Here is a 69,524-nt window from a genome sequence, read left to right on the forward strand (position 1 = left end):
TACATCTCTACAGAAAAGGTCATAGAAATTTTGTCTGGAATGAAAACCTGCCTCTTTAGAGTTTCAAAACCTTCCAGGCATGTGGAAAACAACTGACACAACATTTTGACATTTTGACATCCTGGGGATTGAAAGATTAAAGTGGTGAGCCTTCACTTTATCCACAGCAGTAGGCACTTTATACTGGCTCCACTATTTGCATATTAATTGATAGATGTAAAAGCAGTCTGGAGCCATTTATCTCAAAAGAGGTGTGCCATTTTGATGAGCAAGACTCTTAATACTTTCCTGGCGCAATGTTTAATAATGTGACTTTCCCCCCAGTCAGCAGAGTTTAACATTTTAAACTCACTGAATGTTTTTTGTTCCCCCATAACATGTGGGCCATGAGTTTAAAATGAACCATATGTTCAGGTCGTTGTAACAAACTCCACTTCTAATGCGATGCTGAGACCTTTCACCTCCTGAATGGTTTCTAGATGAGGACAAGTCGAGGTGTGTGATGCCTTCCAGCGAGGAGCGCTAATTGCTTTGTTGTTCCTAAGTTTATCAGAAAGCTTCAGCAGCATAAAGGAGCTCAGTCCTCACCAGCTGACACGCCCACATGCCTTCACACCATCTTTGCCCAGGAGCCTTTTACAGTCTGCTGGAAGACAACAGCGGCGTCAAACGGTCGGCCATATTCCTCCCCGGATCCATGTCCGGCTGCCACCAAGGCGAGATCAAGGAACTCGGTTCTAGACAAGGAGCGAGCTTCACTGGAGGAGTCCTGCATGCGAGATAAACAGCATCATAAAATGTATTGCATTTGTTATCTTGTCTGTACAGCATTTCTTGAGAAACCTTCTGTAAATCGGTGCTTTTAATAAACTGACAGGCTAAATCAGACTTACGAGGAAGAGGCTTTGTAATTTTTTTTTAAATATAATCCTCAGTATTCATCCTGTCTTCAAGCTGCGCCACCTCTGTCTTTGTTCCCATGGTTACCGCTCGGACCTGTCAATCAATCACCCCCCCCCCCAAAAAGGTAGCAGACAAGGTCAGAGACTTAAAAACCTATGTTGTATTTGTGCGTCAGGCCCGGTCAAATAATACATCGCAGCCTTTTTTGAGTGTTGCATGACAAAAACAGGATGTCCCGAGCTTGAGTAATCCCTTAGTATCCTTCGAAATCTATTTCACAGCAGGTTGTCATGTCATAATGGTCGTAAAGCAGGATCACAGCAGCAGGCATTTTTTTTTTTTTTGCATTGGGTCCTTTCACTTAATCCATATGGGCCGGTGTTGAACAGCATGCAAAGGTCTTTCATTCCCACCCAGGTGGATAGCTTTCGGAGACGGGTGAAAAGGTCTCCGAATCGGGTCTCAGCAGGTGGCGAACATCAGTCAAGCCTCTGATTGTGTCGGCTAACAGCAAACAGAAGGACATCACATAGACAAAAATTAGACTAAAGCTTCAAATGAACAGATTTGTTCAATAAGTCTGCACTACAGTATAATTAGGAACTCACTTAGCAGCAGATGAAATGAATTTGGCATGACGCATTTTCTTTTCAACTTTGAGTTAATATTTTTGGATCCTTTTATTCTTTTCATATTTTTTTAATATGAAAAGAATCTTTAGGGAAGATGCACATTTTTTATTATTATTTTTTGTTAAATCTTTTTAAACTAACTAGAGCAGTTTACTACAACATTTTTGTGGCAATGACTTCCATTCAAAAGGATTTCTAAATTCTTTTTTTTTCAATCCCTTTGTTAGAATTCGTTCAAAATCTCTGGTTTTACCGTTTCCTCCAATGCAAATATAATTTTAATTTAAATACATTTGCTAATATATGTGGAGAGAAAAAAATGACTTTTTCTGGAAAAAAAAAATGGTGAAGTTAATAATGACACGAATTGAAATTTTTTTTTAAAGTGATGCGTAATGTTTGAACTGTGTTTCCTGTAAGGAAATTTGAAGAAAATCATCAAAAAATGATTGTTTCATGACCAAAGAACACAGACGTAGCACGAAATGAAGGGATACAAAAGGGTTAAAAGAGCAGCAAAGTTCTTAGTTTCACATTTAAACTGACCCAAACGTTCTGGTGGCAAATTTTATTGAATGTGGCATCAAATTGATCCAAGATTCAGATAACACGGTGTGCAGTGAAAGCAAAAAAAATAAATAAATAAATCAATCAATCAATGTGAAGCCAAGGCCATTATTGTGCCATCTGATGTTGATCTGATTCTTGAGCCACCATTTGTTTCCATCCCCATAAACAAGGAGGACACAACAGATGTGCTACTGCAGCTGCAATAAATAAAAAGAATGGTGATAATCTGGTGATAATCTTCACTCCTCTTTTGTTTATAATCATGATGGCCTTTAATCAACTTCACCCTGACTTGCTTTTGGAGCCAGCTGCTGGATATCGGTCTGGATTCGATTACATGGGGGCAGCTCTCCTCACATGAAACAGCTGATGATCCATCCAACCTGGTTTTGGAGTAAAAGAAAGAAATTTTGTAAATGTTCTACGTTTAGTGTCACAGCTGATCACACTAATTGCACTAAACATGCATTATCTCTATACAAAAACGATTGATATTAACTGTGCGATCTATCTTTCAAGATGTTTGAAATTGGACAAAACTTCAGCTATAATCTATAAAGGATACAAATGGCTCAGTGTGAATCCACTTCTGACAAGCTGGGTTGCCATTTTCCTAGTTTAGTTCCAGTGAGAAGATTGCTTTCATGCGAAGTCACAATAAGTGACATTAATTCTCTTTCCGAGATGGAGTGATTAAACCTTGTGTACCATGATTATCTCCATGAACAAAGTCCAGGATATGAAACGCAAGTCTTCACCCTACTGGCTCAAGAAGTTGACACCTTTCCATGAGTAGCATAACTGAACCAAATGCTGAAGGATGGGTCACTCCCAGACTGGCTGACTAAGTGCTAAACCATCTTGAATACTGTCCAGTAGACTGTCTACTGGACAACTTTCTGAGTTGTCCAGCGATTGGCGCTGGACAACTTTTGTTGTGTTTATTAGTTTTTTATTTTTCAAATCAAAGTTTGGGCTCAGTTCTTTCAGGCTTTTAGTGCATTTAAACTTAAATGTAAAAAAAAAAAAACCTACTATGAATTATGTAGTTGCTTCTGCTACTGAATGTGTGTAGGTTGATGTGGAGTTATTGTATTTCAAACAGATTATCTTCTCTTTTGTGCCTAATCTGTGAATAGAAATAACGCCCACGCACACAGTGAGGCAGTGCCACATGTGGACAATAACACCCAGACTCACAAACACAACACTTTTCCACCGCTTGGTTGCCAGGAAACTTAGCCTGAGTCTTTAAGGGTGAGAGATAATAAAGAATTGTGCATGTTTGTGTGTCCTGCCTCGGTCGGGGCTACAGGGGGCAGTTAGTTAACTGCCTGAGGGTGTCTGCATGCTGCAACCTGGGCTGGTGGAGTTGATTATCTCTCAGTCATTGCTTTCTAGCACAAATCTAAGCCAAGACAAAAAAAAATCCTGTGCTGGATTTAGCAAATACTCCCTACGGATGAGGCCGTGACGTTCCATCCAAAGGTTTGGCTGAAATAGGAGAAATTTGTGTTTTATAATCGGATAATGTGGAAATTTGGAATGATGAAATTGACTATTGTTGTGTGGTCAGATTGTTTTTCTTAAAGGGAGGTATTATGTAAAATCAACTTTTTTTTTTTTTTAGCTCTGTGTCATGTCATAAGTTTATTCCCTCATAAAAAGCCTACCTTCAGTGTTGCTTTGACTCTTTCATGCATTTTTGAGGAATCCTTGAATCTCCTGTGGCAACTTTTCAGGGTTGCCTAAATGTTTGCATATACAATGCACCGCCTACTTATCCAAAACTCTTTCTCCAGCCGAGCTTCTGCCTCACAGAGCACCCTGTGGCTTCTTCACTCAGCTCCTCCAGACTAGCAGCAGCAATTAGCAAACACCTGATGGTCCTGGACTTCTGCTCAACAGAATACTGTCTACTAGGCAGTAGACAGTATCCTGTCTACTACAGGATACTTCTCAGAAAGTATCCTGTAAGTCACTCACAGCAGCATGCACACTAAAAGAAGGGAAAAAAGAAAAAAATTAGAGACTTGTTACAATCAAGCAAAGAAAGATAGCCAGCATGACAACAAACAAGAATGCACACAAAGATCCTCGCACTTCTCTATCCTTCTCCCACCTCAGCAGCCATGACCAATCCCTGCTTGTGACTTAATGGTCTGGAATAACTTGAATTGGATGATTATGGCGGCCTTCAACAGTGACAGGATCAGAAAATTAGGTCTCAGCAATTTCAATAATAAAGCTTTAAAAATTAACACTATCACAATTGGATTATAGCGGCACATGCAGGAGCCAGTGCAGAACCCCGAAATAGCCCCACACAAATCCACCATGGAGAATCCACTATTATACAGGGAGAAGAATGAAGTTGCTGGAATGGGGCGAAAAAAATATCGTACCGCTCGCAGAGCGAGAAGCAAAGGAGTGCAGTCGAAGAAAAGAGAACGCAAGGGCAACTGAGCAAAAACGAAGTACTTTCAGTCCACAATGCAAATCCAAAGGGAGACCCACTTTGGGAATCCTTTTCAGAACTATTTAATTTACGAAAGAAAGAACAGAGCCTCCACTCTCTATTACTCTGTTAAATGACTACAGTGGGGGGAAATCTTAGAATAGGAGAAAGAAAAAGAAAAGCATAAATATTTTAAAAAGTGTTCATTGTTCCATAGTGGTAAACTTAGACTGACTTATTTCATTTTTACTGCTTCAGATTTCTTCAGAGCTACATACAAAAAAAATAACTTTAGCTTAAGTCTCCTGTGACGCAAGCAAATGTCTGCTAATAGCTGCTTCATGGAATAAAATGTTTCAACTTCACAAAGAAGTTTTGTAACTGTAACTGTAATCTTAGTAAAGTTTTTAAAAATCAAAATGTGTCTATAATTTCTTCCCTGTGTGAGACGGACGGAGCAGCAAACTGGACTCTTAACTAGCAGAAGCTCTTTGATGTCAACAGACTGAAAGTGAGGGTTTCTGAAAATTCAAATAAAAAAAAAAACACACGCACACACATGGGTGCAATAACCATGTTTGAAATCCAAAGGAGAAGAGAGAAATGTCAGCAATAATTAGAGCTTGACTTATGGCTTTTAAAGCAGAAGTGAAGAAAAAAAAAAGACAGTGAAGCCGATGAGTTACTGCTCCCCTGAGTGGTTAATGCTTTTACTGCAGTGCGGTGAAGCAGTGCAGAACGGGGTTAAAAAGGGACTGCAAAAGTCCATATTTATGAGTCCTAGTGCCTTCTAATGTTTTTTGACATTTTCGAATCCCGTCTGCATCAGGATGTGTGAAGATTTATCTCAACCCATATTCCTAAAAATTTGGCCTTGCAGTGTTTGCTTTATGCCATAAATATTTCGATCAGATTGAACAGCAAATTTGAAAATGGTCCAGGAGAAGCTTCAGTCTTTACAATGCTGCCACCCTTGAAAATGCCTACTTTAAAAAAAAATAAAAAAACATAAAAAGCCTTGAATTAGATTTATGCATCACAGCTTCACAGTGGAAAATTTAGAGAAATAAAATTTATAAACTCAGTTAATTTCAGCAGGGAAGAATTGTTTTTCTTGTCACCGGTGGAATAAAAGTTAAAATGAAACTGAAGAATTTATTTTTTAGTTGATTGGTGTAGCTGGGAAAATCTCTTCACTAATGCATGACTTTCGGTTTCCCTGGCTTAGAGATATGTCCTGACAAAGTGGCACTTTTTTCCGATGGCCAATGTAATGGACAAGAAAACAAGTTTATCTTATCAAGACGCAGAGCAGGCAGGGGCATAAAGGAGACGGGAATATATTTCAACACCTTACTGGAAGAGCTCTACAGGAGGGTAGGGCAAGGTTTGGGGTCCGCAATTCCTATTAGTAAATGACCTACAACCAGTTGTTTGGGAGTAATGTAATGTCTTCTCCCATAACAAACAAATAAGTTGAGCTTTCTAAACTTTACATTGGCTTTAAATTAAATCATGTGAATTCTGAATGATGGCACTTTATACTCCTTTTTAAGTACGATGGATGATCTATGGGCCTATTTTTCTGCATGACATTTTGAAATACATGACCCTTTTAAAGAACGGCGTCCATCCATCCATCATCAATACCTGTTTATCCTTCCAGGGTCGCAGCGGGGTTGGTGCCTATATCCAGCAGTCATTATGCAAGAGGCATGGTACACCTTGCTAGTCTATCACAGGGCAACACAGAGACACACAAGACAAACAATCATGCACACACACACACACACGCACGCACGCACACACACACACACACACACACACACACACACACACACACACACACACACACACACGCACGCACACACACACACACACACACACGCACGCACGCACGCACACACACACACACACACACACACACACACACACACACACTCAGCTAAGGACAAATAGAGAATCAGTTAACCTAATAGTCAGGGTTTTTTGCTGTCGAAGGAAGGAACATAGTAGGAACTTGTAAACTCCACGTGACTCCAGCCCAGGATTCAAACCTCAGGACCTTCCTGCTTCAAGGCAGCAGTGCGACTAACTACTCCATTGTGAAGCCAGACTAAACCAGTTAGCTAAAAATGGGTCATCTTTGGGTTTTGCAACTTGAAAATCTCTTAAAACATGCAGCCAAATGCTCAAGAAAAAAAACAATTTACCAGACCTTAAATCAATCTCAACCTAAGACAAAATGAGACCCAGGAAACTGAATGATCTTGAGAGATTGTCTTAAGAGAAATCTTGAAAGTCAGGTGTTTTGAATCCATAGACAAATCATCAACTTTACTTCCTTTGAAGTGCCACAAGACTTATCTTTCTTTAAAGCTCTGACTTAGCAAGCAGAAAATTGGAAACTGTCTTTGAAGACCACAATAATACCTCAACGCCTCCTTTCACCTATTCTCTGCAAAACACATTCTTGTGTGGAAGTGAGTTTGTGCCTACTTTTGGACAGCCTTGAAGACCTGCGATATCGTGTTGATCTGGTGATCTGAGCCGGATTGCGCTGACAAACACGTTTATCGCTCAGGAAACAGCCATGACTGAGACACGAGGACATGCGTGTCAATCACGCGGCAAAGGAACCGTGGCAACGATGTGAGGATTGATCCTGGAAACACTTTGATCTGCCTAGAACGGAGAATGTCGGGCTACACAGAATACAAGTCGGCATGAATCCACAGGAAGTGGGTCAAGGGAATTATTCAGCAATGGTGGATTTGATAGCAGCGGGACTGTGATCAAACAGCCACCATTTACATGGCAGTGACACAAGTGTGTGTTGGAATGTGTGCACAAGCTTTAAATGTGTCAGTGTGTGGGTGCTCAAGAAGAGGAAGATACTGAACAAGTGATTAAGAAGAGAAAGGAAAAGAGAATAACCTAAAGACCAACATCATGCTCTACATCTCTGCAGGAGGTCTGGAGGATGTTTCACAAACTCCAACAAATACAAACAGCCTTTCAGCTCTACATGTTTTTCATGCTGTATCCATCTGTTGTGACACCGTTTCTTTTTTCTTTCTTGAAAACAGCATTGACTATGTCTAACATGTCTGTTATGGCCTCTTCTCTGAAGATGGTACAGGTAAGCAACTCACCTCAAAACCATCACTCTCTTTTGTCTTGATTTTGTCCTCTTTTTTTTTTAAATCAGGCACTGGTATCCTAAATCTACACTCCTTTGATCCAGCTCATTTTTACCCCACTTTCTCAGAGATGCTTGCGAGTTGTTTTTTTTTCTCAAATGTATATGACATTTGCTGTTTCGGAACATTAATTTCTCAGCATCGCCTTTGAATTCCTCCTAAGCCCTCCGCTGAGTACGTTACCTCTGATGTAACTCACTAAAAGCGTTGAATTTCCTTAGAATATGGGTAAATCTGAGCACACACAACCTATATCGGTAATCCCAGGAATGTGAGTCCTGTTAAAGGACATTATACATATATTTCTACACTGTGCAAACCAGTTTAACATTTCATTAAAGACGTCATGGCACCATTGCTACATGTTTACAGCGCATGTTTAAAATGTTTTGGTGTTAAACGTTATGGGCCATCACAGCCTGACAGATGGCTTGAACAGTACTTACAGGCGCATTCATGGGGATTTTACGTTTGACACGTCCTCCAGAGGTTTGCGCGGCAGACAAATGTGCTGAGAAGAGTTAAGTGAGTGGAAGATTACATGGTTTCAAATAGCACACACAATGTGGCGGAACATTATGACCAGTGACGGGTGAAGTAAATAGCAGATTTTTTTTTTTTTCATCATGCTACCTGTTGGTAGGTGGGTTATACTGTATCAGGCAGCAGACATACTTTATCCTAAAATCGAATGTGTGCAGAAAAATGGGCAAGGATGGGGATGTAAACAGTTTGTCAAGGGGGAAGTTTGTGACGGTCGGAGGACTGGGTTGTGAGTGCGTCCAAAACCGCCTGCTCCTGCTGGGTGTTACCTGCCAAAAACAGTCCAAGGAAGGAACAGCAGCCTTTAAAGTTTACAAATATTTTATTGCAAAGTAATTTATTAGAGGCCTGCTTAGCATTAGCTGTAGGGTGCAGAATTACATTTGAGGTTTTCATTCTAAACTATCAACATTAATGGTACAATGTTGTCTTCATATTAAAGACAGTGTACAGGTAGAGTAAAGAACGGTCTCTGTGAAATATCAAGAGTTTCTGGAGGCAACGTCAAAGGATCTGTAGAGCAGCTGAAAATGAGAGGAAGATCAGCTTCACAACACGAATGACAACCCTGAAAAGGCAGATGCTTTCACTATTGTCTGTGACTGCCTGGTCTACAAAAGGCAAAGGTCATGAAAACAAAGACTGTAATTTGTAGTTCATTGTTCCTAAAAGGACTTTTTCAATTATTAAAAAGGAAAATTACTCTGAATCTGAATAATTCTACTGGAATTTAAAATGCAATATTATAGACGTATAAACTAAATATAACAAACTGAAACAATTATCCAGAGTTTAGACGGAAAGGAACAGACTCAAAGAACTGTCTAACTTATATTTTGTAGCAAGCCTCCTCTGCCACTGATCTCATCTGGTATTGTGCTGAGGATGTTTTCCAGAGATCAGACCCTCTGGTTCACCTCCTGGAACTCGGGCTGTCCCATCTGTCAATCACCGAAAATGCCAGGAGGAAGGGAAAAATACATATCTCAAATTGCTCAGTGATCAGAGCGTCCACACACATGCAAATCACCCTGTGGGACATCGAAGCAGAAGCAATTAATACCGGTGGCGTGTGTTAAAAGCAAAGGTTTTCATCACAAATGCGAAATGTGCACAGAGGATGGGTTTGTATGAGCGTGCGAGTGGCGGGCGTGCAGGCAGATTAAACCAAGAGTTTGGGAAGTGAAGGCGAGGGTGTAACTGAGGATGTGCCATGCTGGAGGTACATTAAAAATTCAGCCAAACTGTGTGTGTGTGTGTGTATTGTATATATATGTGTGTGTATGTGTGTGTGTGTGTGTGTGAATTCATTACTACCATCAATCACTGTGGTCGGCAAAAAGGAATTCAATTACAGACAGAAACAAGGGAGAATCTGAACGCAGGGGAAGATGGTCAATTTGTGGGGAAACAGTGCCTCCCAGTGGATTACTGCATGACAGAGTAGCAGCAGAGTTTCAGAAACCAAAGCAAGAACAGATTGAAAACGCTAAAGCTTTCTAAGTATATGAGTAGCCTATATAAGTATACTGCACCTCTCACACCGTTTCTATGGCATAATAATCCTCTGTGGTCTTATAGTACATTTTTACTCTGCAATGTCACTCATCCTAGCCTGCATACAATCGCTACGTAGAGTAGACTTGCAATAGGTCACTTTTAGCTTTCCATCTCCAACGTCTCCATAGTGTTGTTATAAATCAGACTCGCAGTGTGTCTTCCAGCCTACAGAAACACAAACATGCCATACTGAGAATTCGCTGTCAGCTTGGGTGTTTTTGGAAACACTTATCAAAGGCACAACCCACTGAGCTGCTTCATCTGATCATTTCTAAAGTAGAAGATATCAGGAGAGCTATCGCGGGAAAGATGTCAGATGACATGAAATGTAAACAAACAACAAACAGAAAGTTTGCCTTTCTAACGGCGGCTCTCAAGGTGCATGCTGCAGATAAATTGATTCTTTTGCAGGTGTGAGCTGTAATACAGAGAATCACAATGATAAGCCGCCAGCGCAACACATGACACACACAGCTTAGCTCACACTGAGGGCCTGGATCTCGATGGGAAAAGAAGAAGAAAAAAAAAAACGAGTTTGCAGTCCAAAAATCGAAACACATCAAAGATTTATTACTGAAGTATTGAATTGTGAAAAGCTCTGTCAAGTCCTTTCACCTGTGTTTTCTTTTGTAAACTTCAAGAGAAGTCAAATTGAATTCCTCTGAGCTGATACTTTGGTAATGCATCACTTCTCTGGAAATCAGCTTTAAAATTCTGCTGTTTGCTCACCGTTAATACCGTCCAACAAATATTGTGATATTATACCAATTACATATGAATACTCCGACAGCTGAAGCAATTCTGACACTCGCTTATAACAGCTTTTACATTAGAGTAAGAAATGCATTTCTTTGGGGGGTTCTGATGTACTTTATCTAGAGATAAAAATAAATATAAAACTCAATATAATACAAATATTAAATAGTAAATAGTTAATATTAAATTGGAAATATATGAATAGTTGTAAATAGGTAAAAAAAAGATACACGAACCATGTTTATAGCAAATTGGATATTATCCATACACCTTGAACCTTTTTTGCATTTTGTGATGTTATGTTGCAATTATGAACTTAAATGCACTTTAGGAGGAATGCAGGTAACATACCAGCACAAAGAAGTGTTGTAATTGTTATAATCCCAATTGTAAAGTAGGAAGAAAATGATACATTATTTTTAAATTTGAGAAAAGTGTGAAATGCATTTGTATTCGGCTCAGGAGACCTGCAGGAGTGTACTGCAGAGACCCATTTTGGTCCAATTGCAGTTACATTTTGTTTTTGCAGTGTGTCAAAAAGCTCTGCATATCTACAGATTAAAACTCTTTCCCATCTTTATGTACAAAATAGCTCCAATTCAATAAGTCTGATTAAACAGTGTCTGTGATCATATTTTTCATAAATTAATTAGATTCAGGTATGGACTTTGACAGGACTTTTCTAACATATGAATTACGTTGCCTTACAAAATTCAAATACATCCTTTCCTGGATGATTAGTGCAGCAGCCTCTAATCAGGACTGCCTTGTTTTTAGCACCATCCATCTTCCCACTCACCAGTTTTCCTCTTTAAAGAAAAACATCCAGTCACTTTTAGAACGGTGTGTTCTGTACGATGTCCAGTATCAGTTTCATTTTGCTCTTTTCAAACCACAACATCTTCTTCCACATTTACCATGTAACCGTACAATTTTTGACAAACAAACCTGAACGTCTTGTGGCTTTTTTCATCAGTAGTTTTCTTCTTGAGGAAATGTTCAGGCCACAGTTGATTGTTGCTCTGTCAACAGATTCTCACATTTGAAATGTGAATCTCTGCAGTTCCACCAGGACCTCCTGGCGGTTTCTCTAATTAATACTCGCCATATTTGGCCTACTTTAAGTAAATTGGGCAACTTCTTCCTTAGTGCTGAGTGATATGTCAGATGTCTGGGATGGACCTACTGGTTTATGACTCAAACTTGTTGTAAATTTGTCCACAATTTGTTTCCTGACTGCTCATATCGTGATTAAATCACACAGATGGACTCTATTTTCTCATGCCTTCTTGAGCAAATGAGTTGCACTAGATTTTATTTAATGATATCAGAGTAAAGAGGCTGAATATCTGCGTACATCCCTCAAATTCTCTCTGAAAAACTAACTTCTTCGTATTTATACTGTACTTCAGAAACTGAGAAGACGAATAACTCGTCTTCTCAGTTATAAACTGGTTTATATTTCCCAGTTTATATTTCACTCAAAAAAGTTCAAAATATAACTACTATGCCGGTAAAAGAGGTAAATTTTATTCAAAAGTGAACTTACCGAAAATTATTTGAGCAAACAAAGCATTGACTCACAAAGCTGACAGGCACACAAAGACAAAGAAGAGCAACTTGGACAGTAGTTTGTCAAGACCATTTACAAACAATAAGGAAAATAGAATTAAGCATTAATTCAAACTAATTAATTCGAATTAACTCAACGTGAGTTAATTCAAACACACATGGTGCTTTTCAGCCATGTGAGAAGCACACGATTGATCCTGCTGAGCTGATATTTTGATTTCAAAGTTCTCAGTTCTTGACAGATCTGGCAAATTAGTTTTATTCAGAGTAAGTCTTCATATTTATGATCAAATAGGTAGATTGTACCTAAATGTACCTTGTACACGGTCCTGGACATGATTAAAATCAACATCTATCATCACCTAAGTACGCAGAAGACTCACTCTGAATGAAGTTAATTTAAAAATCTGTCAGGAGAAAGAATTAAATGTGTTTGAAGGGGAATTAATAATTTTTAGCGTGTCAGATGTCAGAAATCAGAGGTTTGGACCAAATTCTTTTTTTTAAGGTTTTATTGTGGCTTTTGAATTGACAGGAAAGTATGTAATAAGAGGAGGGGAAAGACATGCCGCAAAGGTCGCCAGGTCGGGAATTGAACCTGCAACAGCCGGGTCGAGGACGAAGACCTCCATATGTGGGTTGTGCTTAACCCCTGCTAATATAATACAGAGGAAAGATATAATGCCAACCTACTCCTATGAATAAAGTCTGTCAGGTTTTTAGTGGTTCCTGCTCCATTCTCATACTTCTCCAGCTTCTTTACATCTCCTCCTCCTCCTCCTCCTCTTCCTCCTCACTCCTACTCCAACTGGCATTATCCTGCCCCTCTTTTACAACTCCATGACCACAGCTTGCAGTCCTTGACTACTACTTAACATTAATAATGTTAAACTTCATAGCACTTTGTAAAAATTCAAAGTGTTAGAATAAAAACACCACATATTAACAACGTACACATACAAACACCACACACATAAAGCTGCAGTATATCACGAAGAATACGTTTTTTACATATTTGTTAAAACTGTCACCTTGTCGTGAGTGTATGCTATGAGACAAAAGATTGACCTCCTCCACCTCCTTCCTGAGCTCCTGTTGCAGTCTGAGGAAATGCACAGGTCCCAACCAAAAGCAACCAATCAGAGCCAGGAGGAAGGTCTTGATGTCGTAACTCATGCATGTAGTTTTCCCTCGGTTATTTACCACCTCAGAAATTACTTTAATGCACAAAACAAAACAATTATTTACAAAATTATTCATGAGCTCATTTGCTTCTTTGTATCTTGCTCTTTTCATCATCACCATGTAATTGTTAGACTGATGTTTAGTTTCTTCGATATTCCTTTTGCTTCCTTTTATTTTGTTTACTAGGAAATTACTGAAAGCTTTGTGGAAGGGCCTACCAGTTAGCACATATCAATTGGACCTAAATTGCAGGTTCTGTTGTCAAGTTATATCGAGTGTGCCTCATCAAAGCCTAAAGAGCTTAAAAATCACATTTCTGTCTGTCAGTGTGACGAAAATTACCAAAAGAAGTTAATTTGTTCATGCAAGCCCTTAATAAGGCCAGGTCTTTCCATCTGTTATATCATATTGTGTGAGTCAGGGTTCATCTGTACATGGATGAACTGGTTTTAAATCTAAGACAGATATCAGAGCAAATAAACCATCCAATTATAATCCTTGTGTGGGTCAAAGGAATTTTCTAGTATTAAGTCTATGATCCAAAAGTTTCGATCTTTCAATCTAATAAATTCTCTCTGATCTGTTAAACATGTTATTCATTTCAATCTCTTTTACCACCTTTTCACTAGCCTGATAAAAACCAGCCCCTTGTATTACACTTTACTTTGTACAGAGGATCTAGGCTGTCTTGTTGGAAAACGATTGCTTCCTGAATGCCTGGACTGTGTTGAGGTTTTAAGTGTTAGCTGATTGCTAATATTTACATAATGGTAAATGGACTGAACTTATATAGCACTTTTCCAGGCATTTTGACCACTCAAAGCACTTTAAACTGTAGCCACATTCACCCATTTGCACTCACACATTTATACACCAATATGCAATTTGGGGATATGTGCCTTGCCCAAGGGCACATTGACATGAAGCAGGAGAAAGCTGGAATTGAACCTACAACCTTCTGATTGCAAGACAATTTCTCTACCCACACAGCCACTAACGTGTCAGTTTGACACTAAAATGCTTATCGGAAATTGCATGGGGTGTAAACAACCGTCCTCTACAGCAAAGAGGGAAATGCCAATCGGAAAGAGGCAGCTGTTAAGGTCAATTCAATATTTATGACATTTAGTGTATTCTTAGTATATGTGCCTTAGTCCCTTAAATCAGGCTTGACCACTTATTTCATCCTGACAACTATCAGATATAAAGGAGACAGGTGTTAGATCTATCAGATTTTGCTCTATCAATTTGTCTTGGCAGGTTTCATTACATTTTCTCCTTCAGTTTTTAGCATTAAACACTTGGACCAGTTGCCCTGAAATGATATAAATTTTGTTCAATTTGCTTGTTAGCAATGTTTTTCAAATTTCGACTGGTATCGGCCTTTTGATGCAAGTCCCCTCCTCTGTTTCTGTTGGTCATGCTGCTCTAATCAATGGCCCTTGTGGAGTGATTGTTCACTAATGCCACGTTTCCCCACATTCAGCCACGGGATTTTGACTCAAAAGCAGAAAATATGATGTTGATAAAAACAAGATGTGAACGAAATAATATGAAAAGAACAACAGCAAAAAAAAAAAAAAAAAAACTATTGTGAAAGAGAAAAGTTGATGGAGATATAGTCTAAATTTTTTAAAACAAACCAAAGATAAATATGCAAAAAAAATCAATCATGTCATAAGCTATATCAACAATTTGAGTTAAAAACTTGCAAAGGTCTTGGCAAAAAGCAAAGTTTTTTTTACAGTTATTTATGACAGATTTTAATAAGTTACACCACAACTGTCACTTGCTAAGAGAACCTATGCATGAACCACGATAACATGTAAACTCAATGTAAAGCGTCTCTATTTGTGCTGCTGTGCATCCTTAACTGTGACAGTTTAACTCCACAAAGTAAGGCATAAAACGCTCACAAGCTCAAGCAATGATTCAACGTTAATATACCTTATAAAGGGATTCACGATCAGTTGTAACGGTATTTTCACATCTAAAATATTTACTTTAGATGTAAAAATAAAGTTAAAGTAATAAATAAACTACATAATAAAAATAAAGTTGTGTTTGGCTCTTTCCAGCTGCGCTCTTTTCTTTTACAAATTTTAATAAAATATTGTCACATGAACATCGCCACATTGTTTACAAAGCAATGGATTGTGGGTAAAACAGCAATCTATAAAGTTGTGCTGTTCTTTTTATCTATGAAGTGACACAGACTCACCTCACTATTTCTATTTAAATTACGACCAACAGTGACACAGTGTGGCATGGTCTCAATTTACACCAACCAATGACAGTGGTTATTGCATCACTTAAAAGTAAAAACACACACTCCAGAGAAAATGTGATATATTTTTGCAAAGAATAAAAAGTACAAAAAAGTACAGGTTGTTTAATAACATTTTTTATTTTTTTTTACCAATAAATTTTTTAGCATTTAAAAAAGAAAACGCATGCAAACTTTTGAGATTCACTGTTTCACAGCCCAGTGGTTCTCAAATCACCTCAAGAAATACTAAGCCTTTCCCTACCACAGATCTGACGATATTAAAACAAAACAAACAGGAACTGAAATTTTCCTATTCTGTATTTTTCCATGAATACCCTTTAAACAGCATGCGTGATTGAAGAATGCAGTTTAATTATGCTTTCCAACATTACATTTTTAAAGTTCCATTTTGGAGAAATAAGCAAAGACTGTGAAATAGGACTGCCTTGTGGAATAGTCAGCAATATATCACCAACCCTGAGCTTAAAATCTAAAACGGCTCCAACATATTTCAAACAAAGCGATAAATTCTGTAGTAAACTTTTTAGTCGTCACTCTAGCATATCCTATCAGATTATTACTTTCGCACACAAAGTAGTTTACAACCTTCATTTTTTAAAAATATATTACTTGAATTTTTTTAATGTATGAATTGCAAATAAATACTGATAAATTTTATAACTAATAGCCATTTTTTGTCCTTGAAAGGTAAAAATTAGCAGTTAGAAAATTTTATTTATTGAGAGTCAAAATGATGTTACCTCTTAGTTCTGACATTGAATGCCTTTATTATATTTAATGGTTTTAAAACTTATAATTGTTACCTTTGAAACACAGAATGATCATTTTAAAAGTCAGAATTAGGACTTTTCAGATCAGAAATACTTTAAATCTCAAGAGATGCTATCCGTTCCCTCTCTCCTTTTTTTTTATTAAAATACTCCCAAGCAAGGAAAACCAAACAGACTCGACATTACTCGCATGATCTCAATACCAGTGTCGCGTTTGACCAGGAAGAAGCGGATCACAAAACTAAATATATTAGCAGAACCACTAATAGATTCCTAATTAAAACATAAGGCAAAGTGTGAAGGCGGCATTTGCAATTCAGGAAAGATGTAGGAGGGATTCATTTCGCTCCACGTCTGTACTCTTTGGTTGAGTGGCTGTGGACCAATCGGTGACAAGGGGGCGGAGTCTGCGGCAAATTAACAAGCTGTGAGCTGCGGATGAGAGCAGCAGAGACCTCACTTATCCATCCATCCTGCTTTACCTTACGCCCTTTGACGGTAAGAGCCGCTTTATGCTTCACATTCTGGTGGTTCTGATTCAGATTGCCACCGGCAATTCATTTAAGAGACAAGTCAGTATCACAGCTTTGGAGCTTTTGCTACATGAAAAAAAATATATATATATACATATATATATCATGTGAGTTTATCCCAAGGTTGACTTTTTGTGAAGGTGTCGGCATTTGATGGCATTGAATGAAGGGATTAGAATGGCGTAATCAACATGTGTGGGCTGTTTGATCAAGGTGGGACGCACTTACGCAAACGCTGATTAACACTGACCATGTGTCCACCACCCAGGACTGTTTGATTTTTCTGTCGCGATGCACTGCTTCTCCTCCTGTTGTTTTAACCTCTCAAATCATCTCAGTGGATGCTGTGGGGTTCTTGTCCTTGAAATGCAGTCAAAGGAGGATTGAGCAAATATGTGTAATTTAGCGAGACGCATTGCACAGCAGCCTGATCATGTACCTTATCCCCACCCAAACGTGTACACAACAGTTCATACTCTTGTTTTTTTTATTTTATTTTACCCCTTTCATGCAGGTATTTCATGTCCCCAAAAGGCTTTATGTGTTATGAACTGATCCCACAGATGCTACTTCTTAATGAGACAGACATTTGATAGGTGTTGATGAAAAGACACTTCAAGTAATAATTTGGAAAAGTAAGACGTTTAATAAAATGTATTCAATTTAAGCATATTCTGAGTTGAATTCAGATGATTTTGCATCTTCTGTTAATAGCATAGTACTCACGTCTGTCTCAATCCACTTCTAATCTCTTTATCTCTGTCATCTCAGATAATGTCCTAATTCAGGTCTAGTTCATTTTATATACAAAACGAGTATCTGTTTAAATCCTTATCCCATTGAATTAAAACCATATTCGTCTGAATCTCTACTTAATCCCTGCTGTTCCTCCCTGCTTTTCTATGGTGTGTGTGTGTGTGTGTGTGTGTGTGTGTGTGTGTGTGTGTGTGTGTGTGTGTGTGCGTGCGCGCGTGTGTGGGTGTGTGTGTGTGTGCGTGCGTGTGCACGTGTGTGTTTGTGGTGCCTATTCCCACGGAGCATTAATGCCTTAATTGCATTTCAATAATTAAATGTCTTTCGAATCATCCAAGCGAAACCAAACAGGCAGGGAAGGGAAAAGCAACATACCTCACATCCAGGAGCTGCAATCGTCCTTCAGAATTATGCGTGTGTGTTTGCAGGGTTTATTGATGTGTTTCTGTTAGTTTTTCTGCTCAGAAACCTGTAATAACCAGTGCAGTTGTTTATCCCGGACCCACGCTGTATATTATGCCTTTCCTCGAGACAGAACCAATCCTCCTGTGCTTTTCTCCTCTTCTTAAATACAGCAGAGCACAACAAAATGTTTATTCTGTTGTTTTTTTTTCATTGAACTCTTGCTTTTGTTACAGAATAGGGTTATAATACAGTACCAAACAAGAAAATTGTAATTTGGATTACTATTACTTAAAACAACACATTTGTATGTTGGATAACATTTTAAACCAACACAAAGAAATGAAGAAAATGGTAACTATGTCTTGGTCAGTGTGCAGTTTTGCTTTGAACAGTGCAGATGTTGAAAGCTGGAGATAATGTGTTAGAATCTAACGTTGCTTTAAACAACTCCACAACTTCATCTCTCATCTTTTTTCTGTTGGCCCTTGGTCTTCATGATGCTGTTTGTTCACTAATGTTTCAGCAACTGGATGATGATCTACGTAGTTATAAAATCAGAATATAGAAGTTATTTAATCAAGTGTGAAATTGTTTAAAACTGAAGAAGTATGTTAGTAAGTAACAGGGCGGTCCACCTAAATGTTGTTATTGATTACCTTTTCAATTCAAATACATCTTGTGGAAGGCAAACAGTCTGGGGAGGAGAATACTTGAAATATCTCAGTGTATTATTACATTTTGATTGACTCAGGTTGACATGCTGTCACACAGAGAGTAGTTTTATAATGTTTCTTCATCTTAATTATTTTTTTGTTGCAGATATGCTTTGTAATGTAGAGAAATTCTTACATTTTTATTTTGCCATATTGCAGATGGATGGATGGATGGATGGATGGATGGATGGATGGATGGATGGATGGATGGATGGATGGATGGATGGATGGATGGATGGATGGATGGATGGATGGAACACACTTGTTCACACACTGAAATGCTCCTTAAAATCAATATAGTGACTAATAGAGTTTTAGCTGGCAGCTGAATCCAGAGTGGAGGTGATGAAACGAACAGAAACAGATTTCTGTGTGGAAAACAGATGGGATGTTGAAAGTAGATTGGTCATGGAATAATGATCATGGATCATTCTTTTCTGCAAAGATGTACACTTACTGCTCTAAAGACGCCTGAACAGCGCTGGTTATTAAACTGATTAAATCTGTTTGATCCTCTTTGCATTTTCTTACATCAGAACCACTGGTTACAATATATTGAGACTTTTTGATACACCACCTCACAGTAACGCATAACTGGGAAGAAAATGTCACATAAGTGTCACAAAAGCTGAAAAGTCTGGTGTGTATCTATATTTGAACTCTGTGAGCCAATATAAAGCGATATCACCTTTTGCTGCAGTTAAAGCTGGAAATTGTTGGGGGTATTTTTCTACTAGCGTTGCACATCTTGAGGATCCTTCTTTGGAAAGAAGTTCAAGCTCCGTCAGACTGGGAGAGCATAAGTGAAGACTTTTCAGTTTCTTAATTAGTTTTAGATCTGGACAATTCCAACCTCTAAAACGTAATTTTCTGGTCCTTACGCTCTCCTACCCATCATGTATTGGAGGGAGGGTTAGCAGTTGTGTAAAATGCTCAGATTATTGGTTGAACAACGGTCTTTGAATTGTTCAAGATAAGGGACGTTTTATAATCTAACTCTGCTTTAAGCATCTCCTGTTCCTCGCTCTTCATTCTTTTGCTTGTTCTCAACAGACCTCTTGAGTTTTATGTTGAGATTAAATTACACAAGAAAGGACCTTTTTCGTAATTGTGGAACTTCTGAAATTGATTGATGTAACTGGTATTTATTCAGGATTGTCAGCGTAAAGAGGTGTGAATCTGCATACCACACTTGTTACATTTGTATACAAATGAAAAAGTATTTGTATACTTTTTCATTTGTATGAAAACGTTTCATTGTTCTGTCTTAAAATTGGGATAGAATTTGATCAAAATATGACAAAATCTGTTAGTTCCATCGCTGTGACGCAAGTCAATACTGTATACTGCTAAAATAGTTTTTGCCTAAATTTCTCCTGCTCCCTTGACTAGAAATATAAATAAGGGGATTTTCTCCCCCTTCCTTAAAATGCCGTGTTGCCTAGAGAAGCTAAAACTGTTACAGTTTATTTGTACAAGCCTGTGATCTTTGCGATCTCTTCTCTCCACTCTTGGCATCTCATTTAGCCTCCTGCTTATATTATCTATATTTCCTCTTAATAATGCTCATACAAATACATACCACATGTCTTATTTTCTCTCAGTACTCAGTGACAATTCCCCTTCCTGCACCCTGGAAGCAAAAAGTCTCCTTTTTGCTTGACAAAGCCTCTGGTCTTTTTGCTTTTCACACTGACCCCAAATACAAGCTGATATAATTACAGCTCAGAGCTTCTCACTTTGCTCCCAGAGCAGCTGAGCTGTTAGTGTATGCGTTCGTGTGTGTACGTTGCTGATACGACGTGTGGGAAGACAGGAAAAGGGCGCTGTTAAGTTTACCTTGGTGTAGAGTGTTGGTGCATGACAAAGAAATTGGGTCGTTAGATATTATCGTTGCTAAATAAAAACAGGTATCAGTGAGGAAGCTGCTCATTTTCAGCTCCTCGGTGGACTCCCCGTCTCCACCTACTCCCTTGACTACATGTTATTATTTAGGTCTTTTCTTTTGCAAGAAACCCAAAGAGGTTAAACTGGTTTATTTGTTCTTTGTGTGTGCTCGGTTTACTCCTCATTCAACTTTCTTCTTTTAGATGTAGCTGTGATTAATTTCGCCCTGCATGGAGAGCACAGTGAATACAAACTGATTCCTCAGGAAATTTTCATACGCCCATCCATCCATTTTTTTTATATCCCTGCATGATTATGATTTGGTTAGCATGTAGGAATTTAACTGTAAACATTTAAAGTAGCTGATTTTGACGAGACTTTTCCTATTCCACGTAACAGAACTGAACAAATAAAAAAATAAAGTCTAGGACCAGTTAAATCTAAATAAGGATATATAATCTAGAGATATGTGAAGATAGATTATTTTGAGTTTATGTCAGTCAATAAATTTGCCTTACTTTAGAGTTAACATGAATTAAACAATCAGGAGTCTATTTTAATCAAGATTTTATTATTTCTATGAGCAGAAAGGCAATATGGAAGACTTTTGCCTAGCTTCTCTAGTCAAGTAGAGTCCATTCACCAAGAAAACAATTTTCCAACCACAGTTGGTTTCAGACATTTATTAAGAGTTCCTGTTGTTGACCTGTTTCAGCTGATATTGTCCAACCGGCTTACGGCACAGAGAGCATCTCATCATATTTACCGTCTTCTCTTCATTTTTGGCCCACAGTTAAAATAAAAGTCGAAGGTCGAAGTGTTGACTACTGAACTTGGGAAGGTAAAAATTCAACTTCTTCCATAAAATGAGTTATGCTGTCATATCAAAAGGTTTGAGCCTGACAGGCAGTTTGATTGACGGATTGGATCCTCCTCATTGGGATCTTCATCCACCACTTTGTCTTTTACTGACCACAAAGTAGTTAAAAGTTTTAATCTGTTCGGGTTTCATGTCAGCAAAGCCGCTGGGTAGGATGCTTCAGGTTCTGCTCTAGAATGAACTTACACAATTTTATGAAATAATAACTTTTTTTGTCTAAAGATCTAAGAAATGCAGTGAGGAATTAGCATGGCATTGAAGCTCCATTTTAAGACATAAATTGCACATCAACTTTCCCAGTTGCAACGAGTCAAGAGAGTTTTTAATGCATTTTCACTGCATAAAGAGCTGAAATCAGAGAGTTCCACTGCAGAAGTGATTTAACATTAATGATGTCGGTTTAATGTAAGTTTAATCACTTTTGGTGTGCGCATGCATGCGTCTTCCCGCATTTGCCTCAGTTCAAGTTGAAATTGAAAGCTGCCCCAGTGGCACCTCTAAGGAAAACTCATGAATGATAATCAGCATCCATTATCTCCGTTCTGCGAAGCCCTTCATAAGTTATACATATTCAAAGTGAAGTCATGCCAAGATTACCCTGCCATTTTCTACAGACACACTGCGGGAATCCAAGGTTTTTCTGTGCCAGACATAATCATGGACATCACTCTCTGCGGCTTATTCCCAGAGGAAAAGGCCTTGATGAAATAGGATGTTAGCATTTTCACAGAATTTGTCTAGGCCTCAGCACTTTGAAAGCGTTAAACCCCATAAATAAAATAAAAAAAATTGTCTGCTGCATCTACTCATTTTCAGAGAGATGAAAGGAGAAGGCACAGGCAGGTTTGTCTTTTTTTTTTTCCTGAAACTGCAGTGCAGTCATGACTGTTAATCTTGTGTGTGTGTGTATTACAGAGGGGGCACATTAAGTGACTGGAACTGATATGCAGAGATCTTTCAAAGAGAGATGTTATTGGTGGCAGAAATTGCTTAGTGGAGTGTGAAAAGAGAAAGGGGTTTATCTACCTACCTTGAAGGAGTGAGATATATTCAAAGGGTGAAAGAAAAATGTCTCTCCATCAGCTTGGTCGAAATGAAAAATGCCCATCACTTGCAGTTGCCTTGGCAATCTCGATTTGAAATTCTGCGTAAGCACCTGGGGTGGCGTGCGCGTGCTTCCGCGCGCTTGCGGATCTGAATCACGAAGAGAGGATGTTTAGTAAATTCCCCTGGTCTTCCAGGCATGCTGTCGAGAGGTGTCGAGTTTAAATGGCAGTAAGGATTACGTACGTGAACACATCACGTTTTGATTTGCAAAAATGTCAACCACCGATCTATTCTGTCTGAGAATTAGGATTACACGGAGAGATTAAAGGCAGCTTTTAAAGGCCAGAGAGTTTAATTGCATGGAAATAACTTGTCAGGATTAAACTCCTGTAACTCAAACCGCAGGAGATCTCCTGACGCGTTCTGTCCTTTTAGTCGCGGGGGAGCATTTATGGCGCTTCCCTTTTAAGGTATTGTGGGAAAACCACCTGAGTAGACCAAAACTAAAGTTGCGCTCCGGCTCATCAATGACCAAGCTGGGAAAGCGTGGGGACCAGCTGACAGATGGAGCGCCGCAACTCCAAAGGTCGGAACGGTGTCACCATTTCAAGTAAAAGCCAGCCACCCATGGAGCTGTTATCCTCTCATAATTTCACACCGCCACACACGGTGACTGCTCTCCCTGCTGGAGCTTTGTTGCTCAGACTTTTCTTACAGAAACATAGGAGTGCCAGTCTTTTAAAAAGTTCAGCTCCCACAACTCAGAAGGTCAGAAACATTACCTGCATTTACATGTGCGCCAGCTGCCCCTTCCCTCTGGGGCGGCTTCTTTTTCTGGGCAACACGGGATGAACAAGATTAGGTGGGAATGGTTTCCTGTGTAAATAAGAGCCGCAGTGTGTGACGTCGTTGGCAGCTGCATTGGGGTTTTGTCACGTAAATAAATTAGGGCCATTTAAAGATTGTTCTTAAATGCTCAATTGGACATTGATACTACAGTCGACCCAACTGTTAGAGGGGGAGATATAAAAGTGAATCTGCATTAATACGGTGCACACAAAACTAATAAGCTACGACTTTATTGAAACACCTTATGATTTAATTTCACTGTTCAGTCTTCTCAGCATCCTTCATTTTTGTCAGACAAGATTTGCCTAAGTCTGTCAGATTATTGTGAGATCTTTTAACCTTTTCTGGAGACCTCTTAAATTTTCTCTAGGATTAAGTTCTGTTTTGACTTCAATTATGATTTTTAAAAATGTTATTTTGTTCTAGAGAAGTCTATCTCTAGAGCAAAAGAGATTGACTTCTCTTTTGTTCTGGAGATTAATCATCATATAATCATCACTATATATTGGACTTATAGTGATGATTATACAAGAAATCATGTTATTTAAATTTTTTCATAATGCGCACCTTGCCCAAAACCCCTCAATCAGACCCCGAAGTGGTCTGGTTGTGTTTAGATGGTAGCTTGGCTATTTCATTTTATAAAGAAGAATCATGCTTTGGCTGATTTCAGCAACTGTAAATCCAGCCGGACATTTCCTCATAAAAAAACAGTTTGCTGTGATCCTTTGGGCCATTCAAGTAGAGCTCTTGACAATTTCATATACATATGTTCACTGAACAAGGGTGAAAGGGGGGTTCTACTGCAGCAGACTGTAAAATGCAAAATGGATTGTCACGCTTTTGACTCCTCTGTTCATATGCAGCAGCAAAATCCCTGAGAAGACTTTGTTTCTCTCTTTAACTTGGTCCATTCGCTGTCAACACTTGTCTTTGCTGAAACTATCCTGACTGAAAAATGTAGTTGTTGTTTCAAACTACTGTTGGCCACAGATAACGTGCTCTCTCCCGAGTATTAACACTAGTAGCACTGCAGGCAGTGCTGGAGTCGAAATAATAATCAGTCTGAACCGTGGCATGAAACCCCATGGGTTTTTGGAGAACAGTCGAAGTCTATGAGGAAGATTAATCCATATCAGGCTTTAGTTAATCCTACAGTGCTTGTTAATGAATTTCAAGGTTTTTCTCGCCAGAAGGACAGAACTATGCTAGAACTGGATACTGCTTTGCTGTCAGATGGACTGGCTCAGAGGAAGGAACAGGACACAGCGGGATGGGGCGCCCATTTTTCTGGCCGACATCCATTGTTTCTGTTGTTGACTGCACTGTCACCTGCCGTCTCACACATGTAGCATTAGCCAGCAGATTCCAGCCATTCTCGGGGCCGCTAATTGCGTCTCTGATGCCAGCGGCGCAGCGGAAAAAACGACAACAAAACAATCTGTTACCTCTTTATCACTGTCTGAATTCAGCAGCTTCCCGCACGTTTTTCGGCCTTATATCCCCAACTCTCTGTTTCTCCATTTGGCCAGCAAAAAACAATGTTGCTTGGCAACAACGGTACTAGAAAAACAGCACAGTGTCTATCTGTAATCTCTTTTCAGTGTAGGGAGGTAAAGAGTCAAAGAAGGTAAGTAGAGAGAATAAAGGCTGGGGTGGACAGATAAGACTAGAATGACAGGGAGAGTGAGTTGGGAAAAATGCTGACGACATTTATGATTTTTAAAAACAATCAGTGCTTAGTTTTGAACTTGTATATTTTTCTCTAATCCACATATGCTCACATATTAGCATATTATTACTCTGTTTACATCCCTTCGCCATCAACAAACTACTAGTGCAACTCTGACAGCTTATCTTGCTTTCAGTGGTGGGAAGTAACGAAGTACAAGTACTTCGTTGTACTTCGTTACAGTAACGAAGTAAGTACAGTACTTCGTTACTGTACTTAAGTACAATTTTCGTGTATCTGTACTTTACTTAAGTAGATTTAATAATGGATACTTTCTACTTTTACTCCACTACATTTTACAGTAAATATCTATACTTTCTACTTCACTACATTTATACAAAACTGTCGCGTTACTCGTTACATCCAAGTCGCGTTGCTCTTTTTTTCCGTTAAAATGTGAAGTTCAGGGACTTAAGGTGGCGCCGTAAAATCCGAGCAATAACGTGACTTATGTGTCTGTTGTCACCCATCGGCTCCCCCTTTACTCGCACGCGGAGCTCCAAGACATGCGCAGTGGTTTTCTCTGAGCGTCAGTAATATAATAGTACAGAAGCGCTGTATAAATCATAAGATATGGCGACATGTAAAATCAGCAGCGCTTCACTTTCACAGACGGTGGGGACTTCGTCCAATTTTTAACGTTACTTGGAAGGAAAACTTAAAGAAAGGTAAGCTCCGTGGACGTGATGCTAGCAAAGCTAGCTGTATTGACTGAGACACATGTTGCATCTGCGATGACTGACATGTCGCAGATATGGGACAATGCTGTGACCAAAGTGCAATATTGTAATATGACATTCATGGATGATCCGATTCTTCTGGACGGATCTTGACTAAGTCCTATAGTACTGAAGCCTCAGTGAGAGCCGTTCTTTGTTCTTGTAATGCTCTGCGTACACTGCAGTAGCTATTTTATTTCATTAAAATATCTTTATATTTAATTGGTGAATAAATAAAACAAGAACGTAGGAACGCAGAGCATGCTCATTGCTCTTTGTTTTCGTCACCTGTCATGGTGGCAGACGTTGCAGCAGGAGGGAGGATGAGAACAGTCATGGTGCTCCTCCTGCTTGGTTACTTCTTGCTTATTGGGCCTTGGACAGTGTTCATAGTTGAGCGTTGTTAATTGCTATGTTTAATGGTGCAGACAATTATTATTTCTGACATTGGCAATATGGGCAACCGCACAGGGCGTTATTTTTTTAGGGATGGCAGGAGACCTCTGTGGATTGTGGCACATAGATGAAAGCAAAACAGAATGAAGAAGAGTTTGAATTGATAGAGCTGAAATAAATTTAACCAGTAAGTATTTAATATCTAGGTGTTTTTATGGGAAAGCGAATCTTTCAGATCAATTTGAGAAGCAGTTTTGATAGGTGCACTTAATTTTATTGTCATGTAGCACGGGGTGCTGGTTTTGATTTGGTCTTGGGTTCGGTGGTCTAGACTACAACTCTGCTACGAGGCTCCTTGGTTCCATGTCCTCCTCCAGGCGGATTTCTTTCAAAATAAATGTGTGGCAAAAAAAGTGAAGTTCATGTTATGTTAGGACAGGAGACAAGATGTTTCCATCCCTGAAATTACGATGCATAGAATCACATATCCAAGTATAAACTATGTTACAGAGTAAACGCAATAAAACATGCTATATCTGTGGCATATGATCATATGATCGGTACACTTAATGATATTAGTGATTAGGCAATGCATTCAGCAAGTACTTTTACTTTTAATACTTAAGTATTTTTAAAAACCAGTACTTTTTTACTTTTACTTAAGTAAAATGTTAATGTGGTACTTTGACTTTTACTTGAGTACATTTTTGTCTGTGTATTTGTACTTTTACTTAAGTACATTTTTTGAGTACTTTCTCCACCACTGCTTGCTTTAAAGGCGAAAGTGTCCAACATCCACCCTGGGGACAATCAGCTAGACCAGGAGAGATGGTTGATACAGATGGACACTTTTGATTTTTAACGAGGTCAAATTTATTACTGGCAGATTAAAATCTTCTTTTTAAAATCTCTGGAAAATGTTAGGAACAACACAAAGTATTTGTCTTAAAATAACCAATTATAATATTTTTTTTAATTGAAAGCCAAAACAATTTGCAAACTGGATGCCTTCCTTTTTAAAAATGTCCCTTAGTTCATCGTTTCAGTTTAATGGAATTTAATGGTGTCATTATAAGGAATAGTCTTTTTTAAAATATAAAAGTTGTTTGCTTACTTTGCTTTTTCCTTCCTCCCTCTAAGACTTACAATCTCAGAACAATTGACAGACATTTCTTGTTTGGTGTTGATCTTGATATTCTTTGTTATTTCACATTCCTGCTGTCTTTTTCATCTCTGTCACTTCTCCCAAACCTTCTTGTCCTCCATCTGTTTTATAATTTTTCTTCTTTTTTCTCCTTTTTTCTATCTTCTTGTCTCTGCACCTTCACCTCTTTATCTTCCCTGTAATCCTCTTCTCTCTACTCATCACTCCGTCCCCTCCACAAATCATTTCCTCTCATCATGTCCATCTGCTTGCCTTCCTGTCACATTTGTTTGGGTACACATCCCCCTCCATATCACTTCTTTTCCTATAACTCATCTATCTATCTATCCATCTCCAGAGCTTTCATCCTCCTCTTTATTCCCCTGTCCTTATATTATTGTTTATCTTATTTTGCTTTCCTTTTATTTATTCCTCCCTTGACCAGCTCTCCTGTGGTCTGCGCTGAGATGTCAGTTCTGGAGGTTTCGACTCCGCTCTTCCTCTTCCTGCTCTCCATCCTGTTGCCGGGCTACGGTTGCTGGGCGGCGGACGTTCCAGAGGACACCACATCGGAGTTTTCGGTCAGGCTGTACCACCGGCTGCAGGCGGCAGGGGATCAGGAAAACATCATTTTTTCTCCACTGAGTGTGTCTGTTGCCCTCGGCATGGTGGAGCTGGGAGCCCGGGGGGCTTCGCTGGAGGAGATACGAGAGGCTGTGGGATTCAGCCACTTACTGCCTGGTGAGATAAACTTCCCAAGCATCACACTCAACAGGCTGAGAGAATAATGCACTGTTGTCCTGTATGGTTGTCAGTTCAGGTGTTGTGGTTTACAGTACCAGCAAATTCAAATTGTCCACTTAATAAATAGCTCATTTTTAAAATTTGGAAAATGATTAAGTGTTTGTTTTTTTTTCCATGTAGAAATGTATAGAAAATCAGTTTGCTACACATTTAAAACTTGCTGTCTTATGTGTGTGTGTCTGCTGTTGTGCTCTGAAAGACTTAACTTTTTATATTGTTTTTGTAAGTTACATTTTTGAGTACTAGATAAAAAAAATATGTGGCTAATATTTCAAAATATTACTCAAAAGGGAAAGTCAAGAATCCTCAATTTAACCCTTATGACTTTGACATGGCAAAGGTGTGTAAACATGTACTACATGTGTGTACAGGATACATACGCAGGGACGGGATGAATGTGTGTGTGTCTGCCGTTGTCCATGTAGGCGTGGAGTTCTCCTTGCTCCAGAACTTGACAGAGGCGCTCTCCGATGATGACGCCCACTACGTGATCCGGTTTGCAAACAGCCTCTTCCTGCAGGAAGGCATCAGCTTTAACCCAGACTTTCTGCACCTGATGAAGAAATACTTCCAGGCCGAAGTGGAAACTGTGGATTTCAGCGAATCTTCGGTGGTCGCCGAACAGATCAACAACTGGGTGGAGAATCACACAGAGAGTAAGTGAGACCAATAGTGAAAAGGGGGGGAATACAGCAGGTGAGGTGCATTTATAATGTTTGCATTTTTTTACTTTAACTAGAAGATTCCAAGCTATGTAAAGCCTAAGTGCACTAATGCTTCATAATTCTTTGTCATGATTCCTAAACCTTCTTTAGGAAAATTATCCAGATTTAAAACATAATTCAGTCGAAATTTTGTTCCCTACAGGCAAGATTCGTTCACTGCTGTCAGCCGAGGATTTCAGCAGCGTCACCCGTCTCACGCTGGTGAACGCCGTCTATTTCCGAGGATCCTGGAAGAACCAGTTCAGGCCAGAGAACACCAGAACCTTTTCCTTCAGCAGAGATGATGGCTCGGAGGTTCAGACCCTGATGATGTACCAGCAGGGAGACTTTTACTACGGTAGGCATGAGTCTGCATGCGCATGTGTGCAGAACCGGACCAGTGTATCTTTATTTAGAAACTTTACTTTACTCCGCTTACTTCTCAGTGAGATTTAAAATGTTAATCTAAGGTCTAAAATATTGATATTTAGCATTAGCAGAGTGAAAGGCATTTTTTTCAGCTCATTGAATTTGCCCACATTTGTAACAGTTGTTCTCCTAAAATATGAAATATTTCAGAGTTCCCTCTCAGTGTCTTACTCTCCTTTGTGCCTTCTGTACTGCCAAAAACAGTCGCATCATGTTGTTAAGCTGCAACTAAAATTGGTGCATTTGAGTTATTTTGGTGACATCTGCATGTGTGGGCAGAGCGTTCACACACACACATACAGATACATATTCATGCATACACACATGAACGAGAGGGATGCCTAATGTGTTTTCCTCTGATGAGTCCAGAGGGTGTGAACGTGTTGACTGTGTGTGTGAGAGCTGTAAACAGGAACAGGTCCTTGTGGAGAAGGCCACAAGGACCTGTCTGTCTCATTTTGCAGAACAATCACAGTGGCTAACTAAAACCACCTTAACCAGTTTTTCCCTAATCACCTGCGTGGTTCCTGTGTTTTGGAACCACCTCAGCGGCGGTACAAGCCAGATCTAGCTGGGTTTTGCGTAGAAGCCATTTCTTTGGCAGCAAACTGCATTGGTTGATTGGCCCTGAAATTTGCAACAAGACTGTAGTAATCAGCAAGATGGCGAGCTGCGAATAAATATTTCATGATCAAATCTTGAGATCCTGACCTTTTTTAATTGTTAATTAATTGTACTAATGTTGTTAATACCCCACAATTCACACCAAAGCTTGTGTATCAGTAGTATCATGTACCCTGGGTTCATCAGTTTCTGGTGGCTTTTCAGGTTTTTACTCCAGCTGCAGTCCACCTGGTGTTCATCACAATCCTTTTAACCTTAACCCAAAGGTGTCAATGTTACCTGTACAACTTTTACTGACACACTTTTTTTCTTCTACTTAACTTTCCACTGGCTTTCAGTATAGGTCACCATGATGATACACCAGGAAATACCTTGGAAAGGATTTGGTTGTTCCGTTTAAACACAAAATATGATGCAACTTACCGTATTCTTTGTCGCTGACAGATGTAACTCTGCCCTATAGGGGCCACACCAACATTTCCTCTATGATGACATAGCAGAGTGCATTACCAGAAACATTAACATTTTTTAGTATTTCAAAACAAAATGTTATGTATTCTCCAGATTAAATGGCAATAGCAAGTTTAGTTTGTTGGAAATGTCTTTGTAAAGTTTTTCTTTTGTTTCTAAAATGCGCTGAGCGTCCATAACTTTTTCATGCTTTCTAAAATGCACTCATTGACATTATTTTGTGTCAGTCATTTATTTTCAAGTGACTAGATTTTCATTAAAACACTTCAGAAATGACTTTACAAAACACCAGTCAGTCTATATGTGTCAGCATGATTACATCTGTGGCTGTTTCTCCACAACTAAAGTCCAAACTTGAGCATTTACTTCGTTACATGTCGGTGGCCTTGTTTTGGTCTCTTCTTGATCAGGTGAATTCAGTGACGGCTCCCAGGAGGCTGGCGGTGTGTACCAAGTCCTGGAGATGCCCTATGAGGGCGAGGACATGTCCATGATGATCGTATTGCCCCGACAGGAGGTTCCTCTGGCTTCCCTAGAGCCCATCATCAAAGCACCACTGCTGGAGGAGTGGGCAAACAATGTTAAACGACAGAAGGTGGAGGTGTACCTGCCTAGGTCAGAAACAACATACACATGCACATCAAGACAAGACAGAAAGTTATGATTCTGCCCTTGATGCATTAGTTTAATAAACACCAAAACACATTTATGGATTGAGGCTGCCCTGTGCGAAACGCTTAGGTTTTATGATCTTCTTCCTCCTCTCAGTCTGTCTTCTATAAAAGCAATTCTTTGTTCACTTTATCTGCAGATGAAAACAAGTAATGTATTTTTTTCATAGGAAATAGGACACTTAACTTTTATAGCCATGGAAAGTGAAGACATTTTGATAGAATATACTTAAACAACTTGTCATAAAGTAACCATTACTGCCCTTCTGCTAACCTGTATGTAACATGACTTAAGAAATGATCAATGTTAATTATATGGTAATGCTGTTTTCATTTTATTCATGAAAAACATATAGTTTATACGTTTTATCAAATTATCCATTAAGACACAACGCAAACATTTTACTGAACTCTTTCAAATGTTTACATACACTGGTGTACATTTTTTCTCATTACAGTCACAAATCGTAATGTATTGTGTTGTATTTTTATTCAGCTCAACTAAATGTACGTGAAAAACTAGCACAATGTGGAAAGAAAAACAGTTTTCTTTTTTTTTTCTTAAAGGTGTGGCATGCATTGAGCCCAGTTCACTCTCATACCTCTAAATAACGTTAATTGCAACATATTAGTCAAAGTCATTTAATTGTGTAATTCTTTGACAGCCTTAGATGTTTACTGGAGAACATTAGAGAACAAAAAGAACTATTGATACTCCATGTTACCGTATCCGATTCAGTTCCCATGCCGTCCCCTATTCTCTCGCTCTGCAAAAATCCTGTCTTAACACTGCAAATAAATGCCACTAGTTTTACAAATACATTTTTGAAAAGGTGGTTAATCAAACTGAGGTTATATTTGTATACTTGTTTGATGATCTGGAACAAAACGGCGTGACAACAAAACAAAAACAGAAGGAATCTGTAAGGAAAATGCTTTTTCAAATCTCTGTATTCTTCTCCTACTTCACAGTTCTTTATAGGTCTATTAGATAAAGTCATTGTAACTACATCGTGTTTTTACTGCTGCAGTTTAATGCTAATTTATCATCAGTTTTCCATCATCAGCCCTTTTATGAGGGACCATCTTGTTTCTCTTTTATGTTGACTGTCAGGTTTAAGGTGGAGCAGAAGATTGATCTGAGAACCATCTTGCAGGACCTGGGAATTACTAAAATCTTCACCAATGATGCTGATCTCTCTGCCATGTCAGGTGAGGCATGACACACAATTCAGACAAGGCTAGTGAACTTTCATAATAATCACATGGATACAAACGGCGTGACAAAAGCTGGTAAATGAACGGCAGTCTGCATATTGGCAGCAAGAGGTGGTGTTCTGCACTTTTCTAAGGTAACCACAGTAATTGTCAGTGAGTGGGCAGTTCGGAGCTGTCACATCCAGCAGTAAAAATAGATCCTCAAAGAGCAGCTCAGATACACGCCGACAGAGAAATATGGGATGTATGTGGAGATATTTTACATCTGCGCCAGAAAGATACACAAAGTTAACAGATATATAACCCGACATACAGTAAATGATGGAGTAAAACCTTTAATTTATTATGCTTTGATAACATTAATTATGCTGTTGAAATCAGCCATCTTCTATAAGGGGATTACATTGTAAAGCCTAGTCTTTAGCCAGAATAGCAACTTGTGCACGTCCCTATTCACACAGCTTCAGCTTCACATGTACTCAGAGGACAGGTCAGGCAGATAAGAGGAAGGCCACTTAACTCACTTTCAGTCTCTGTGGAAATAATTAGGCTGTATCCTTCGACTTAATGTCTGGAACAAGGTGCCCCTTGATGCGGTCTATCTGTCTGCTTGTCAGTGTTGGTTTAATAAACACTCAGGACTGCTGTGTGTTTATGCTTTAGCTAAACATGCAACTTATAGTCTATATTAAAACTTAATTGCCTTCCTATGTGCATGTTAAAAAGACAGTTATGACTTCTATGTCTTGTGCAGATGGGAAGGACCTGTACATTGGAAAGGCAGTGCAAAAGGCTTACCTGGAGGTGACGGAGGAAGGTTCAGAAGGAGCTGTTGGATCTGGTAGGGTTTTTTGGGTTTTTTTTTTTGCATTTTACTTTAGTATGAATAACTCCCATGCACTGAAATTAATTTAAACTACACTGATTGCTGTGGTTAAGTAGAACAGGTACTGAACTGTTCCCTCATTGTTCTCTGTCAGGAATGATTGCCTTGACCAGGACTCTGGTGCTGAACCAGCAGGTCATGGCGGATCATCCATTCTTCTTTGTCATCAGAAACAGAAGAACAGGTGCGTGTGTGTGTGTGCATATCAATGTACAGTATGACAGGAGCCTTGTGCAAAGGACATTCCAAAATAGTGAACTTTTTCATATTTTTGACATGTCGAGCAACAAACTCCACAGTTTTTTTTTACTGGCTTTTTATGTATTGAGAAACACAAAGCAGTGCATTTCTGTGAAGTGGAAGGAAAAGGATGCATGATGCTCAAATTAGTAAAAGTGTGGATTTGGATTGATTCCCTTTGCTCAGATATCCATTAATAAAATCCAGCGCAACCAACTGCCTTCAGATGTAACATAATAAGTTAACAAACATCACCTGTTTGTCATAACATCTCAACATGCATACAGCTTCACAGTCTACAGAGTTGTGGAGAAGTTGAAAGCAGGTGTGGATAGTGATAAAAGTCGGCAATTGACCATGGAAGGGACAAACAGGGACAAAATCTGTTCTTATGAGATCAAAATGTAACTTTTTAGCTTACGTGCAGAATTATATCTATGCCAGAGAACGTATGATTCAGGTGTGATGGAGAAGGTTTGCATCTAGAAGTTGCAGAATGGCAGCTCTCGAGGACTGAACTTGGACACCTCTGCTGCAGATTTGCTGTATTTAATTTTGCTGTATTAAATACAGCAGAATTTGCTGTATTTAATACGTGTTAGAATGTCTCAGTTGGAGTCTAGACCTAAATCCAATAGATAATCTGCACCAAGTTGATGCTCACAGAAGCTTTTCATCCTATCTGACTTCTGAAAAAGAAAGATGTGACAGTTTCCTTATTTTCACCTTCAAGAAGTGTTTAAACAAATTCAAATCCCCATCTATCATGATTTCCCTTCCAATTTACATGTATGTACTCGTTTGTGTTGGTTTATTGTAAAAATAAAATAAAACAATCCCAACATATTAGTATGTATGTTCTGTTGCAAGGCACTATGTCCACAAAATGTTAAGTCCAGACAGTCTATGAATTTGATAAGCATGATTCCACCTGTACACCAGTTTTCTGCTGTTCACATAAATAAAACTTCCCTTTATCTGTCTTTTTCTTTAAGGCTCCATTCTTTTCATGGGCAGAGTCATGACCCCCGAAGTCGTCGAGCCCTTCGACCACGACTTCGACTCCGTTTAGACGAGACGCGAGGCTGCTCTGTCAATCAAATCCTGACGTCATAAATGCTACCTATTCTCTATCGCCATCCTCAGCTGTGTTTTATACTCTTTACAAAGAATATATATTATCCTAGTACAATATGATATATGATGAAACTGCGACATACAGCATACTGTATAATGTGACAGTGTTTTTATACTGCAAGCTTTAAATTCTTGAATACATTAGATGTAAATATTCGCTAGTAAAGTGCGGTTTGTATGAGCGACAGGGACACACTGTATGTAATCCATGCACAGCCCCTTTAAGTTCAGCTCAGGAGCTTAGCTTCTTACTTACCTGCCATAAAACATATGACACTCAAAATGTACTCAACTTAAGAGCAACACTTTGGTTATATTTCTGTATGATTAGCGTTGTGTTTTATATGCATACATTTGCTTACTATTTATTGCAGGAAAAACTGTGCAAGCATTGCATTCCTACAAAATATCTTAGAATCTTAGTATTGAGACATTTTCTGTCTGCAGTAGGCACATGGTTTAGCTCCTGAGGAAATATTATGCCTTATCGTATGTGAATGGTTAATTGAGCCCGAGCTGGGCATCGTACAGGTAAGCCGAGGGGATTGTGTAACTAGGCCAGGTTGCTATGGCGATGGACCAGAGGATGAAGGTAGATCTGCAGCACTCTTGTGGATGTACATTTAGCAGGAAACAGTAACACCAGCTGCATCGATTCTTTTATTTGACCAAACATGAATGTGTTTCCATTAAAATCTCTCTCTATATATATATATATGGACATATAATCGTTTGCGTGTGATTACTGTGCTTTTGTATCACTAAAGGACACTGTTTAGGTTTTAAGCAACATGACTTGTACAACTATGATGAGAACATACTGTAAGTTTTTGCTGGGTTATTTAAACATAAATTGGAATTAGGAGAAGAAAAAATAAATATGTTACTTTACAAAAAATACTTCAGCATTTGAAAATTCAGACACTGGCACAGCTTATTTTTTCATGAAATGTGCACCACAGTGTCCTGCATGGGTAAAGTTAATTTTGCATCACACATCTCATTAAAACAGCTAAACACACAACAATAAACAGATTAGGCCTGTGATTAAATCAAACATGCACAATCCTATAACCATGAGGTTTTAGATGCAGAATTATTATTTCTTTTAATCCTAGGGCTGCAAGGTGTGTGGATATAAATATCTTGAGGGTGCAATGTGTGTTTTATCAACTAGCTATCTTGTTGAGGATCCATGGCTCGTGTGTAGGAGGTTATTTATCTTGTACCAGCTGGTATTACGTTTGTGCCTTATGTCTTCTTCATGTGCATATTTTTCCTCTTGCCCAAGACAATACAAAATACAGAATGTAGACGTGGAAAATTACCAAGTAGATGACTTTATCTCGATTTAGCTTCAAGTCACAATTGAATGTTTAATATCAACAAACAAGTTTAAATAATAGACAAAGAAAACCTAAGATTAGTTACTGCAGACATTTAAAAATTTCACCAGAGCTCAAAAATAAATGTCTGTGAACCTTTGTACATTCAGAACCATCAAACATCTTACGGTATTCCAAAATCTCTCACCTAATTTGCCACTAAAAAGAAGAACTTTTTTAGCTATCTGCAATTTCTCTGCAATAATCTTTTTTTTTCTGCAGTTCTCATTCATTGCTCTCGTTTGCTGCACATAACTCACATCCCAAAATGTGTTTCAGTGGCATAGGATTCTATTGCAACAGCTGTGCATTCATCACATGATCCTGCTGTCCTACCTGCACTGCAAAAACTGAAATCTTAGTAAGATTAAATATCTTAAATTAAGGAGATTTTTCTTGTTTTCTTTCTGTCAAGATAATTTTTCTCACCAAGAGGGATTTATGTAAGAATATTTTTCTTATTTTAAGTGTTTTTGTACTTAATTATCTCAGTAAGATATAAAAGCTTAATGTTAAGAAAATATTACTTATTATGAGTAAATATGTGCTAGAATCTAGAATATCAATATTTAACAATCAAACTTCAAGTCTAGAGCTTATTTTATATAAGTAAAAATTTCTTATTTCAAGCACAGAAAGCGAAATCACATACTTAATTAAATGTATTCAGATAATTAAAACAGACTATGTCCAAATGGAATTCTTTGTGTTATTGTCAATGAAAAATAAAAAAAACCCATGAACTTATATTCTTGTATAAGTTGGCAGAGTGTACAGGAAATTATAATTTAATATTTAAACGATTGACATTTAACACAACAATTTCAGAAACAATATCAGTTTATATATCAAGATAATTCTTGGCATGTTTCCATCTGCTAAGGACCTTCTTAATTTGATCTTCTTGATGCAACCTCTTACTGACATGTCATGAAATTTCTATTGATGTGTGATTTGAAATGGCTGGTATTCCACACAATGAGATTAGAATCAACAATGTTGATTAGCTCAATGTCATGATAAATATTTTAACTTTTGGTTTATATTTCAAATTCTTACTTTATAAGTTACTAATATTAGTTTGAACAATATTTTATTCATCATGTTTGTAACCCCTTTTATGACATCATACAATCCACATGGGAAAGCGCCCAAAATGTCAGTGAGATAGTATTAATGTTCGATACAACAGATTTTCTTTCCGATCCAATACCGAGTAAAATTTAAGCTGGTATTGGCAATACAGATCCCATACTTTGTGCAAAAGACAATTAATTTGTTTCTTAATTAAATAAAAAATAAATGTAATCCATATCTTGGCTTCATAAAAAGAACACAATGTACTCTGATGCACTCATTTTAAACTCAGAAGTACATTGAGAACAATCTCGTTTACTATAAGCTATTTTAATTCAGCAGAAATATACAAAACATATGAAAATGGAGTTGCAAACTAAAAAAAAGAAAATTAGTAAAGTAATAACCCTACTAAACACATCCTTGTTTAATTATTAAAACTACTATAAAATGACAGCTGAAATGGCTCCATGTCACTTTTTTAATAATCTGTCAACATGTTCATTTCTGAGTGAGTGAGCGTCAGCAGCACGCTGCGCTTGGGCATTACGTCCTTACACATTACATACTCACCAGGCGGAAGAAAAAGTAGTTCTCATTAACAACGTTTCATTTCGGCAAGATCTCAATAATTTAGTTACTTTCTAACTTGCTCTTGTTAATCTACATTATCTCAAATTACTAAAGTGTTGAAAGTATTGATCCTTGGATCTGACAATAGATTTTAAAGAATTAAGTTCTGGTATCGGAAGAATCGATATTTCAGTATCAATCCGCACATCACTAACGGCAACGCCAGAGATCATTTAACTGCCCTGATTAACGGTTAATTCAGTTGTAACAGCCTAACTAAGCTTTTATCTACTGTACTTTTATAAGATTTTCTTTTGGCAAATTCTCTAATCTCGGTTGGACATGAATGAAGATGGAGGACTTTTTTACGTGTATAGACCCTACAGCTGCTGTACTGAGAGGTAAGTTTAAAGTCTGTCTTTCTAAGATAAGCTAACTGAAGCTAGTTAGCATGTCGTGATATGCCAATTTTCATCCGTGGTTAAAGAGCCGCTCTTGTGAATATGAGCTTTGAACAGTTATTAACCACAATAGCTGTGGCTTAAAAATATCGACACGAGTCTTGGTAGCTTCCGTTTTTAACATAGCTAAGGTGGCTTCTCATTCGTAGCTTATGATTCGGGAAATGGTTAAAGAGCAATTCCGCCTAGTATTTCACTAACTGAGGGTGTTTGATGTGCTGTAATTTAAAAACTTAAATGCAATGAGACTAAAAGCCTAGGTTAGATATTCCACACTGTTACCAGGATATTTTAAACACTATTTTTGATTTGTGAATTTAAGTAGTCCTTGTTTGATTTAATTAAAATAACTTTCTTGCCATCTTGAATTAATGTAATATTGTAATTGAGCACATAAACTAAAATAAGACTTGTTTTATTTTTCAAGTAAACCAAACTGTTGCCATGGTGAAGCCTATGCCAGACACATCTCCTATCACGTATTGCACCATCTACAAGAAACTTTGGGAATTGCAAGTGACGGCATCCTTCACATTCTTGAGGTAAGAAATTTATGATACTGATTCATCATTACACTGATTAGTCCCTAAAACGTGGTTTGTTTTGTGACTGTTTTTCTGTCTGTGCTCCAATTAGCAGATGACCCAACAACTTCAAACAAGACCACTTTTCAGCTCTGTGGTGATCGTGAAACCAACTTTCTACTGGCCATTGGAACCATGCCTGCCTGCCCTGATCTTCTGAAAGGAGGACATCATAGCTACTACACCTTTCAGCATCCGTGTGTGGGGCCACTCCTCTCTGTGCTGCTGACAGACGTCTTGAGAACGCCGTCCGTAACTGAGGCAAGACTTCCACATATAAAAGGCTATGGCTTATTGGAAGAAGTTCATTGCGGAGGAAGCTCCTATTGTTGACATCTAATCCCAAGATTTTTTTTTGCTTTGGACAATTTGGTTTGCTTGACTCTTAGTGCAGCAGATGTGTCAGATCGTCATTGTTCTGTCATTTTACAGGATTGTTTCAGAATCAGATGCCCATCCAGACTTTAAATTCTGACCAGTAGTCATGTTTTATTGTGTTTATGTGAAACTTAAACGTAATAAAGATGTTAAAAGTAATTGAACTCATGTCTTCATTTCAGCAAGCCAATAACATCTCTTGTTCCAGTATTCACAGGATCAATTTTTTGATTTTTGTCTTAGCATAAGAACCTTGAGTAAAGCTGTGACAAAATATATATTTTAATCCTATGCAACAATAAAAATAAACTAGATTTAGGTATACACTGCAAAAAGTCCCCTTTCAAAAACAAGAAAAAAAAAGTACAAAAATAGGGTATAATTTTCTTAAAATAAGAAAAATTATCTGCCAACAGAACAAGAAAATTTATCTTGTCAAGATTTTCCAAAACAAGAAAAAATATCTAACCAAGATAAACCTACAAATATCTTAAAATTAGTGTATTTGTACTTAAAACAAGCCAATTTTACTAATACAAATAGAATATATGAGATTTATTTTCTTAATACATAGAACATTTTTCTTAAAATAAGAAAATTTTACGCTATTTTAAGAAATTCAGTGTCAAGTAACATTTTCTTTACTTGAGATAATTTTTCTTAAAATAAGATAATATATCTTACTCGTATAAGTAAAATTGGCTTGTTTTAAGTAAAAATACACTAATTTTAAGATATTGTAGGTTTATCTTGGTAAGATATTTTTTCTTGTTTTAGAAAATCTTGACAAGATAAATTTTCTTGTTCTGTTGGCAGATAATTTTTCTTATTTTAAGAAAATTATACCCTATTTTTGTACTTTTTTTTCTTGTTTTTGAAAGGGGACTTTTTGCAGTGTGGCTGTGATCCCATCAGTTTGGATTTGTCTTGCCGTTATAGGGATTGGTTTGTCATCTTTGATGGTTGCAGATCCTTTGCAGTAAAAGTTGCAATACATTTTATAATTAGCTGAGACTTTCTGAGGTTGGGGGAAGCTTTGTCATGGCTATACGGTATAGCCATGACAAAGCTTCCCCCAACCTCAGAAAGTTTGAGGATATATACAAATAGGATATATACAAATAGAATATATGAGATTTATTTTCTTAATACATAGAACATTTTTCTTAAAATAAGAAAATTTTACGCTATTTCAAGAAATTCAGTGTCAAGTAACATTTTCTTTACTTGAGATAATTTTTCTTAAAATAAGATAATATATCTTACTCGTATAAGTAAAATTGGCTTGTTTTAAGTAAAAATACACTAATTTTAAGATATTTGTAGGTTTATCTTGGTTAGATATTTTTCTTGTTTTAGAAAATCTTGACAAGATAAATTTTCTTGTTCTGTTGGCAGATAATTTTTCTTATTTTAAGAAAATTATACCCTATTTTTGTACTTTTTTTTTCTTGTTTTTGAAAGGGGACTTTTTGCAGTGTGATCTCAATAGTGTGGCTTCTGTTTAAGTCGTTTTCCCTTTGGTGCAGACGGTACCGAGTGCATGTAACCCTGTTTGTTCAATATGAACTGTCAAGGTGCTGTACTTATTCATAATTTATGCTTTCTGGTTTCCGAGAAATTAATTCATAAATCAATCGAAGAATTTGATTCAGAATCCTTCATGTCTGCATCATGATGCATCAAAAATAGATTTCATCCCAATCCTTACAGGCGTGATATGCGGCATGGCTGATAGCTCCATGTTGTAGGCAAAAAAAAGTCAGATACAGATCAGAGCTACAACTATAGAAAATGGAAAAAAGCTGAAATGACCAGCACTAATTTTCACCGCTTAGACTAACCTTTGGTCGACACAGGGGTAATATAAGGCATGAGGGCCAGAAGTGTCCTTTCAATAGACTCTCTGGCCGTGGATGTTTCCAAAGGAAAATAAATTAACCAGATAACAAATAAATTGAGGAAAAACCGTGTAACTATTGGCAAATGACACAGCCTGAATTAAGTGTTTTTTATTTATCAGAAGAAAGAAAAATTTTCAATTTGTCGTCAGGGTAAAAACCAAGAGAACGTTCTGAATATAAAAGAGGTGCTAGGGGGGTCTGACAATTACAGTACTTTAGCAGATTATGCCAACATTTCATCATTGGGGAAGTAGGAAAAACCTATGAAACTGTCTTAGAAAATGCATTTCTGTTCAGTTAGTTTTGCCTGTTTAAAGAAATATACCCTCTGATAGCAAAATGTTTCTCTGCCTCTATTTCTGCCTCTGTCTTAGTCGATTCAAGGGGGAAAAAATGGTGCCACTGTTAAACCAACAAACAAACAAATAAATAAAATGTACACAGTTTATCATTACAGTCAAAAAAGAAAAAAGCCAGTTTTCATTTGGGGTTGTAAAAACAGTGACCCTGAATGGTGTTGCCAGGCAACCAGCAGCTTGGCGGTTTCACACAGCGTCCTGGCAGCATTGTCATTCACGCACGGCAGAGATCCACTTCGGTGTCAGACTCTGGGCCAGAGTTGGTGAGCCGACAGGATGGGTAACTTTCTCTGAGTGAATATTAACAAAGCCAACGGCTCCATGGGTAACAGCTGCCGGGCAACAGCGCTTCACCAAACAGCTCAGAATGTGTTAACAAAGGACAGGAGAATCCCTCACAAGGCGATTGGGACATGTCAGAAAGGTATGTACCATTCAGAATGAATTTGCATGTTTTTTTAAAAACAAAATTGCAGTATATATAGGTTTGGTATCTTCATTTTTTTCCCCCCTCTGGTTCATGTTAAGCAGAAAAGAGCATGTAGGACAAACTATAGAAACACCAGGGTCCACTTATCACCTGCAGACAGGCACTATTAGAAACTAACAGCACCTGCTCAGATGTCCACTGGTGCCATGGCAACGGGTCCTAATCTGCATTGTCAGGCCCAGTTCACTGTAACTCTAACCACTCTGCCAGTGGTCAGGGTGTCAGTCAGCACACACACACAGGGCTTACATTACAATAATGCAGCATACAACTCCTATTTACGCAGGTCAATGCATTAATGTACTATGCACACCATGTCAGGTTTTCCTAGTAACATTATCTATTTTTCCTCTCGTAGTTCTTCTGGTGTGAATACGCTCAGTGGAAGTTTTCCTAAGTCCCACTCATCCCAGTACTCGGAGCTCGGAGTTACACGTACACCTCTCTCAGTGGACCACAGTCCTGATTCTGGACTGGTATCTACACCTGTGAGTGACACACACTAACATCTGCTCCTCAGAGCCACCTCTTGTCTTATAGCCTCTCTCCCTTCACTCCTCTCGTTTTTCATCTTATCTTCTTCTGGCTCTTATGCCTCTGGCCTCCCACCTCCAGCCGTCAACTGAAATAATCTTTCATCCTCTATGCTCTAAAATATGTAGAGATCTCTACATCTATTAGATCTAAAGCATATAGACTTCGTACACGTACAATCCTTTGATAAAAGGTGAGCTTTGATGTACTGTACCTTTTGGGCAAAATTATTCACATTCACCCCTTTTGGTTTTCTCACATTTTCTCACATTGCAACCACAAACTTACATGTGTTTTGTAAGAATTGTGTGTGGTACAGCAGCACAAGATTGTAAAGTGAAAGGACAAGAACACAATGGTTTGCACATTCTTTATAAATAAAAATCGGAATAAGATAGAGAATGTGGATGCTGTATTCAGGTGTACAACAGGTGGAATTTGTTTAATTGCCAGCTGACGTCTGTCACCTGAACTAGCTTGTGCTGGATTGTGTTTAGGTATATCACAGTAAAAAGGATATATCACAGTTTTCAAAAGACTTGAGGGTAAACATTTTGAAAACCATGAAGTATTTTTTCTTCCACATCACTACTATGGGCTATTTTGAGTTAGTCTATGACATAAAATATCCAAAGTGTGTTCTTTACAACATATATTCTACTGTTCCTCCAGCTTTATATGACAAGATAGTTGTCTTAGGGCTGTTTTACAAGTGTCCACTCTGTCGGCTGGTGTGTGGTGGCCAAGTGCGCTGGGGTCACTCCTGCACTGTGTAAGTGTGAAGTTACAAAGGGAAAGCAGAGGTGAACAAGAATGAGTTTGTGGGGTAAGAAAGGGTCAAGCAAATAGAGAATAAATGCTGCAATCTATTTGTAGTTGCAACTTGGAAATTTTGACATTCAAGTTAGAAAAATACACCGGAGCCCTTCCTTACGAAGTCTGACTTCTGGCTTGGAGAATCTGAGAACTTTTCAAATACTGACTTGGAGATCCTCCTCAAATCAACAATAGTAAGCTACTAGCAATAATAGCTTACTATTGTTTTTGTAAGAGTGTGTCTAAAATCAGTGTTACAGGTAGCACCAGCAACTCTCAATTGACTAAATTAAAAACGGTGTTTGCACATGGAAAGTCCAGCTTAAGATGATGTTCGTTAGCTTTGCTATGAACAATGGTTACTTTGGCGTCGCCATATTGGAACTCCAACTTCTCCGACCATGTTAACTGGAATGCTGTTAAATCTGAAGTGAACGTTATTCCCAACTTCAAATTCTGACTTCTGAGGTAAACGGTACGCAGCTGGATACATCAAATTGAAAATATGTACAAATGTAAAATGTAATTTACACTGTAGATTGATATGCATTTGTTAGGCCGTCCAATAAGATATTTTAATATAAGGATGTATTCAACAGAATAGGCAGTTTGATGCCTTTTAATGTTTACTGATTGAGTGAAAGTGAAAGTGGTAAATAGTTCTGATTTGAGTTTGCAGAGTGGGACGCGAAGTCTGTAATACTGCAGCTGTTGAAGAGATGCATGAAGTAATATGAAGGGAAAACAAAAAACTTTGTAAAAGATACAGAGAGGAGACCAAGTTTTATTTCCAGGTCAGTAAAACAGGCAGTTAGTGGTTATGGTCGGCCTGTGAGGCAATCTGAACCCTTGTCAGTCTGATTACATGTGTCATTGCCTTTACGATGGCACATTAATTGTAGGTTATTGTGGAGTTTGGCAGATTGGAGGCTGTGGAACATTAAACACAAACATGTTCTTTTTTCTATGCTGAATTTTGATTAATCATTGACTTTCTGTTGAAATCAAGTTACGCTGAATGACGCCTAGGCCTTCGTACTTTACATGCTGATTATGCATCACAACTTGTTGCAAAATGCAGGATGGCTTGGAAAAATGCTGTCCACAAGGAAAACAATATTGTGACTGAGCTCTCACTTACATTTCCCTGTCCTCCTCTTGTCCTCGTCAGCTTCCTTCAAGCCGTTTCCAGTTTGTGCCGTGGCACCGCCTGGAGCAGTGTGAGGTCACCGGCGACCAGCTGACCTGCCCCCGGGTCAGAGAAGGCATGTGATCTCCTTTGACGACTACCAGTTTAAAAAACAAAAACAAACACAGCTGTTGTAATTTTTTTACTCACCGATGGATTGTGGAGAATAACATCCTTTTTCGTAACACATTCATGGCATCGCAGGCAGATTTTAGCTAAGTGATATTATAATATTGCAATGGTGGTCACAAATAATCAGGGATTTTTTTTCTTCTAAACAAGGACCATCAGAGGAGGAGTTTCACTTCAGAGAAGGAAGAAATTTCTGCTTGGAAAGAGGAAGGAGGAAGAGGAGAGAGGAGGAAGGGCAGAGCTGGGAGGAGAGACTGCAAGAAAATTGGGAAAACTGTCTGGTAAGCCACAGGAATTTATTTAAAGTTTACCACAGTTATTGACACCCCTAATTAAAATGTGTAAAACGCCAATAAATAAATGCATTCTTTATAGAAGCGTAAGTATTTATGTTTTTTTTATGGTTAAGGATTTCAAATAATGAAAGAATGTGACGTGAAAATCAGTCTGCCACAATTGCGCACATACACTACTAAAATCTCACATGCAAACAATTTTTTTGTCTCACTCACAAGACTAAGATTGCACACATAAACTAATAAAATATAGACTTGTTATTTTGTATGTGAGAGACTCAGTTTTGCATGAGAGAGGGAATTTCTTTTTGTGTGAGAGGTGTCACGGAAGAGGCGGGGCATAATTTGGAGATTAGATCGCGCATGCGTTATACCACAGTGAAGTTAGCTTCAAGTTAGATACTGGAGCTCCACAGTGTAAGCGGCGTTTAGCTCAAGGTTAATCCGATTTATGAACGCGAATTTCGGCCATCCGTTCTCTACCGCTCCCTCCTCAAGCCCTCGGAGGTTCACCTAGGGCTTATTCCGGTTCTAAGGTCGTTTACTCCGACTCTATAACGCCGGTTCTAAGGTCGCTTACTCCGGTTCAAACGCCGGCTGTAACGCCGGTTATAAGGCCGCTAACTTCGGCTCTAAAGCTGGAGTAGCGCCCTAAGTGAACCGACGATGTTGAAAGACCCGTTGATTAAAAAAAAAACGTCGTGATTTTATTGAAACTCTTTAGGTTCTCCAGGTCATTTTCAACAAATTCATCAAATGTTTCATGTCACACCACCAACTGGAATATTTGTTCTACTGAGAAACTCAAAAACACAGTCTGCTCTACAGCAACGCCTGTGATTTTGGTGACCTTGCTGTCTGTGCAGGCTGACAGTAAAAACAGAACTCTCTGTGGTAGCAGACGGTTCAGATTACAAGAAAACGGAAGAAAGAACAAAACAAAGACTCTGGCATTAAAGAAGTCTGCTGTTGTTTCTGTCTTGCTGAAGAAATTAAGTACAGATAAAAAACTAAGAGAAGGACAGAGCCCTGACAGCTGCTGTTTCTATAGGAGCTAAATCTGTCCTACCAAAACTTGGGTGATCCCTACCAGAGGGAGAACTTCTTCCGCATCCTCCGACGGTTGATCCGCGTGGAGATACTACAGCTGATCGACAACTCACTCACCGACCTGAGTTCGGTACGTCTGCCAAGGTAAAGTCGGCACTTGATAAATCCGTTGTGTAAATATGAAACACATAATTTGGTCTCCCAATAAATCAGGGTTTTTGACAATGTTATGGTCTTAAATTCGTGTACGGAATGCACTCAGTGTCATGAACTGGTTGGTTGCGGTGATGAAGTGGACGCAGGTAGACCCAGGATGTAGTGAAAAATGATAAATTTAATGATAAGCCACACGAGGAACAACAGGGAACAGCACGGGGAAACAGGCAACATAGTATGACGACATAGATTGACAAGGACCCGACGACGAACACAGACAACAGGTGAGACTAAATACACACGGGGCAATCACGGGAACGAGAAACATCTGGGAGACAATCAACGGGAAAAGACGCAGAGACAGGACTAACAGGGAACAGGATCACACAGAAACTCAAAAATAAACACATAGAAACACGGATCACGACACTCAGTGCTTTAAATGGAATATGAACATTTTCTCAAGAGGTAACATAGACCTGCCTCAGCCTGTGCACCCGCTTCTTCTCCTCCTTCTTCAGGCTGTAAGTTGCATCTGTGATACAAATGTTCCCCAGATGGTGTTTCTGGCAGCTGGTGAAACTTGATTGGCACCCCTTTTAGTGGTTTAAATGAAGGTGTAATGAAAGAAAACAGCTTGAGGAGGAACTTTTTTCATGCTTCTGGATCAAAGCTGAATCCATATTAGGCTTTGATGATGCTGCGTATTTACCAAGACTGCCCGTATTTTTTTTCTAATCCTGCTGTTTATTAGAAATTATACCTGCTCAAGTTTTCTGCTTCGGTTTCGTTAATCCCTGCCTGCTTGTCTTTATGAACGTAGAATCACCTGCACATCAGAAACTGAGTTCCCCTTTCATATTCTTCCACAAATTATCTCGTTTTCCGGGTAATTTTAAGACCCCTTTATGAATTGTGATGAAGCCTTTGTAATAACAAAAAGTGCTATTGGTTTCTGCCCAAGCAGGTGCAAAATGCTAAACCTGCATCGTAACCACCTGGTGTGTCTGCGTCAGCTGCCAAAGCTCCCAGCAGTGGAGCATCTCTGTTTGTCGGAGAACGCCATCAGCTCCCTGCGGGGGCTGGGGGCTCTGGGGAGCAGCCCACTGCGCTCCCTTAACCTGACCCGCAACCCAGTGACCTTCAGCCGGGACTACCGTGCACAGTGAGTAAGCCTGAGGTTATAATGAGGTGCGTTCCCTGGAGGTCGTCTTCATTTGCTGTCTCTTCTTCTCTCTTGCAGTGTTTTCTCCTGTTTGCCAAACCTGGAGGTCTTGGACGGCATTCCCAAGCTTCCAGGAGAGTCGCTGCCCCTCCGGGTGAAGGGACCGGAACCCAGCAGGATGTGTATCATTTTATGACCCTCTCTGAGGGAGGATGAAAACAGACTTATTTCTGGTATTCACTTTGGCATCGCTTTTAGCCTGCGAAACAACAACATGGAGGAGGCCCGTCTTTTGTTTGAAGGAAAACCAGCTGGCTAACATTTTCTACATTTACTGAGATTGTCAAAAGCTGCTTGTGAGAGACTTGATAATAATAAGCAAACTTGAACTGCGTTGATATTGAGTTTTGCTTATATTTTATAAGTCAGATATTTTGTACATAATAAAGATATTTTGATAAATAGAAAAAAAAGCTCTCCAAGAGAAAAGCCTTAATCAATCTATCCAGTGTTTTCCATTTCAAATAAATAAAACAATCAGACATTCCTCTCCCGGTTACCAACAGATTAAAATTGTGATAGCAACAAATAGATGACTGTACAAAGTATTAATTCAGTGAAGATAAATACCAATACAAACCAACCTATTCAGGTTTTTGATCTGTAAAAATAGTTTGAAAACAGTTCATATCATTCTCCTTCCACTTCATCAAAATATGTGTTGCTCCTTTAGAAAAACATTTAATGAAATAACTGAAATGCTCTAGTCACAGTGGGAGAAAATGTATGAAAGCTCAAACGGGGTGCGAATGCTTTAGCGAGCCACCGAATATTTCTATAATTTTAAACGGTAGCCGAATCCTGAGATGACACAGGGTGTGCATAATGAGAGATACAAGACATCCTCTTCACAGACGTATCAAATATTTATAATTCAGACTCCTTTGGATAATGGCCTTTCATGTCCTGCTGCTGACAGGGTAATGACTCATGAGCTTCATGCATTAAGTCACACACACAACACACAGAACAAAGAGTAATCTTTGGAAGATTTCACTGCTTTCAATCTGCCAGGATTAAAAGTGCATGCGTGTGTGTGTGTGTGTGTGTGTGAATGCATATGGTCAGAGCTGCCTGGAATATGTCCTCTTCATATTGAAAAGAAGATTCCTGCTTTTCTTTAGGCAAATTGGGTCGAAAAAGAGATTTCACTGACTTTGAAAAGTCAAAATTTTATCAAAAGTCTCCCAGAGGGCCGTGGGTGGATGAGCAACGGGCTGAAAGCTCTACTTGGAGTCAGACGCCATCAAGGTGGAGGTGAGGCACTGGTCTGTCCTGGTGTTATTGAAGATCAGCTGGTTGGACCTAGTCATGTTGAAGATGGGCTCAATGTCAACTCTCAAACCTACTGCCAGTTTTTAGAAGACACTAGGGCGTTGTCTGTAACTTTAAAGAAAAACGGTAATTATTTTCCATTACATTTTCCAAGTACTGGCCAGCAGAGGTGTTAATATAAAAAAACTGACGGCAAGGTGCTCTTCCTCAACTGAACCAAAACAGGAGATTTACAGTGAAGGTCAACAGTTCAGCTTTCTGGTCTACGTCATGATAATAGTTGCACAATATATGTGCACATATACAGTAGATATTCACTTGTAATTTCTTAAGCATTTATATTTGAGGTTTATTAACATTTTTTATTCACTGAGAGCACCGTAAGTGGTGATTGATACAAATAATCATAGCAAAAAAAGAAAAAGATTTGCCTAGTAGCTGTGCACACAGTGTAATATTCAAAGTGTAATTGCCTTCAAGCAAATTGGGAAAACCAACAGGATGTCATGGCTTTGTGAGACCTAAGTATTGGTGATCAAATGGAGAGACCTAACAGCTCCTTCCCTGCTTTGAAGCATCCATGTTGGTGTTTCTTACTGCGAGAAAAACATAAAGTTAAGTAGAAATACTGAAGCAATAAGACAGTTTAAATCTACAAATGTGACAAAGATATAAAAAAAATATTAAAATTAACATAATCCATTCAACTAATTAGCACATGTAGGGCAGTAGGCAAGTGTAAGGCCTTTGCAGACATATTTCTTACACCTGCAGCACGCAGTATATGTTTTACAGTCCTTCTTTTGAGGGCAGAACTGACATCTCTTCCTCTTACTTGGCTTAGTTGGGGAAGTGACTGTGGTAGATGGATCCTCAGGTTGATCAGGAGCTGCTGCACTCTGAATAGCTTTCACAACTGCTGCTGAGGCTTCTGTGCGGGGGACATGCTTCCTTCTTTCAATCAGTGGAGCTACAAGTGCCTTTCCTAGCTCCTCCAGGAACAACCTCCTCTTGTTGTGCTTACCAGACATCCAGGTTGGGTTGATCTCTCTCCAAATCACAAAGGCATTGTAGCAGGACACGTCAATGATGTTGTGGAAGATGACCAGGGGCCAGCGGGCGGTCATTCTTCTGCAGCTATATGTTCCAATCACCTTATCTAGGTTGTCCACACCTCCTTTGGTGCGGTTGTATTCCAGGATGATGATTGGCTTCCTGTCCTCACGATCGCTAATGTCGCCGTCTTTGTGCAGTGTGCTCAGAAGAAGGACATTTTTGTTTTTCTTTGGGAGGTAGGAAACTAGAGTGGTGGTGGGTGTGAAGGCAAACTTTGAGGAGAGGACCTCTCTCTCCTTTGTCGCAAGCAGTGCAGGTGGGAGCTCAGGCTTGTTCTTTCGAACTGTACCAATCATGGTGATCTTCCTCTTTAGGAGCTGCTGTCCGAGTTCATAAGAGGTGAAAAAATTGTCACATGTTACATTGTGACCCCTCAGTCCCTCTGTCACATCAAGCACAACTCGCATCCCCTGGTTCTTCTCTGGACATCCACCGGTTGACTTCCCAGTATAGATTTGCATTTTCCAAGCATAGCTTGATTTGGCATCGCAAGCCACCCATGATTTGATCCCATATTTTGCTGGCTTGCTGGGCATATACTGCCGGAAAGGACAATGACCTTTGGACAAAAGACATTAGCATCAGTGATTAGTATCAGTGTCACAGAAAACAGTCAAAGAAATCAATAGTGAAAATCACTTTTATTACAAATATGAAAACAGATTACCTCTAAATGGAACCAGTTGCTCATCCACTGTTACATCAGGCCCTGGATTGTAGAGGTAGGGCAACCGCTCCACCCACTTGTCCCATACCTCTCTTATGGCTGCAAGTTTGTCTCTCACACGTCTTGTTGGTCTTGATTCACGGTCATCAAATCGTATCAGTCTTGAGTAGGTGTAAAAGAGCTTGAGTGGCATTGTGGCTCGGAAAATTGCCCTGCCGCTCACTGCATCCCATAGACTAGCTGCAGCCTCACCTCGGGACCTGTATACACCTGATAGGATTAGCAGCCCTAAATAGGCCTGGAGGTCAATCTCATCCATCTTTTTCCAGCTGTCTCCATATTTGCGAAAACCCTTCAGATTTGTCATCTCGAGGATTATTTTTTCTATTGATGGTGTGATAAACAGGTAGAATGTAGAAACAATATCATGGACATGAGAAACGGCATACCATGTGGGTCCTGGGGTCATCTTTATAATGTATCGTTTTGCATGCCTGCCGTGTTGGTCATATGCCTCTGAGGACCATGTTATGTTGCCGTTTTTTGAAAGGAAAGTCTCACTTTCAGCTTCAGGGTTTTCTTCTTCTTCTGAAGATGATTCATCATGGTCTGGGTTGTATTCCTCTCCATCTTCGTCGGATACATCCTCTACTTCCTCTTCTGAATCAGAGTTGTCTTGCTGCACATGTGAGAAAATCATCTTTAAAGCCTCTTCAATGTTATGAAGCACACTCATGGCTTCAGCACAGACACAATTCGGGATCCTGCTATGCAGGACCTTTATAACCTCTTGAAATATCAGGTGGTCTTCTGAAGTCTGCAAGAACACCACCTGATTTGATTTGTTTACTTCTGCTACTGATTGATCTGAGACACAACTAAAACTTTGTAACATTCTGTGGTTTGTAAATAACTCTGTGACCTTGATTTCAACTCATAAGCAACATTTAACTTTTTCTATTGTTTGGCCCAATCTAGGAAAAGTCTTAAAATTTCAAGTTAAAAAAATAACTTACACAGTGGCGGGTCATTTTGACCAGAGGACACTAAAGTACTACTTTACTACTACTAAATTACTTTACTTTGCAAAGTAATTAACTCTTTGTAAAGTAATTTGAAAAGGGTACCTTATTTATACAGAAGAGCACCACTTCTGTAGAAAGAAGTGGTACTTGCACCACTTCTTTATACAGTTATGATTTTCCTCATCACTGCTTGTATAATTAAATCCTTTATTACCATTTCAAACACAGAAAATTCCTCTTCTGTCAAAGTCGATGAAATCAATGGGTTACAGTCAGAAATGTCAAGCAGGTCGCTGACAGTACTGTCTGCAATGTCCGTCTCATCTGAAGTTTGTTGTATGGGTTCCACCTTGCAATAAAACAACAAAAAGTAGTGAATTAATGAATATATCAATGACAATACAAGTAAAAGTAAGTATTAAATATGGATTAAAAAGTCAGATAAAATTTCTTCAGTGGAAAGACGTTAAATGTCTTACAGTAAAGTACACTTATATTGCCTTACACTACTGGAAAACAATGATTTACTTCTCTTTGATTCTCAAGCCCAGTGTTGTTTGTGGGTCCAGTATAATCAGACCGATGTGGCAAACCTGTAAATAAGACAAAATAGGGTTCACCAGTTTTCATGTATAACGTAAGATAATGTTTTCCAGACCATAAAGTTATAAATTATATTTAAAGCAATGCTACTTACACATGACAGCCTTAAGGGATTCTTCAAGGGTAGGACATTCTTCATGTGATCTGCTCAGCATCCGGGTAATGATGTCTTTTAACCCGCTCCATCTTTCCTCATACTGAAGAGTGAAGTTGGCCATTCTGATGTTATGAGTCAACCCGATGGGATCCCTGAAGTATGGGGTTGTAGTTTGAAAAGGATGTTGTCCATCTGTCAGGATGTAATGCACCAAGCACCCCGCTACCTAAAGTGTAATGAATGACATTAAAACCATGTCCTCAAAGTCAAACTATGCAGAGTGAAGAATAATAATGACTGTTATTACACAGCAAATTTGGAAGTGTTCCATCAACTCCTACAGAGTTAAATTCAACACTTTGAAAGTGTCTATATTGGTCCACTCTGGATGGTGTAGAAGTTACACTTTTGAAAGTGTTATTTGTGATAGAGTTGAATCAACACTCACAGTAGTTGAAATCAAATGCACTTCAGTGTTAATCTACCCAACAACTAGTGTATATTGTCAAAAGTTAACACTATGAATGTGTTAATGCAGCACAGAACGGTGTAAAGTATATATTAACATAGAAATCAGAGTTTTTAAATACTACTGGCAGAGTGTGCTGTGGTGGTGCACAGTGGTGGTTAAGCACAGCCCACATATGAAGGCTCTAGTTTTCAATGCAGCTGTCATGGGTTCGCTTCACGGTCTTCCCCTTTTCTCATTACCCACTTTTTTTTGTCAATTTACTACCAAATAAAAGCCATTAGAGCAATTAAAACCTCTTTTTTCCCCCAGAAACTACTGGCCATCAATAATCTCCAAATTCATTTTAAGACATAAGATGCTACAAAAACACCAGCACTATTTGCAGAATGTAATCTACTTTTATTTTATCAAAACATCAAACAGCACTGACAGCAATATACAACAAAGGTCATACATTCATGGTACTCTGCACTGAAGGTGTAGTGTGCTTTGAAAGTTCATTGGAAGCGGCCATGGATGGTCTTGTGGTCACTGATAGTGAAGTGTCTTTGGTGCTGCTCTTGTTTTCGCCAACATGAAGGAGGAAGACTTCCAGCCTGGAAGGAAAAACAAGAAATATAGCAGAAACATTAGGATAATAAGTAAATATTTTAAAAAGTAGTGTGAGCAAAACTAATCAGACTCACCTGTGTGCGTCACCATCATATTCAAATTACTCTGCCCACCCGGTTTACAAGATAAAGCATAAAAAAGTCAGAAATAATTACTAAAGAAATTAGTCAGCTTATAGAAACATTTTTGGACAGCATTAAAAGTCGTGCCAACCTGTCTGAAGAAATGTGTTGGAGTTATAATAACAGGCTTCAGTCACCAACATGACACACTGACAAAGACAAAACATTTTGGCAGTTTTTAGATGTGCCACAGGTACAAAACACCAGAGTCAAATGGCTCAATTGCCTCCTCATTGTGTAGATATGTTCTCCAAAGTCCTGATAATCACCTAATTATTGTATTCAGGTGTGGTGCAGCAGCGGCACATCTAAATGCTGCAGAACAGTGGTCCTCCTGGACTGGAATTTGACACCTGTGGCTTAGATCAAGCCAATGGTCCAGCACAGACACTCCCCCATTTTGCAGTCTACAGCCAAAAACTTAAAGAAAACGACCTCCGCAGCTAAATAATGCTAACTCAAATGGCCTCCAGATTTTCCTGACAGTTTCGATGTTTGGTTAAGACAATAAACAGTCGTATATACCGTGATATCCAAACAAATAAATGTACGTTAAGCGAACTGTGTATATGAATCAATACTCTTGTGTAAACGGAAAAAAATGCCTCCATAAAAAAATAGTCAAAAACATGATAATTTTAACATGAAACTTACCTTGTTATAATAACCTCTAAATGAGACGCCATACTGCTGCCTCCGCTCCTCAGGCAAACATGTGATGCAGTAGCGGAACAAGATGGCGTCGGCCGGGGGGCAGGGCTAATGACCGGGCCCAAATAATAAAGCTCATGATAATTTAACCTTACAACATGGACATGCCTGCAACAACGGAGCTAACAAGTTTCATCACCACAGAGAGCGACTATGTCATTTTGAAATCCAGCTGACATGAAGTACAACAAACCAATAGAAGAACAGAAACATCATTGTTTCACTAATGATGAAACAACACAAATTCAAAACATGTTAATGTAATCCCTAGAAATGCTCTAGCTAGTTTACCATTTGTTGCCAAGAAACTGATGATGACGTTGGTGACAAGGTTTACCCAGAATGCACATGGAGACACTCGTATTTTTGTGTGTCATAAAGTTAAATATAAGAGTGAAAATAAAGAGTGCCAGTCATGAGGCACAACATTTTATTCAATATTTTACACTCACTATGTATATGTATATGTTATAGCAACCATGAGTCAACAATGGGGCACCCTACTATATAAGCTATCTAAATCAACACTAAACTGAGTGTTGAGTTAGACTGTTGGAGTTAATTTAGAAATCAACACTGGACTGGATTGCTTTTTGTTTAACTCTTTGGAACTCTTTAGTGAGTGTTAGGGAAACTAACACATGTTGATGAATTAACTCTGTATTTTTAACATACAAAACTTGCTTTGGAAATCTGACACTTCTGAATTTGCTGCGTATTATTAGAATCCACATACTTGGTAATGAATGAACAAAATTATAGAGCAACAAACAATCCGAGTGTCTAGTATACAATTAAATGAGCATTTTAAGTTCAACACACCTGGATATCGGACTCCTTCTTGTATTTGCTTTTTATAACTCCAACATCCTCATAACTGGCCCAGGACGAAGTTGCATCTAGTAGTGAAAATGATGCAGTGTCTGCAGGATCCAGATTTCTACTTGCTCCAAAGTCTCCAATACACATTTTATTGTTGATATCTGTAAACAAATAAAATATCTTTAGTTATACAAATATCAAAACATAATTTAATCAAAACTAGTATTTTGATTATCAACATTTGTGAATAAAATGACTGTACAGTTTGCCCATTAAGTTTCCTTTACCAAACAGGATGTTTTCAGGCTTCAGATCTCCGTGCAACATTCCATGTGAGTGCAGTTCCTGAAGTCCCAGCAATAACTCCTGACAGATTCCCAGTCTCCACTGCTCAGTCAGGTTTTGTCTCTCAGGAAAATCCTTATTTTCGATCAGGTCTTTGAGATTATATTCACAGAGAGGTAAGACTATATAGGCCAAGTAGGTGTCTTCAATCACAGTAAGGGGCTGCAACAGATGTTTGGTTTTTAATCTGTCTGAACATAGAAAGTTTGCTATTTTCAATTGGCTTTCGTTGATATGTTTAGTAAATCGCTTGACTGCCACAGGACGGTTGCAGAAGAGTCCTGGAAAGACTTCTGGTCCATTGCATCCATTTGTAATCTTTATGTTTGGATTGAATACAAGGCCATCAATTTTCACCACGCCAGACTCAGACTTGAGATTTCCTAGTGAGCTCTTCCATCGAGATTCCTTTAAAATTAAGCAAAAAGAAACAATGAGACAATAGAATACCAATTATGTTTTGTATTATCTTTCTGCTACAGCAGAAACATAATGTAATGAATAATGTAATTTATTCAACAAATAAAGATGAAGAAAGCCTCTCAAACATCTTTACCTTCTTTTCCATGTGTGTATTAGAAGAGAAGGAAGTTGTCTTCTAAAAAAATGACAATTACAGCATTACATTATTATACACAATTTGGTTTGCTTTAACCTTCGACGGTGTTTTTGCATTTTGAGTTTAAACATGTTTACAAACATCTATGCCACATAAAACTCATTAACAATATAGTAAAAATGAGAGATGAAGAGGTAGTATCTGAGATGTATGACATTTGCTAAAACATGCTTTGAATTAAATATAAATATATGTAAATAAAAGTTACATACCTGTCGCCATTGACAGTTGGAGTTTTCATAGTTGTAGACAATTTCTTCTCCTGCAAGAATTTCTGTGATTGCAAATGCACACAGATGTGGTCTTTGTTGCTCATCCAATATCTGTTAGTCACATAAAGGTACAGACACAAATGATTTCAGTCAGTTAGTTTGTTAAATGAAACAGTTACTAAATTAATACAAAGTGACTTCTGACTGTGTTACTTAAAATTTTAATTTTGCTGTTTGGCTTGATGTGATCATCATTTATGAATCTTCCAAGTCTTGCTGTATCGTTACTGCCATCAATGCTGGAAAAAAAAGGATAAATTATACATATTCCTGGGCTTAAGATTCAACGTTTGGATGTTCATACAATTGTACTTACCAGAAGTTTTGTCCTTGGAAGTTGTAAAAATACAAAAATGTTGCATCTTCAGCTGAGTACACTTTATACAGGTCCTCTCCTTCAGAGCCAGTAATATGTCTTCCAACATACTCCAGTAGGAATTCTCCTGGCTCAATGTTTTTGGTGGCAATAACTCCATAACCTGAGAAACACGACCAGGGTTTCACTGAGCTTTGCATTTATAATCCCACAATGTTGAGCTGCGACTTCAAACTGGCTGAATCTTGAGAGCATAATAGTTATATAGATAATAAAAACAGACTGTAGCAATATGCAGCTCAGTGCCGTACTCCACACTAACCCAGATGAGCTTCTTTAAAAGTAGAACCTGCTTCAGGGTATTAAACAGAAAACGTTATACTCTCAAACAAAAGCATACCTTTGTCTTCACTGATGAATTTCTTCTGAAATATGTCTTTGTCCTTCTCAGAAGCAATGAAGTGTAAGGCTTCCTCTTCAGGACAAACTCCTTTGACATTCATAATTTCTGTGAAAATTAAAATATATGTTAGACATGGTGCACTCAGGGACGGATCTAGAAAAAATATGTATGGGGTGACAAGAGGGGGGAAGGGATTTTTTCAGGGGAGGCTGGCAGTATATGCCAGTATGTAAAAAACTGATGTTTGATCAATTCTCCGTGAAACAAATCTATAAACAATTTTGCTTCAGTTAGTTCTGTCAAGATGCAAGAAGGGGCAAATGTATCTTATATTGGTCCATCGTTTTATTTTATATATGCTGTAGTTCACTTTTTGTCGCTCGTTTAACTTTTATGAACTGCAGCAGCTGCAGACTGTGTGCCACAATAAAGGTACAATAAAGCTGGTAAACAGGTGAAGAACCAAACACCACTTCTATTCCGCCTTTTCTCGCTCTGTGTGTCGGCTTTAAGCGGACCCGTTTCCATGGCAACCGACAGACAACAGCTCAACGAGCACATAAAGCAGAGATTACCGATCAGGGGAATCAATAACAAAATACAAAACATTTCCCACACAAAAAAGTAGCAAAAACACCAAAATAGAACATTCAGTCTGTTACATTATGCTGTCAGGCTTAATGTCTATATTGTCATTATTAATAAGTTTTCACTTGAGCACAGCTGTGGTTGATTAGCTGATTTAAACAGCTGCTCTAGTGATTACTTGGTATGCGGGATGTCTTAGTTTAGTGCTAACGGAACCAAAACACACCGACCTGTGCAGCACATGTTAAGGTTATCAAAGTTAATAAAAGGCTAGCAACAGATAGGCTAGCATAACTGACCCACTGCTCACTTGTTCAATGTTTTCTTAACATTAAAACTTTTTCCTCATGTTTCCTTTAAGTTAAAACTTTTTCCTCACCTGTTAAATCTGAAGCCCTTATCTAATTTATAGGGTTGAATTAACCGCTAAATATTGCGTCCATTTTTCAGATTCTTTGCGTAAGTGTGGTATTTTCCTGACCACCCATAATATTGACTCAATGGACAGCAATGGCGCATGTGTGGCTCACGATAAGTCAGTAATATCCAGTCCAGTGGTTTATATCCATCCACATTAATGCTGCTGCCTCGCGCTCTGTCCTACTCTCGCACTTCCCGCTTCTCAGCAGTAGGCGTCAGGTTACATTGTGTTGCATTCAATGTTGTCGGAAAAAAAAGATTCATGCGCTTAATGTCCGATTTCCCATAACTATTTATTGAATTCATAGTCGCCAGCTGGGGTGGCAACAGGGGTGGCAAGGCTCTCATTGGTCCGCCCTTGGGTGCACTGTCTTAAAACCTTAGCTTGATTGAAAATGACTATTTATACAAAAGGCAACAAAAGCTTGGTAACATCCTTGAAGAAAAGATAGAAATCTATTAATATTTTGGCTTTACAAGCTAAATAGAACACAAGGGAGGAATTTGGTAAAGTGTGGAACTTACCTGTTGTTATGAGCTCCATACAAAGAGCAGAAAAATGTACAAGTTGGTTTTTGTCCTCCAAAATGTTGCAAAGTGGTCACCAGAAGAGACAAAACAACAACAAAAACAGTTGAAAGAAATCTGAGTTTGAGTTTTGTTCTCCCAAATGTGGCTGTGCTCAGCAATTCCAACAGATCCTCAAAAATCTGTAGTTAAAACAGTAGAAAATGTGAGGTCTGTTCTGTCCTTCTGGAAAGAAGAATGTCTCTTTCTGCAAGGATCCCAGCTTACATACAGTCCTCTCAGAAACCAGGACATTCCAAAGAACAAAAGAGTGAATGATTACATTTGTTTTTAAATGGTGGTACTCACCATTTGCATTAAGCAAACGACTGGGTGTCTTATCTACATCACAAGTGTTAAACTGAAGGCCCACAGGCCAAATGTGACCAATAGAGGTTAAAAGAGGGATTAGATACAAGGTTTTACGTTCATTATTGTAAGTTCTCTAATTTCAACCTGAACATGTTGGGAACCCACAAAAACATTATAATCTAAAACAATTTTTACAAAGTACAAGCATTTGAATCAGCAAGTAATGATTGTAACTTGATTGGATTGGAGCTGAGGATGAAAATGACGACTCATTTATCTCAGCTCCAGCTTCGTACTTTGCTACTCAAAACTACGTAACATTTGAATTTAGTAATTACAGAAAAAAAAATTGACGAGGAAAATGAATATTTTTAGTGTTCAATGCAGTTAATCCTACGACGTGTGAAAAAGGTATATTGAGCATGGTTATCTTGAACGAAATCCCTAATTTAGAATAGGCTTGCCTTAAGGATTTAATATAAAACTATTGATGGGTGAGTTCTCAACTTACAGGAAGGAATGATAGGTAGCATTGATGGTGGTAGCTTTTAGTGGGGCCTGTTTGGTTATCAGAGGTAAGGAGGTAAGGAGGTAAGGACCATAAAATTAGCGTCTGCAGGAAGGCAGTATCACTTGGATGAGCGTAAGAGAGAGAAGTTTGCTCTGTTCACGGAAGGTCATAAAAGTCTTCCAAACTAACATGTGGGATGGTGTGAAAACTGGTGAAAAACTGAATACAACATAGAATTTCTAAAACCACTATCATCTAATTTGTAAGACATTTTTTCTTAGTGTAATAGTTATAAAATTAATAATTTTATTTAGTGACTAATTTATTCTGAAATTGTAATATCTGTTAGTGTATCAGAATCAAATAGAAAATGTGTGAAAGAAAATGTTTTGTTTTAGTATTTGAAAATTGTCCACGTATATGGTAAAAGGTTTTTGGAAAATTATTGTGTTAATTCTCATACTCAGGATTGATTTTTTTCATTTGATAGGTTAGAAAAAGGAATTCCACCCCATTCTGCCCTGCTGATTTTTGTCACTTTTAGTTTACAGCAAGAGTCAATCTTTTGAAGTGCTGAATGTCAGGAGATGAAAATTAGGTTTGTGGAGATGACCTTTGCTTCAATGTCCTGTGGATTTTAAGTTTCTCTTTGAGGTATCTGAGTAGGGAGAAAACAGGAGAGAATCCAGATTTCACACTTATCTGTGAAAGACCTATCTCTGGTTTTAAATCTGCTCAGAAAGTCATAAAACAGCAGGAGTTCAGGACAGTGAATGAGGATCTCTGTTCTTCTTTGTTTAGAAAGGGACATTTGCTCTCTCAGAATTTAACAGATGTCCATAGAGGACACAACTTAAAAGAAAGTTTAAGACAGCTTCCATTTGGACAAGCAGAGGTTCACCTTATTTTAATATATTAAAGAGAAAATCACGCCTTTACACATTTTATTGTTGATGTCTGTAGACAAATAAAATATCTTTAGTTATACAATTATCAAAACATAATTTAATCAAAACTAGCATTTTGATTATCAACATTTGTGAATAAAACAACTGTACAGTTTGCCCATTAAGTTTCCTTTACCAAACAGGATGTTTTCAGGCTTCAGATCTCCGTGCAACATTCCATGTGAGTGCAGTTCCTGAAGTCCCAGCAATAACTCCTGACAGATTCCCAGTCTCCACTGCTCAGTCAGGTTTTGTCTCTCAAGAAAATCCTTATTTTTGATCAGGTTTTTGAGATTATATTCAATGAGGCAAGATTAAATAGGCAAAGTAAGTATCTTCAATCACAGTAAGGGGCTGCAACAGATGTTTGGTTTTTAATCTGTCTGAACATAGAAAGTTTGCTATTTTCAACTGGCTTTCGTTGATATGTTTAGTAAATCACTTATGCCATAGGACATTCCAAAAAACAAAAGAGTGAATGGTTGCATTTGTTTTTAAATGGTGGTACTCACTATCTGCATTAAGCAAACAACTGGGTGCCTTTGTCCTGTTGTCCTCATTTTCTGTATACACTCAGTCCTCCGGGACAAAATCACCCGTCTTCACAAAACCCCCAACAAAAGCAGCTTAATTGAATTTTAAACACCAAATTATTTATTTATTTCGAACAGACATAAAAGACAATCAAGAAAAATGAAAACAAAATAAAATAGAATGAAACAAACATAAGAAATAAAAATGTAAAAAAGAATTCTGCCCATTTGACAAGCAAATTTTAGAGTTTCTTTTCAAAAAGGAGCAGGTAGAAGACATAATATCTTATAATGTCCTACCCCTTTCCTACTTGTCAATTTATAATCAATCAACTTTCAGAACATCAAAAAGAGATAACTTGTTTCCTTTTTTACATGATGTTTGATTATGTACAATTATTTAAATACTATTTATATCATCAATTACATTATAGGGGTGAAAGTCAGGGGGTACGGGCAGGGTACTGCGTACCCCTAAAAGATTTAGTGGGGGTACGCAGTACCTGCGAGAGGGGAGCGGCTGTCTGCTGTAAAAAAGTCAGTGGGTTAAACTGTGCAGCCGCGACTGCGCCCACTAATTAGCTGTGACTGATTAGTTTTTCAAGAACAATTTAAAACAGACTTAATCAGTTAATAAATAACTTTTTTCCCCATTTCATATTGTTTCTGAACTGTTTGTGCTTTGTTAGAGCAGCGGGGCAATATGTCGATCGCGGACGGTTTTGAGTCGATCTCGGCTTTAGGTGACAAACTGAACGCAGCCAGGAGGCTGAGAGCAGCACGTCCTCCTCTGGCTCCTTATCAAAACGTTCATAACTTTATTAAAGAAAAACAACAAAAATCAACAAAACGTGTTCAAATTAATGACACAAAAAAAATAATAATCTCAGTGATAATTGTTTCAACAAGGTGTTGCGCAATTCTGTGTGTTTCGGTTCCATTACCAAAATAACGAGCAGAGCAGGAGTTTAAAATTAACTAATCAACCACCGCTGTGTTCAAGGAGCGTTTAGTAATGATATCAAAATAAATATCAAGCCTGCAAACCTAATATCGTAACGGAGTGAATGTTGTGTTTTTAACATAATCTCTGGTCGGTGTGTGGAGCGCAGGAGGTTGCCAAGACAACGGGTGTGCTTAAATGACAGAGAGAGACGGAGAGTAAAAAGGTGCGAGTGGTTTAGAGTTGATCATCTGTTCAGGTTGCTTTATATTTGCTGTGGCTCATTACAGCCTGTAGTTTCTGAACATTAAATAAACGACAAACTTGGAATAATAATAACTCGTTCTTTGTGAATACAACAAACATCAAATATGGTAAATATGTTTCATTAAGTATTTATCAAACAAATGGCTCCGTGATAATTGTGTGAAATTAAATTAATTGTCTAATATAAAAAAATAGTTTGGTGCTGTCGGGTTCAGAGTCTGAGAGGATTTTCCTTTATCAAACAATTTTGTTTTTTGCCTCTTATTTAGTGGAAATATTGATGTTGATGAGACTTTCTCCAAAATATGAACCTTTTTCAACCTTTATAGCTCCACTGTTGAAAATGAGGAACTAACATTCACAAATGACTGTGAAATAAAATCCAGTCCATCATCTGGTTTGAGGTGATTCCTCTGGAACCTGTTGGAGGAAAAATATCCCAACTTCAGAAGATGAGCTTTTAACCTAACAGAGCTCTGTGGTTCCTCCTATCAGTATGAGAGTCAGGGTGAGGAGGCGCCATGTTAGGAAAAGAAGTGGAAGCTGCAGAATCTTCAGAACAAACAGATCATGATGCTGGGCCTACTGATCAGTGGCGCAAAAAGTGGGTATGCAGCGTATGCAACGCATAGGGACGCAGCACCAGAGGGGGCGCCAAAACCCCATCTGGAGGGGGCGGCGCGCCGATGATGTTTTCCCATACACTTCAGCGCGCCTTACGCTCCTTCACCTAGCGCACATATCAAGGTAGATATAGCGAGTTTTACTCTTCACGTATCGTCGCCTCGGGGGGAGGGAGCAAGTGAGCGAAGCTCCTTCACCCTGCACCCTGACGTTCCTTCCCTCGGAGGGGGGGGGTTGCCGATCTATGTTTTCGCATCCACCTGAATAATGTGTAGGTGCGCCACTGCTACTGATTATCCCTCTGTCTGGACACAGGATCAATAGAATCAGTTTAAAAGCTAAAATGAATGGTTATATGCCAGACATGGAAAACTGGGATGCAATCCATGCCATGATGTTCAGGATTTAGGTCTCATGATATCTCAAGGTGTCAACATTGCAGCCAGTGGACTGGAAGAAATACAGCTCCATTCTGTAACAATTCAAGAGCTACCAGCTTATATATATGTGTGTTTCTGTTTTGTCATTGTACCCCCAAGAATTTAAAACTACTTTCACCCCTGGCTTTATTCCCATTTCATATTGTTTCTGAACTGTTCGTGCTTTGCTAGAGCAGGGTCGATCGCGGAAGGTTTTAAGTCGATCTCGGCGGTTGGTGACAAACTGAACGCCGCCAGGACGCTGAGACCAGCACATCCTCCTCTGGCTCGCTTAAAACGTTCGTAACTTTATTAAACAACAAAAATAAACAAACAAAACGACAAACAAAACGTGCTCAAATTAATGACCCAACAACAATAATAACCTCAGTAATTATTGTTTCAACAAGGTGTTGCGCAATTCTGTGCGTTTCGGTTCCATAAAAAAAAAAAACTAGCAGAGCAGGAGTTTAAAATTAACTAATCAACCACCGCTGTGTTCAAGAGAGCCTTATTAATGATCACAAAATAAATATCAAGCCTGAAAACCTACTATCGTAACGAACTGAATGTTATGTTTTTAATGTTGTCCCTGCTCGGCTCGTGGCGGTTGCCATAGCAACGGGTGTGCTTCATACCTGATTAAAGGGTTATTTGACCTTGCGCCTGTATTTTACCATTACATGCGCCTTTGCCTTGGCGCATCACAGCCAGTGTAATTTCGGAACATTCAAAAAACAACAAACTTGGACTAATTATCTCCATCTGAGTATAAGTCATCCACACAAACATCAAACACGGTAAATATGTTTCATTAAGTATTTAACAAACAAATGACTTCTACCACGATAATTATAATTATTCATTGAAACACATATATGTGAAATTAAATTAATTTAATTTTGAGAGTCAGGGTGAGGAGGAACCATGTTAGGAAGAGAAGTGGAAGTGGACATGTTAAAATGTTAAACTTTTTACCAGCCGAAATCCTCACCACTTTCAAATAGTTTCCTTTTTAATTTTTTTAAGTTGTTGCATGGACTCAATGAGTACAAACAACAAGTTGATGAGACTTAACGTTCCAGACAAGAGGCCAGGTCACCAGTCTGTTGCAGGGCAACACCGAGACACAGGACAAAAAACTATGCACACACACCTAGGGAGAATTTAGAGAAACCAATTAACCCTGACAGTCATGCTTTTGGACTATGGGAGGAAGCCGGAGTACCCGGAGTGAACCCATGCATGTACAGGGAGAACATGCAAACTCCATGCAGAAAGACATGGAGTCTTCTAGGGCCGAGAATCGAACCCTTTTTGTTGCAAGGCAACAGTGCTACCAACTGCACCACTGTGCAGCCCACATTACAATCAAAGTATATAAAGCTTCTTACAACCAGTACCTGCAAATGAACCACCCAATTCAGGAGACGCTGCAGGTAACCAAACAAAAACCCCAAATCACAAGTAAACAACCTGGTTGTCCATTACAAAAAGAAGAAATACATTCCAGGTGAGTAATGTCTTTTTTTCTCTTCATTGCAGGAAAGAAGGTCCAAAAGACCCAGTAGACGACGTCCAAACAGAAAGTCCCAAGGCCCCAGGCTAGGACCTCACTTTGAGGAATCTATTTAGTCTCTTCTTTTATCATGTTTGTATTAATTTTGTCAGATAAGTAACCTTTGTCCTCCTTTTTTGCAGGAAGACAGCGAGGCGTACCCAGGATTTCATTTTCCACCGAAGAAACAATGTAATCTCCAGGTAAGTGAATCAATTTCAGGGAATTAAACAGAGTAAACAACTCTGTTTGACCCTCCACGGGTCATGCAAAACAAGTGAAAGTGAAGAATCATCCGTAGAGTTGTTTGTAGAACCTCCTCATCCTCTTACATGCCGAGCCCTTAGAAACTGCATGGTAACAAAAACCTTTGTCCATCCATCCATTTTCCTCTATTGTTTCTGGGTCATGGAGCAGCAGCTTCAGAAGGTAGGCCCAGATTTCCCTCTCCCCAGCCACTTCTTCCAGCTCCTCGGGGGGAATCCCAAGGCGTTCCCAGGCCAGCCGAGAGACATAGTCCCTCCAGCGTGTCCTGGGTCTTCCTTAGGGCCTCCTCCCGGTGGGATGTGCCCGGAACACCTCACCAGGGAGGCGTCCTGACCAGATGCCCAAGCCACCTCAACTGGCTCCCCTCAACTTGGAGAAGCAGCAGCTCTACTTTGAGTCCCTCCCGGATGACCGAGCTTCTCGCCCTATCTCTAAGGGAGAACCCAGACACCCTGCGGAGAAAACTCATTTCGGCCGCTTGTATCTGGGACCTTGTTCTTTCAGCCATGACCCACAGCTCATGACCGCAGATGAGGTGGGAACAAAGATCGACTGGTAAATTGAGAGCTTCGCTGTTTGACTCAGCTCTCTCTTCACCAGTACAGACTGGTACAGTGCCTGCTTCACAGCAGACGCTGCCCCAATCCACCTGTCGATCTCCCGCTCCCATTTTCCCTCATTTGTGAACGAGATCTCCAGATACTTAAACTCCTCCACTTGAGGCAGGAACCCCTCTCCCAATGTCACCAAGAGGGGAGACATTCCACGTCCCAAGAGCCAGGTTCTGCAAGCGCCATCCATATTCACAAGTGTTTAAGAAAAGAGTTTGTAACACACAGCCAGAGCAATGCCTGCAGCTGTGCCAAAACCCAAGCCCAAACTGAAGCTGCTCATAAAAGACTCCCCACAATCAGACAAGAAAGTCCACATACTCCAGGGTGGACTCTGCTGCTGCCTCACTTCTGGCCTCAGATGTTCCGTTACAGCCTCCATTATCTCACTTTCTTCTGACTCATCCAAATCATAAAATATTTTAATTTTCTCCATTAGTTCCGCCATTTCAGTCAATAATTCTTCTGCATTTAAACTGTGCAGCCTCCTTCTTTGAATCCTTATATAAAATTCCTCAAGTTCTTCGACAAATTCTTGATTCTCCATCATAAAAGTTTTACAAGTTGCCACTCTTTCTTCAATGCTCCACTGAAAGATCTCTTGGGAAAAAGTTCAAGTACTTAAGACTGTTTATGATGTCATAACAAGAGAATGATATTATGACATCACAGAGAGAGTGATGTCATAACTGACATATACTTGCATATATTTATGCATTTTATAAAATATGTTTATATGGTTTTCTTTTTTGCATATATATTGAAATATGTTTAATCTAGGTCATGCTGGTTCTGCTGTTATATTGTTTTTGTCGTGTTTTAGTTCTTGAGAAAGTGTGGTAGGAATTTCCCAAGCGGTAACATTATGACTCCTCCTTGCAGGAACTTGTTTTTTCCCAGACACTGACCTTACCTTGATGCCCATTGTGTTTTACCAAATCTCTTTATTGTTGTTACAGATGGTTAATCAAACTGAGCTTTACATAGTTTTAAACAAATATATGGTTCATTTATGTTCTTGCATTGTTCTAAAATGCAAGTTTATATAAACTAAAATATAAAAATGGCATCCAATAAATAAAAGGTCAGTATTTTATTTTATTTTCAGAACATTTTAATTACTTGCTTTACTTTCTTTGAAAAGGATAAGAAGGATGGTCATATTTTATTTTATTTCTTCAGCTCATTTCCACTGGATGCAGGATTATTGCTTGTATCTTATTCTGAAGATTGGAATTTTGATTATGGAGTCCCTTTTTCCATCACATTCGTTTATTTTTTTATTTCTTTATTTTATAACTCAGTTTTTCTGACATGGAACTTGGTTCAGCTTTTATGCTCACTTCTGAGTCCTGCCAAGAGCTGGAATTGTTCAATCAGATGGGAACTACAAACTTGTCTGCCACTTTTACCCATAATGCACTGCAGTTAGTTGATTGCTTCTCTGAAATATGAGTGCCGTCTTTAAAACTCCCCTTTTTCACAGAGTTCTTTTGATTCTTTATCTTCAGACTCCTTTGCCTGATATGAAGCTTCATTCAGCTTTTAACTTCACTTCTGAGCTTCTGCCGACAGCTGGAACCAGAGGCGTCGCCAGAAATTTTGGGCCTCCTGACAAAATATTAGATTGGGCCCCCCTGCAAAGGTCGACAGGCTGGGAATCGAACTGGCGACGGCCACGTCGAGGACTAAGGCCTCCATATGTGGGTTATGCTTAACCCCTGCGCCACCACAGCACACCTTGAGTCTTTTTCAAGGACTCAGGGTGAAGGCTACACCTCTACCTTTTTTATTCTTTCTGCTTATATAATTAAAATCATACCCCCTCAGTGGGAAGTCTGCTCCCTTCTCAGAGGTGAACCAGGTTTCTGATATTACTATGACACTGAAGGACTTTTTTAGTTGGTATAAATACTCTTTGATTTTTTTTCATAATTAGCATAAAGGCTGCGGCTGTTGAAGTGAATAATTGACATTTCTTGATCTGAATTAAAGCATTTGCTATAGTTATCATCAGAGAAGTAATGGCAGTTGTCATTCAAATAATCAAGGAAATTGTTGTCTGGGTCAATATCTGTTTCTATTGTCATGTGTATATTTCTCAGTGGTGGAGAAAGTACTCAAAAAATTTACTTAAGTAAAAGTAAAAAAGTACTGGCTTTTAAAAATACTTCAGTATTAAAAGCAAAAGTACTAGCTGGATGGATTACCTAATCGCTAATATCAATAAGTGAACCAATCGTATTTAATTTTAATACATCAGAAATGTGCCATTTTAATGAACAATGCCACAGATATAGCATGTTTTTATTGAGTTTACTCTGAAACATAGTTTAGACTTAGATATGTGATTCTATGCATCATCATTTCAGGGATGGAAACATCTTGTCTCCTGTTCTAACATAACATGAACTTCACTTTTTTTGCCACACATTTATTTTGAAAGAAATCCAACTGGCAGAGGAGGACATGGAACCAAGGAGCCTCGTAGCAGAGTTGTAGTCTAGACCACCGAGCCCAAGACCAAATCAAAACCAGTACCCCATGCTACATGACAATAAAATTAAGTGCACAATCAAAATTGCTTCTCAAATTGATCTGAAAGATTCACTTTCCCATAAAAACACCTAGATATTAAATACTTAGAGCTGAAATAAATTTAACCAGTGACAATTCAAACTCTTCTTCATTCTGTTTTGCTTTCATCTCTGTGCCACAATACACAGAGGTCTCCTGCCATCCCTAAAAAAATAACACCCTGGGCGGTTGCCCATATTGCCAATGTCAGAAATAATAATTGTCTGCACCATTAAACATAGCAATTAACAACGCTCAACTATAAACACTGTCCAAGGCCCAATAAGCAAGAAGTAACCAAGCAGGAGGAGCACCGTGACTGTTCTCATCCTCCCTCCTGCTGCAACGTCTGCCACCATGACAAGTGACGAAAACAAAGAGCAATGAGCATGCTCTGTGTTCTTACGTTGTTGTTTTATTTATTCACCAATTAAATATAAAGATATTTTAATAAAATAGCTACTACAGTGTATGCAGAGCATTACAAGAACAAAGAACGGCTCTCAGTGAGGCTTCAGTACTATAGGACTTTGTCAAGATCCGTCCAGAAGAATCGGATCGTCCATGAATGTCATATTACTATATTGCACTTTGGTACCAGCGTTGTCCCATACATGCAACACCTCAGTCAACACCTCCACACAGTAATTCAGCACATGAGCGACAACTTTTTTCCATCGCAGATGCAACATGTGTCTCTCTGTACAGCTAGCTTTGTTAGCATCACGTCCACAGATCTTACCTTTCTTTAAGCTTTCCTTCCAAGTGACGTTAAAAATTGGACAAAGTCCCCACCGTCTGTGAAAGCGAAGCGCTGCTGATTTTACATGTCGCTATATCTTATGATTTATGCAACGCTATTATATTACCGACGCTCAGAGGAAACCACTGCGCATGTCTGGAGCTCCGCGTGCGAGTAAAGGTGGAGCCGATGGGTGACAACAGACACTAAGTCACGTTATTGCTTGGATTTTACGGCGCCACCTTAAATCCCTGAATTTAACATTTTAACGGGGGAAAAAAAGAGCAACGCGACTTGGATGTAACGAGTAACGTGACAATTTGTAGAAATGTAGTGAAGTAGAGATACTTACTGTAAAATGTAGTGGAGTAAAAGTAGAAAGTATCCATTATTAAATCTACTTAAGTAAAGTACAGATACACAAAAATTGTACTTAAGTACAGTAACGAAGTACTTGTACTTCGTTACTTCCTACCACTGATATTTCTGATTTATTACTGGATTTCAGAACGTTTATCAGAAGTTGCATGGTTGTCCTGTTTCACTGATATTTATCCAACTCTTCAATTTGTCTGATGATCAGTACCTTGGCTTCTTCCGGTGAACCGTTTAATTTGATATAAACCTTGCAGTTTGAGGTCCATGTTGACTGTATTTTCTTTTGTTTCCTGAGAAAACGTGCTCGTCTTGCTATATCTGCATTAATTTTGGTAAGATGCTCATTTATGTAAACATTGGATCCTTTTAATTTCATCCCTTGTTTTAGGAGTTCATTCTTATATTTCCTGTTTGTAAACCTCATGGCAATGGCAGGCTTAACTCCTTTGTTTTTTTTTTTTTTGTGGAAGTGGATGGGAACCTTCAATGC

At 38.7% G+C, this 69,524-nt stretch overlaps 3 protein-coding genes across 7 annotated transcripts; 2 read left to right on the top strand and 1 right to left on the bottom strand.

Moving 5' to 3' along the window:
- The first annotated feature begins 16,831 nt into the window (after window positions 1-16,831).
- serpini1 (serpin peptidase inhibitor, clade I (neuroserpin), member 1) lies at window positions 16,832-35,412 on the top strand. 2 transcript variants are annotated; one of them, XM_008425333.3, is made up of 9 exons: window positions 16,832-16,940; window positions 27,946-28,241; window positions 28,730-28,960; window positions 29,172-29,366; window positions 30,943-31,147; window positions 32,318-32,415; window positions 33,176-33,262; window positions 33,402-33,491; window positions 34,543-35,412. In XM_008425333.3, the coding sequence occupies exons 2-9, from the start codon at window positions 27,968-27,970 to the stop codon at window positions 34,617-34,619; spliced, it is 1,257 nt and encodes a 418-aa protein (XP_008423555.1). In that variant the 5' UTR covers window positions 16,832-16,940; window positions 27,946-27,967; the 3' UTR covers window positions 34,620-35,412. The 2 variants fall into 2 exon arrangements, with proteins under 2 accessions (XP_008423555.1, XP_008423554.1); XM_008425332.3 differs by lacking the exon at window positions 16,832-16,940 and adding an exon at window positions 25,036-25,139.
- A 5,100-nt stretch (window positions 35,413-40,512) lies between these two features.
- LOC103461219 (uncharacterized) lies at window positions 40,513-47,622 on the top strand. Of its 4 annotated transcripts, none has more exons than XM_081614581.1 (7): window positions 40,516-41,829; window positions 42,254-42,383; window positions 44,417-44,510; window positions 44,717-44,847; window positions 45,914-46,056; window positions 47,033-47,233; window positions 47,312-47,622. In XM_081614581.1, exons 1-7 carry the CDS (start codon window positions 41,819-41,821, stop codon window positions 47,427-47,429), a joined length of 828 nt encoding a protein of 275 aa, XP_081470707.1. In that variant the 5' UTR covers window positions 40,516-41,818; the 3' UTR covers window positions 47,430-47,622. The 4 variants fall into 4 exon arrangements, with proteins under 4 accessions (XP_081470705.1, XP_081470707.1, XP_081470706.1 ...); XM_081614582.1 differs by having other exon boundaries at window positions 40,520-41,829; window positions 47,036-47,233; XM_081614579.1 differs by having other exon boundaries at window positions 40,513-42,383.
- Window positions 47,623-47,711: 89 nt separating this feature from the next.
- On the bottom strand, window positions 47,712-56,559 carry LOC103474411 (uncharacterized). The gene is made up of 10 exons (XM_081614578.1): window positions 56,368-56,559; window positions 55,992-56,290; window positions 55,717-55,758; window positions 55,103-55,568; window positions 54,816-54,976; window positions 52,074-52,302; window positions 51,905-51,969; window positions 51,591-51,725; window positions 50,352-51,030; window positions 47,712-50,243 (listed from the first exon to the last, which is right to left on the bottom strand). The coding sequence occupies exons 3-10, from the start codon at window positions 55,726-55,728 to the stop codon at window positions 49,276-49,278; spliced, it is 2,715 nt and encodes a 904-aa protein (XP_081470704.1). The 5' UTR covers window positions 55,729-55,758; window positions 55,992-56,290; window positions 56,368-56,559; the 3' UTR covers window positions 47,712-49,275.
- Window positions 56,560-69,524: the final 12,965 nt, after the last annotated feature.

Source organism: Poecilia reticulata, chromosome 13 (assembly GCF_904066995.2).
Source record: "Poecilia reticulata chromosome 13, P_reticulata-male-v2, whole genome shotgun sequence".
Taxonomy (NCBI): domain Eukaryota; kingdom Metazoa; phylum Chordata; class Actinopteri; order Cyprinodontiformes; family Poeciliidae; genus Poecilia; species Poecilia reticulata.

Bases quoted from the DNA above. Each gene is read 5' to 3' on its own strand.
- serpini1 (XM_008425332.3), top strand. From the start codon at position 25,051: ATGTTGCTTGGCAACAACGGTACTAGAAAAACAGCACAGTGTCTATCT. The intron at 29,367-30,942 runs GTAGGCATGAGT...CTTCTTGATCAG, and splicing joins GCAGGGAGACTTTTACTACG to GTGAATTCAGTGACGGCTCC. The intron at 31,148-32,317 runs GTCAGAAACAAC...GTTGACTGTCAG, and splicing joins GTGGAGGTGTACCTGCCTAG to GTTTAAGGTGGAGCAGAAGA.
- LOC103461219 (XM_081614579.1), top strand. From the start codon at position 42,201: ATGCACACCATGTCAGGTTTTCCTAGTAACATTATCTATTTTTCCTCT. The intron at 44,848-45,913 runs GTAAGCCACAGG...CTGTTTCTATAG, and splicing joins AAAATTGGGAAAACTGTCTG to GAGCTAAATCTGTCCTACCA. The intron at 47,234-47,311 runs GTGAGTAAGCCT...TCTCTCTTGCAG, and splicing joins AGCCGGGACTACCGTGCACA to TGTTTTCTCCTGTTTGCCAA.
- LOC103474411 (XM_081614578.1), bottom strand. The intron at 51,031-51,590 runs GTAATAAAGGAT...TCACATGTGCAG, and splicing joins AATTTTCTGTGTTTGAAATG to CAAGACAACTCTGATTCAGA. The intron at 50,244-50,351 runs GTAATCTGTTTT...TTTTGTCCAAAG, and splicing joins GCAACTGGTTCCATTTAGAG to GTCATTGTCCTTTCCGGCAG.